Raw genomic sequence first — 72089 nt, 5'->3', positions numbered from 1 at the left:
ACCCACAAACCACCTTTTAGCTGCACACAAATTGGACTTGTACACTGCCTATCACCACCACACATTCACACATGCATTTCATAGAAATGCTAAATGTACCATTGTACATGTCCATATAGCTGCAATTCATACGGAACATAATGATGACATTTACATCCATTCCATGTGTGTCAGTTGTACAAAAAGGGTCAGAGGTTATGTTGCCTGTGAATGGCCCATGTGAATGTTATGATATATGATATGGCATTTATAACGCGCCTATACACAAGTGTTTCAAGGCGCAACGAGGCAAAGGGGGGGAACAAAGGGAGGACAGACAGCGATCCTACTAGGCCAGGTGTCATTCAGATCGCACAAGTGCATGGGAAGGGGGGAAAGGAAAAGTGCGAGGGGGGAAGGGAAAGTGCAGTGCATGGGAAGTGAAATAAATAAGATAAATAAAACACATTAACAGGCAAGTGCAAGTAAGTGCGGACAAAGTTCTGGAAAGGGACTGAAGGGATACAGAAAACAGTCCCAAGTGCAGAGGTTGCCAGGGAGGCAGTGCAGGTGGGCGGTTGACAGGGCCTGGGCCAGAGATCAGAAAGGATGGCCAGGTAACCAGTGCAATTTCAGTCAGGAATTCAGCAAGGGAGGGGAGGAGAGAAAGCAGAAGCAAAGAGGAAGGTTTTGAGGTATTTCCGGAACCGGAGGTGGTTCTCCTTGAGTTTTAGGGAGGCAGGAAGGCTGTTCCAGAGAGTGGCCCCTGCCGAAGAGAGTGATCTGCCACCAACTTGTTGCTTGGAGAAGCGACTGACCCTGAGGGAGTTGGAGCAGATGAGCGAAGAGCTCGAGAAGGACGATATTTAGGAAGAGGGAGTTGAAGGTATTGCGGCCCCAGACCCCAGAAGGCCTTGTGTACAATGCACAAGGTTTTGAATTTAATCCTCGCAGCCACTGGGGGCCAGTGCAGAGATTTCAGTCCTGGAGAGATACGATCCCTGGGCTTGAGGCCAAGGACAAGTCTCGCAGTCCTGTTCTGGATAAGTTGCAGAGGGCGGAGAGTGGAGGCAGGAAGATTTAGATAAAGGCTGTTACAGTAGTCCAGCTTGGAGAGGACCAGGGCTCTGGAGACAGTGAGCTTCTGGGGGAAGGATAGGAAATGAAGAATACCTCTAAGGAGGTGCAGCTGGTAGTGTGACCTCTTAGAGATGTCAGAGATGTGAGGGGAGAAGGAGAGTGCAGAGTCGAAGATGACCTTGAGGTTTTTTGCCTTGCAGGTGGGAGTGAAAGGAGGGCCAAGAGAGGCCGGCCAGAGAGCTGCAGGGAAGGAGGGAGTGGGTGTGCCGATGAGTAGAATCTCAGTCTTACTGGCATTAAGGCAGAGGCCGTTGGTGGCACACCAGTCCTGGATGGCAAACAGATAGTCAGAGATGAGGGAAGGGGAGGAGGAGGAAGAGGCCGAGGGTAGCCTGAAAATGAGCTGGGTATCATCCGCATAGCACTGAAAGTTGGGACAGAGAGCAGCGATGCGGTGGGCAAGGAGTGCCAGGTATTGGTTGAACAGCCAGGCAGAGAGGTTAGATCCCTGGGGGACACCCAAGTAGAGATAAAGATGTCGGAGAGGAAGGATCCAAGTTGGACCTGGGAGGGTCGGTCGGAGAGGAATGAAGTCAGCCATGCCAGAGCCTGACCATTGATACCCAGGTTTTCGCGGAGACGGTTGAGCAGGATGGCATGGTTGACAGTGTCAAAGGCAGAAGAGAGATCAAGCAGGATAAGAACGCAAGGGGTGTTAGAGTCGAGGTTGGAGAGCAGGTCTTCACGGATGTTCAGGAGAGCAGTTTCTGTGCTTCTAGCAGCTCTGAAGCCAGACTGATGGTCATGAAGACAACCAACAGATTCAGTGTGGAGATTGAGTTGGGAGATGGGCAGTTTCTCCAGGAGCTTGCCCAGGAAGGGAGTTATGGAGATTGGGCAGTAGTTAGCTGGGCAGGAGGGGTCGGCAGAGGGTTTCTTAAGAAGAGGGTGCACAGGGAGTGCTTCAGGGGGGAAGGGAAGACTCCAGTGGCAAAGGAGTGATTGCAGAAATCCGCCAGGGCAGGAGCCAGGGAGTCGATGTGATCCTTGATAGTTTTGGAGGAACAAGGGTGAACCTGTTTCGACGAGACTTTCATAGATCGGACCTGTCTAGAAACCTCGTCCGGAGAGAAAAGGAAGAGCAGGGAATAGCGGGAGGGGGATGAGAGGAGGAGAGTGAGGACAGGATGTCCTGGGTTTTAGAAATGAAGTGAGAGGCCAATGCCGTGCAGAGGGGCTGGGAGGGGACAGGAGAGGTAGAGACTGCAGCAGGATTGTCCAGTTCCTTGCAGATTTTAAAGAGTTCAGCCAAGTTGTTGGATGCCGCAGAGATGCAGATGCCGAATGTTACTGCACCCCCCCATCCCCCACGCATTCTGACAAAGTGCTGTTCTGGTATCCAAAAAAGCACATATGCTAGCCAATCCCATTAATGTTTGCGCATGTTTGTCTTCTCAAATGAACACTATACAGCCTGTGCCGACATGAAATGACAGTAATAGATGTGCCACTGGTTGCAGATGGCAGCACTACCAGATCCACTGAGCTCTTTCCGCTGCAAAAGAAACCCCAACAGGCCTCTGCTCTCATTCCATCTTTCAGTGATTTCCTGATCAAGAGTTTCATCTTTTGGCCCCCATGTTATCAAGCATTTACACTATTTGGCGGCTTAGTCTTCAGGAGTGTGGGCAGTAGAGTATGATAGTCGTTTCTTCAAATTGTTGATGTGTCTATGAGAGTAGACTTTAGGTTCTTTAACAGCTTTAACCTTCTGTTCACCTTCTGCAAATAACATTTGATGGGGCTATCCTCTACACTAATGGCCTCGCTCTGCGCATCCAAGGGCTGCCTGGACTCCTGGACAGCAGGCAAGACATTGCCAATTTTTGCACCCACTCTCTCTCATAGGTTGCTGCCATCTGCACAATCTGCTCTTCCAGATTTGCATTTGGTTGTGTTTACAAATGATTGAAGTCATCAAGTTTACTCTGATGGGTATATCTGCATTTTGTGTCGTGGTTTCCTGCAAATAGAATCATTCCACTATTCCGTCTTCCATGGTTACTCTCCTAGAAACATGGGCCTCATTACGTGTTTGGCAGTAATCGTTTGACATTCCTGTCCCATGTTATTGGGCAAAATCTATCCAATTGCAAGTGGCCGAATGACAGCATTAATCCCCATTTTCAGAGACATTAGGACTCCATAGGGATTTTGGAAGAATTACCGCAGGAGCTAATCCCGCCCATATAATTCTTCCACATTATGGACCAAGCCTGCCCCAGATGCGCATGGGAGCGAGCAGGCTTGATGCACATGTTTTGGGTGTGCCCTGTAATTAGGAACTTTTGGGGGGAAATAGCAGAGAAGGCGGCACAGGGAGGCATCCAGATGCAGATGTGGCCCCCAAGAGTATTGTTTGCTGGGATTGTTCCCTAGGGGTGGGAGGTATGATGCTCACCTTACTAAAATTAAATATCTGTTGTGCCTATTAGCAAAGCGTAGAATTGCCATGGTGTGGAAATCGGCTGACGGGCCTAGAATAGAAGCCTGGTGGGCGGACTTAAGACCATGGCCTCTAGCAGAGACAGAAGTGCGTCACAGAGGGCTGCAGAGGGGAGTGCACAAAAGGAGTGAGGGAATTGAAGCATGGAACACTGACGCAGAGCATGTTCACCCCTGAAGTAGATGAGTCTCATTGAATATATACACTGGAAGTAGGTCTGACATAGGTACTCGGAGGAAAAAATGTGAAGGGGGACCTGTGAGGAATTCGACCATCCACACGGGGAGTGTATGCTCGCCCAGGCTTTTTTAGATTTTTGAAATGCAAATAAATGAGAGATCAGCCTATGAAAATTTGTGGGGCCATTCTGCACACATTTTCCGTGCTCACCGCACAACAAACACATAGTCGAGTGTACTCAAGGAGGACACAGCATACAGGCGCCGTTCTCCCCTGTCATGTGCAGCTGGAATGTGACAGCTACAGGCACATTAAAGCATCTCAATAAAGGGGAAGGCCAAACCTTCCTCCGGCCATGGGCAGCCCAATTCAAATTTCAAAGGCTCCATGGGTCTGCCTTCCTATTGTCTAAACTGCTGGTGGGAGCGCATACTAATAGCTGCTAATAGGAACAGGCCTGCATCAGGCTTGTTCGCAGAATGTACAAGAGGAAGGCAGGACTAACACCTCTTGGATATGCAATGTGTCAACTTGAAGCAAGTTACCACCCCTCTGTATGAAGGATAGTGAATGGCATGTCTGGGTCGACTATTTACCATAGGCAAACCCTCCAGAGCGGACCCCCTTTCAGAGGAATGAAGTATGTGATTTGAGAGAGACAGAAGTCTGTTCTCACCTCAAACTTCAAGGGAGACCTGCACTTTGATCAAGAGCCACAGGGGGCTCAGTTAACCAGAGAGACACTTTGATCTACAACAGACAGGAAGATGGGTGGGACTTAGGAGTACATGTTGTCACCTTTTACCTTTCCTGTTGCAAAGCACTCTGGTCCTGACCTCACGCATAACAGCAGGTTGTTGGTAGGGACCCAGGATTGGTTCATTAAGGTAGGCTTAGCCTGCACCAATCACTGGGGCCCATTTGACTTACATCTTCCGCCAGTGAAGGACGGCCAGGATTTCCAAGGGGGAAGCAAGATACCTCCCCTAAATATCTCTCAGGGAGATGCCAGACTCAGCGGACCCGTCCAGCAGCTCCAGAACTGGTACCCAGCCAGCCTACAGCATGTGCTGCGAGGTTCTGCAAGCAAGCTGCCTATGTGGGAAGTGTCAGAGAGTCTCTGAACGAAGGACAAGGCCATTGCCTGCAAACACTCTCCTCTGACTCAAGCGACGACACAAGCCCTGCAAAGAAGCTAGGAGGAGTTCCACATCAAGCATCAACCAGCATCCATCTTTAAGGACAGTTTTGAGGCAGTCGAGCCTTTGAACCGTGACCGGCTGAGCCACTGACTGTTGTCACGCTGCAGTCACTAAGGCCGTCTGAGACACCTTGACCAGCGTTCCAGATCCCCCAACCAGCACTGAGACAACAATTCTTGAACCCGAGACACTGTGTAGGCCAGCCTGCAGCCATCCATCCAGCCTCACTTGCCGAACAGCCTGCCACCTGATGCCCACAGCTGTCTCTTGTCTTGAACTCTGTCGCAGGAGCTGCAAAACAACCTGGAACTGACTTGCTGCTATCGAACATGAAGCTCATCTCAAGCACGAGGTACATTTTAAATGGGACTTTTTTTCCCAGGCGACAGGGCTCCCCCCGCCCCCCACCCCCGTGAAAACCTGAAGTCAGTGCCCCTGCAGGGAGGTTTATAATTTACTAGTGCTCCAATCTGTTGGGATCCCTTCTGGTGTACTAGAGGTGTGGGGCTGATTGATGGTTTAGAAACCGATATTCATCCCTGGACCACTGGTGCCCCGGAAGTTGATTCGTCACAGGACTATGTAGACCGGTGGACAGAAAATGCTATGAGAAGCGGCCGGCATGATGGGAAGCTGAGAATGGGGAGGAATGTTGACAGCCCTGGGGATGATCGAATCGATGCGCACCTGCATCACTGCAATGACATGGTGAAACATGTCTTGTATTTGTTTGTCTGTTCAATAAATAAATAAAAAAAGAAGAAATTATTCCACTTTATGGTGCAAATATGGAGAATATACACCAGCCACATGCAGAAAGTATCACTTCTGTCTTACCACCAAACCCGTTGTATGGCGATGCGCTAAGAGGCGCAGTATCCCTTTCAACTCCAGTGGAATGCACCCTACACCGCATATGAGTGTTTTCTGCAGGCTGGGGTGCAAACAAACCTTACAGGCAAAACGTGCTGCTTGGACCTGAACATTTCAGGCCTTGGACACCTTACAGTTTTGTACCAGGCAAGCGAAGGGTAACAGGCGCCGTAGGTGATTGGCACAACGCATCCTTCCTGACTGTTTGGTTATGAAACCTGAATGAAAATTCAGCTCCTAATTAATTTCACATTTTTTATTTACAAAGGTTGACCTTTCGAGAACTGCCTCCCACACACTGACACATGTCAGTGGGGAAGGTGAACCCAGATGCGTACGTCTCCCTGACTTCTAGCAGACATGTATACATTCTCATAGGCTTTAGGAGTCTGCATAGGTGTTCAATTAGAGTCAACGTTATCACACCAAAAGCTCGTAAATAAAAAGCTGAATCGGCTCATTAAACAAGAAAACGTAGCCCATAATGTCGAACAAGGGGCACAGGGGTTGCATGGGTGTCCCCGACATACTTCAAATGTAAAGCAGTGGACAAAAAGTCACATTCGGAAAAGCTTCAGTTACAAAATGCGAGCAAGTCAGCTCTACTATTTTGTAACTCAAACTTTTCCAATACGGTCTTTTAATGTAGATCCGAATGAACACCGTTCAGCTTTTTCAGAAAAAGTGATCCCAGAATAACCAGAAGGACACATTGACAAAGTGTCCTTCTAGTTATTCTGGTATTGCCGCCGGTATTCATTTTTTTCCGGCACCCAGGAATGGGCAATTACAGGACCACGACGGTTTTGCAGGACCCGGTATTTGCCCATTCCTGGGCGCTGGAAAATGTTCTTCCCCATTGGAAAATGTATTTCCCCATTCCCCTTTGAGCCCCATAGGGGAAGCCGGATGCACCAGCACCATTCGTGAATGGTGCCGGTGCATCCAACATGCTCTGCTCACTGCTGCCTTTGCAGCCGTCAAGTCAGACCTGGTGGCTGCAAAGGCACCCGCGAGCAGAACTCGTAGTTTGCCGGTCCGGAAACCACGGTACCGGCATGCTTACCGGCACTGTAGTTCCCGGACCGGCAACTTTTTAATGAGTCCCAGCTTTGGCTGATGTACAAGAAAACATGTTATAAGTTAATCTCACAAACACAGGTAGATGGGAACATTCCACCGATTGACAGAAGACAAGTTGGAGCGATGATACTCCAAGGGCGCATAAATTAATACGAATGTGATTAGTGATGAACCGATGAGAGCAATGCAGATGTGAGCAGGAATGATTATGACGATCGACTAACAAGTACGGCTTTGGTGCTGGAAGGATGAAGGAAGTGTGCACCAGTACCCCCAAACTGCCCATAGAGCTGGGGTTTGCCCAATAGCACTTTAAGTTTGAATAGCAGCACCCGTGAGATGGATGGGGATGCAGATTAGTACTCAAGCATCAAATCAATACTGACAACTCAACGGTTTGGCAAAGGAAGTCAGTTTAATGACAAGTACAAAACACAGGGAGTCATATGAATATCAGCGGATGCGTGATCTTCTCTCTCGCTTCACAACTCCAACGAACTTCATAAAAAACATAACATTTATACTGAAAACTCGTCATCATTTACGTTTAATGCTTAAAAGTTGGCATGCAATTCTATTGGTTCTAAGAAAGTAACTTTACTATAGGTACTATATCTGTATATGGTAACAGAGTAGGGGTATTGGGTAAACACTGTCAGGTGGGGCATCTAAGCCCTTCCTTCAAAATCGCTACTGTAGATGTCACTAAAAGTACGACGTCCCATTGGTTCTACTAACTATAGGACCCTAGATTACTTGGTCCATTATGAATGGGTTGGCACCAACCCCACTCATACTTTTCCACTTTGCTTAGCAGCATAAAGAATGGTCAGCCAGGTGTAGGGTGCCCCCTAGTATCCCCGTCCTTCTGAATGTAAGCGTCCCCCAAAAACGCACCCCCCTTAGTGAGAGGCAATAACGGACACACCCCAGGAGGGAATGAGACCAAGACCAAGTGCGGGTGAGATCAAAAGGGTTTTTATCTAAACCAATATAGGGCATGCAAAGGACTCTGCAAACTCCCACAGCACTCTGTCTGACAATAGCAAAGACAGACCTACTTATTACAAAACTATGTCACGCATGACACAAGCTACATGGGGCACATAGTTTTAGGGATTGGGTGGTGATGGCTAGATGGTATGCATTGTATACAGTTGCTGCTCCAGGATTGGCGGACGTCCGTGCGGTGCCACGCGGGGTGGATGGATCAGCTGGGCTCATCGGGGTGGAGTGCTGGGCCGGACATGACTTGTAGTGGTGATAAGTGGTGACTCTGATACTTTGCCCTTGTGGCCAAACATTTACATTCATTCATCATGCTATACAATTTCAGTTGTCTTGTAACTCTTGTAATTCATTGACCTCAGATCGAGAATGAGAAAGGGACATTGATATATAATAGGAAGAACCCCAATACATCTGTTGTAAGGACACCTTAGGTTCAAACACGTTAATCCCATGGGTCCATGTGTGGGGTCAGGGGCACAGGAGGGGTTACTTGATCGTCCTGTCGGTGAGGGATGGTATTACAATCTGTTGGTACAGGGGTGGGCGCCCCCCTTCGAGGGCCATTAACTTGGGGTGAACGGGGATACCAATGGGCCGTGGGGACATGTAACTGGTGCCTGGGAGACGGTGGGATTTAGGACCAGGTAGCTCATAATTCATAGAGTCAGGCTGTGGCAGCCTCGGACATGGGGGAGGTGGATGCTTGAAGCGGGTCCAGCGAGATTGGGAGGGGAGGCAAAGCTGTGCTGTTCGAACACCAGCCATCCCCGGCCAACCTGGGAGGGAGGATGGGGGAGACGACCTTGCAACTCTGAGCCTGTCTCCCTGCACAGGGCAGTGCATCGAACCATTGGCAAGGGGCGGGTGACAACACTTGGGGGCTTCTGGGTTGTACACATATATTTACTTTAGTAAGAATATAAGCTGGGTGACTTTGTCATTTAGCACAATATTTCATAATAGTAGTTGACATACAAACATGAGGTAGTGTTAGTTTGGTTGGTGTGCAACAGAGGGCAATACATATTATACCATGATACAGTCTGGCTCCAGTCCCTTAATGGGTCTATATGCATTTCAGCGATTCATTATTACATTAAGTACAGGGGCTGTCAAAAAGCTATCACATCTCATATGGCCACTCTTCTACACAATAGCAGCAAACGTTAGTCAACGCGACAAATATCACAAAAATGGTTACCATGCAATACAAGGTGTCTAGGGGGTGGGTGGGGGTAAGGGGCGCCACACAGTCCAACTTTGGGGGTTTGGTACAGGGTCAGGGCATGCAGGATTGGGCTGGTTTCGGTTACTTCCTGATGAGCCCGGTCATGGCTGGGGCAATGATGTACTGCGGAAGGTTGAACAATACAGTGTTTATTTTGTTGTTTGTTCGTGTCTGGTTGCTCGTGAGAACGAGCTCTCAGCGGATCTATGTGGGCAAGTTGTTCTGCCTGTGCTAGGTTTTAGCGCCTTTGACAAAATGGAGTTGTGTAGTACAAAATGGTGTCTGTGTTGTGCCATATATGTGGTCGTGTAGCCTCACGTGTTGATCCGCAGCCACCCCGCCTCCCGGGCCCTGGGGCACGGGGGCTGCCGATGAGTCATGAGTCTTCGCCTGGGTACGAGAGGCTAGAGAGGGGTCCTATTGACCTGCCCTCCCCTACACTTCCTCCAATTATTGTTACAATCAATCATCACTTCAGTGGCCATGTGTCAATTATTTCACTATGGTTGGCCTCGAGACTGAATCTCCTGTCTGGAAAAGTTCTGCTATCTTCGCCTGGCCCACTGCCATGTGTAGGTGTAAAAGTCTCATTTCTTCTCGCTCGGCTGGTCACATGATTCAGACACCGTGAATTTGCCTCTTCTTCATGTAATTTGTTTATTTGATTTTCGTTTCCCCCACCACCTGCCTTCAGTTTCTTATCTTGACCTTTCTGATCAGGATATTCTGTTCTTTGCTTCAATTTATTGTAGCTACTGTTCGTCTATTTTAACTGGTACGACCTTGGCTTTTTTGGCACGATTTGCCTCTGCTGAGTTTTGTTTCTGCAGCTTATTCTCGATTTTGCTAAATATGAAGCTCTCCTAGTGTGGCCTCTAGTAACCTTGTTTGATTCTGCTTCTTATGCATAGTGGAAGTATACTTATATAACATGCTTCTTTTGAGGTAGATATGTATAGGTGGTGCTTGCCGCAATCTGCCTTCTACTAAGCATAGCAAGCTGCATGATTTTCTTAGCTTTATTGCGGTTCCAAGCATATGTACATGCGTAAACTGGTTCAACATTTTCGTCACGCTCACAGCATACGTTTTTTGCATTTGACATCGTCCTTTCACTTTAGGTTCACAATGTCCCTTGTCCATGGTGTTTCATCTCTTTACGTCATTCTCTGGTCGTCATACCTTCTATATGTGAGTCAGTCTGGGTGCTTGTGATGTCACCATTCGTCTTCCATTAAGAACTTTTTGGCTTCTTCAGGGCCTATACTTAGACGACCTTCATTTTGTTTCATTTGTTGATATGGTTTTCTCAAAGGCTACCTTACTGCCCATGTTTTCCTTGCTATCAGAACTTCAATAGGTGGTGTTCTTCTGATGGGTACTGGAAAGAGCCCCACTGCGGCTCTTTGCTGGTTTATTTGCTCGTCATATGTCACATACTTTGGCGTGAATGTTCCTGGTACTTCATAATGGGCGGTGGAGTGCGGGCTGTACTTGGGACCTCCTCTACACTCCCCCCTCTGGGCGATTCATCAACCACTTTCTTCTCTTCCTTTGGATCCATCTTCTTTGGTTCCTCTGTATTCACCTTCACTTCATCGCCTCAGTCCATTCTTTCTTCATCTTCTGGGTCTATACATGATGGTCTGAAGAAATGTCTCTTTGGGGTCCATATCTTTATGACTCCTTTTAAACTTCCTGCTGTTCTCACTTGTTCGTCCTTGTTCCATGTCATTAGTTGACACTGTCCATTTGGGCTGCATTAAACCCAACTTCCCACATAATTTCTATGCTTCCTGGGATATAGAAACTTTGTTCCTTCTAGGTGCATAAATGCTGGTCTTCACAAAGTCTCTTATTTCTTCATCTGTCAGGTCTTTGGGCTTCCATCCTGGCTCGACATCAATCATGATTTTCATCCCTATAGCTTTTTTCACAGTTTTCTGACACTGAGAGATTATTATCTTGACAACACAAAATCCAAGCTATTTCATCACTAGCAGGGCTCCTAGGAATTTGAATGCATCTGCCATCCATTGTGGAACCCATGAAAATAGTGATCCAAACCAACTGTTGTCGTCCACTTCGTCACTTTCATAAATCATTTGATTCTGTAGCTTTGTCAGAATACCTAGGGCCTTTGTTAGAGTCCCATTTTCTTCATCGTGAGATGGTATATATGTGCAACATGATTTTCCAATTTCTGCACAAACACCTCCATCCATTGCTGTGATCATGTCAAGTACACATCTGTTCTGGAATATCATCAGTCGGATTGCCTTTAACTCTTCTTTACTTGCGTTGAATCCTTTTATGGTCGTGTTGATGGTTTGCAGTAACTCCCATCTGGTTATCTGCACCCATTTAGCATTTGCTCCAACCTGAATTCTTGCATGAAGATTGTCGCGAACACTGATGGGGTGAGGCTGAACAGCCTGTGTTCATACAGGATGGCGTGAAAAGCTTCTTCTGATTTGGCAGAAAAGTAATTCTCTCTCTTTATTTGGTTCATCAGTTCCACAGATCTCTTCTTTCTCAGGCGAGCATCTGCTTTCTGGGAAACTGTCAATGTTCAGATCACTTTTTGGAATCACCAACGCTGGAACATGGACATTCACTAATGTGCATATACTCCCCAGTTTCTTGGCAGTCTAATGTATGCTTTGGATCCACATGCCCAGTAATGGTCCATAATTACTGCAGTTCCATGCACCATTCCTGGAACATCAAATATTCGTTCTGATTCTCTCCCATCTTCCTTGTGCCATTATTCCTGAAGCACAATTTTGAGCTTTTCAGTGGTACTATCTGCAGGGGCCCTCCTCTATCTTCGACCCATGTCAGCAGCTTTGCAAGCCTTGGGCACAATAGCTTGCATATACTTTGTGTGTTTTCAATTGCTTCTTTTCAGGCTCCAATGACCATCCATGCTCTGCAAATCACTACTCCTTTCTCTCATTCGTCTGGTGAAAGCACTGTTCCCCAAATCTGCATTTGGCCTCTGTTCTTCCAACTTAGAGCCTCTTCTGGAGTTTTTCCTTGGACATTTAGCTTCTCATGTGCTTCTCTTTTGATGTCTAATCCTTTCATTCCAGGCTTCTCACATTTGATCACAATGTGTTTTGTCTTTCCATTGTTTCTTGTCTTTATGTCCTGGACATAGTCGTTTTCATTTTGATCGGTTGCTTCAGTTGCCCATTTCAGTGAGGCATCACTACCCATGAACTGGCCTCTGGTCTTGCACATTGCCACGTGTGGCAGTGTGCTCTCTGGACATCAATTTCTACAGCTACAGCTATCAAAGAAGATCTTTGACCTCCCCATGCTGTAAGATAGGAGAGCAAAAACAAAGCATTTCCCCTCTGAATCTCGTCTTCCAACTTCTTTCATGTGTTGGTACCAGATGTTTTTCCCAAATGTGCTGTGCTGTCCAAGTAATCGTTTAGTTCACTGTCATCTCCTTGTATGCTTCTCTTGATCTCTTGATTCTTAAGGTTTTCATGTAGTTTGCTACAACTACATCCTTGAATGCATCTGTATGGCTTCTTCTTGATGGAGGATTATCAGGTATCCTGATCCATGGTGCAGGTACCTTCATCTGTGCCAGCTGAGTGGAGGAAAGTCTGGCAATTCTTTCTTTGTCCTCTTGTATTTTTTTGGCTCTGGTTATGAACAACCATATTGATTCTGCTATCAGTTGTGCCTGTGAGATCTCCTCTGGGCTTGTCTTTGTCTCCATCAGTGCTGTAGCAGGGGTGTTCATTAATGTTATTTCTGTTGGTTTCCTCTCCATCTCCTTTTTTTCTCTTCATGAGATCAGCTTCCTTCCAGTGGCTCTTAACTTTTCCAATCGTAGAGCTTCTCATTGTTGTTTGTCAAACCTTCCTTTCATATTTGGCCTGAGGTTCTGCAGTTATTGACGCTAGGCCTGGTGTGTGTGCATTCAATGTTTGCATGCGTGTGGTTATCGGTAACCTTTTTACATTCATACTCTGCTGACCCTGTCTCCGGCTTTTCAATTTGCTTGTTACCATAAATGTCTGTGTGTCATTGCTAATCACATCCATCTCAAGTTCACTCATTCTGCTATCAGACCTCCTAGGGACTGGAATGACTATGTAAGGCATGGGTGCCTTCGTAGGCTTCATGCGTGCATCATTAGGTGGGTGCACTGGAATTGGCACGCTTTGTGCACAAATAAAAAATGCAGTTCTAATTGTCAGTGACAGTAAAACAATGATGAATATAATACATAAGTTCATACCACCCCGATAGGTCAATCTACAGCATTTACTTCCAGAAAAGTATGAGCGTCTCACCTCCTGAGGGAGGACGAGGTTGCTGCTTTGAATCCCCATCTCGAACATCCGTTGAAAGATGCTATCTTTTAATACACTCTTAAACAATATTATTCCTGGATTCTGCCGGTTCTGTTTGTGTGTTGCAGGTAATAAAACAATTGTCCCTCTTTGTCTGAACAATGGATTGTCTATTATCTCTGGATACATTCTCTTTCTAGGCTATGGGAAATGTCAAAATCAGATAATGATTCAGCAGATCCCTTTACTGTGCATGTTCAAAATATATGAGTTCCCAATCTGTGCCTCTTATTTGCTTCATTCACAAAGACATCTTGTTTTCTCAGTGTACGCAAGTGAAGTCTCTGGTGATACCCTTTCGATCTCTCCCTCGGCGGAAAGTTTAAAATCTTCTCAGATAGTTCTGCTGATGGTAAGAAATTTCCACTTGCATCACAATACCATGCAAGAGCATGCCCATCTGCACAGAATTAGCTGGGTCTCTGATGAACGTGAGGATGTCAACACCGACAGATCTACCCACAAGTTCTGGAAAATCCTTGATTAGGTGAAAAAAGACGTTACTTGCCAATATGCTATATTCTGGTGACAGGGACATTTGTCCTGCCTTTGCTGAAGTTTGGGACTGTTTGGCCCTTACTCACTGTGAACAGTTTCTGCAATTTCGGTGTGCGTGAAGAGCAACGTGGATAACTATTCCATTCAGGATTATGCTTAAACGTTCTCTATTTGCTGGGTCTCGAAGAAATGTCAAAACATCTGTAGTTCTTCCGACAAGATCTGGACAGTCTTCAATTAAACGAAAGAACAGTACGTTGATAAGATTATTCGCTTCTTCCTCTGCTTGGGACATCTGTTTTTTTCTCGTTGTATTCCAGAAGCAGGAGGAACTGCTCGACTATTACAGTAAGCAGCCTCCTTATAGTCTTTTCATTTTCAGGATCTTGAAGAAAGTCAGTGATACTGGTGAGCCTCCCCACCAGTGACGGATACGATTTCAGCACTAGATCGAAGTATTTTAACACGTCCTTGGTGATGTCGCTACTGTGGGACACCATAAGTGATTCTGAACAAAGTCTCTGTGTTGAAAGAATCAGGATACTGTATTTTATTCCAATTTATGTGTCCTCGATAAAAAATTGGCATATTCTTTTCTCGTCAAGGCTTCAGTGTGCCTTAATCCAAAGTTCAAAGTCAACAGACTGTGTTGTGGCTTACAATTGCACTTTTCCTCTTCACCCTGCAACTAGGATGTACAGAGTGTCCGTTCATATATCCTTAACCTCTTTTGTTCAGGAGAAGGTCTCAAAGGAAGCCTCAACTTTGCACAAAAAGTTCTTTGTCTTTGCTTTGCTGCCAGTCATGCGTCCTTCTTCCTCGTCATGGATCTCGTCTGCACATGCTGTGGTTCTTCCCCGTCATCTGTAGTCTCTTTGTAGTGGGGTGCAGGCAGGGGGTCTTCTCCTATGTAGGGCTTGATGTCACCCAAAAAGATCCAGGCTCTTCTTCCTTGTAGCTTCACTGCAGAGGGAGTACAGTCTTCCACTGTAAAGGGACTGTTAAACCTTGGCTCGTCCCACTTTTTTCTCATGTGGTTCTTCACCAGGACGGTGTCTCCAGGGAAGATTGATGGAATACATAGTCCTTGAACTTGGTCACTTGTAGTATCTCCTTCTGTGTTCTGTGTTGCCCTGCACCCTTCTTGTTGTTGCTGCAGCTGGCCTGAAATTACAGTAAGACAGATGTTATGCAATTCAAGTACTTTTGCAGTTCAGACCCTAAGATTTCACTTGTCAGCTGGGCATCACATCTAGCTCTGTCTCGGGGTGTCAGGGGAGTGTGCATCCTTCTACCTGTTGCTATTTCGTGCAGTGTAAAATGATGGTCGGAACCAGGCTGGTTTCTGAGTGCATAGAGTGCCAAATGAAGGCAGTGTAACTGTCAGAGATGCTCAGGTCCTAGGCGCAGGAGCGACGCAGTACCAACCACCCCCTCAATGGTTTCAGTGCCTGCAAGACAGAGCTTTACACAGGCCTCCTTAACCAGAGCGGGGAAGGAGGGTTAGGGTCTCGATGGTTGGATAGGTAAAGGGATTTTAGGATTACCGGATTGAGGGTTGGGAAGAAGTTATGGATAGGACTGGGGATTTAGGGTAAACGATGCCTGCACACTTTCCTCAAACTGGCTGATGGAACTGCCGTAACACCTCTACATGTAAAGGTGCTGCCACCCTCACCAGACCCCTTGAACCAACCTGAAGGTGCTCTTTTGAGCCTTACAACAACATACCAAGGTAGCAACAAACAATTGTTGACATTAGCCCATTTACATTTTCATGAACACAGTCTCATGCACTGGCACACTTAGCTTTGCTTTAGTCTTTAAAGTCCTGTCCTGCCAGACTGTCAAGTCCTGTGCCACGTCCTTGCAGTCCGAGATTCAGGTTCGAATCGGGTTCAAACTAAAAGAAAACAAAGGACAAGCATTAGCGTTTGTCATACGTTCTGCTGGTCTCACACTCTCTTGCAAACTCTCTCAACACGCGTTCAGCATTTGAAAACAAACAATCCAGGAATTTTAGGGTGCGCTGCCGCACGTGGCAGCCCCAAGTTACTTTTGCCCACAAACACAGTCTTCCCTCAGACCGGGTGTCAGAACGCGGTCTTTCTTCAGACCGGGTGTCAGAACGCGGTCTTTCCTCAGACCGGGTTCCCCAAGCTAGTGCTTCATCTCACGCGCCCTTCCGGCGCTTTTCCCAAGAGATGAATGCACTCGAAACCATGCACACTTCCTTCAGTTAGCAAACACGACTTTCCCGTGAATCCGCCCACTTAGCTTTTGCGTGATGCGCAGGGGCTCTAGAAGGGGTCGGGATATGCCCCCTGCGCTTGCCCTAGGATCCCTCACTCTCCCTGGGGTGAGCGGGACTTATCTTGTGTCTGCAAGGGGCCGGATCGTGGTTCCTGTGGCTCTTGGCCCCTCGCGTATGGATTCCGGGGAGCTGCTGGGCTCACGTCCTCTCTCCTCGGCGGCTCGAGCACAAGCCCCGTGCCTTGGAGCTTGCGCATGCGCATTTGTCGCGTGCCACACCCAGCGCGGCTTCCCATTGGCTCGCGGGCCCCCAAAGCCTGCTGGGAAATGTAGTTCCGGCGGGCTGAACGCTGGATCTGTCTGCAGAAAGGGCACAACAGCCCTTTAAAGTACGGAAACCCTTTGGATCCGGGTTTCTTCATGGTCCCTGGCCCCACAGTCCCAATAGTACTGGGCCCAAGGCCAGTCTTACCCCTGACAGCACTCCCCCTCCCACGGAAGGCAGGTCCCCCAGGTTTTTCAGGGCAGTTTTTGTGAAAGGTGCACAGCAATCGCGGGGCATGTACATGGTGTGAGGGTTCCCAGGAGCGGTCTTCAGGCCCGTATCTCACCCAGTCGATTAAATAATAGACTTGGCCATTCTTTTTTTTAGAGTTCAGAATTGCTCGGACTTCATATTCCGGCTCCCCCTGTACAAGTACCGGGGGTGTTTTTTGAGTGCGTACCCCAGACAGGGCTGGTTTCAACAGTGACGTATGGAAAGTGGGGTGGATTTTCATCTGAGAGGGCAGGGCCAGTCGTACCGCTACTGGGTTGATTACTTTCTCGATGCTAAATGGGCCTAGATAGCGAGGTTGTAACTTTTTTGGTCCCTCTAATCGTAAATTACGAGTGGACAACCATACCAAATCGTTTTTATGATATACAGGACTAGCACGTCGATGTTTATCGGCATAAGTTTTGTACTTTTTTTTGGCTTTTACGAGATTATCCTGCACCTCCTTCCAAACCTGCTCTATTCCGATCCGTTGTCCTGCTAATGTAGGCAGTGCCGTTTCTGCTGTCGGGACGGATGAAGGTAAAATCCGTGGATGTCTTCCATACAAGCAGAAGAACGGGGATCGTTTTGTGGAAGAATGAACACCATTATTATATGCCATTTCTGCTAGCCAAGTATGTTGAACCCATGTTGTCTCCCGTCCTGCGGCTAAACAACGCAGGAACTGCTCAAGCCCCTGGTTCACACGTTCGGTTTGGCCGTCCGTCTCGGGATGATATCCCGAGGATAACCGAATTTCCATACCAATGATGTTACAAAATTCGCGCCAGAACCTGGAGGTGAACTGTGGACCCCTATCTGTGATTATACGGCATGGAAGGCCATGAAGCCGAACCACGTTTTGCAGGAATAATTCAGCGATTTCTTTAGCTGTTGGAACCCCTTTGCAGGGGATAAAATGAGCCATTTTAGAAAAGGCATCCACTACCACCAGTATGGAGGTAAAGCCCTGCACTTGTGGAAATTCAACTATTAGGTCCATGGTAACTGTATGCCAAGGAGTAGTTGGTGTTGGCAGGGGAGGTAGGAGGCCTGCTGGTTTCTGGTGATCGGCTTTGTTCCGAGCACATATTGCACACTGTCGTACATATTGCTGGACATCTACCCGCCACTTTGGCCACCAAAAATGTCTCCCCACCAATTCTAGAGTCTTTGCCTTACCGGGATGACCCGCTAGGGAGGAATCGTGGCACCATGACATCGCCTGATTTTGTAACTGGGGTGTAGGCAAGTACAATGATTGCCCATGATATGGGAGCCCATCCAAAATGGTGTGTGAGGGTCCTGCTTGCACCATTGGTGAAGGTCATGCACGGATAGTTCCTTTTGGATGCTCTCAAAGATGTTGGTAGTTAAACCCAGTATTTGCACCGGAGGGACTATTGGCCGAGACACGATTTTCACTTCCTCAGAGACCTTATCTGGATAGCGGGACAAAACGTCAGCTTTCCGATTGTTCGTTCCAGGTCTGTATGTGATTATAAAATCAAATTCTGCGAAATATTGAGCCCAACGCAATTGACGTGGACTCAAGGTCTTGGCAGTCCTAATAAACTGAAGATTGCGATGGTCGGTAATAACCGTCACTGTGTGACGTGCCCCCATCAAGTAGTGCCGCCATTCGCCAAAGGCTGCCTTTATGGCCAATAGTTCCCTGTCTGCAATGATGTAGTTGACTTCTGCTGGAAGCAGTCTACTTGAATAATAGGCTACTGGGTGTAAGAGCCCCGTCTGAGAATCACGTTGGGACAGAACAGCTCCCAGTGCATGGCTGGAAGCGTCCGTTTCCACCACAAATGGCTGGGACAAGTCCGGATGTTTCAATACCGGTGCATCGGTAAAGGCCTTCTTGAGCCGTTGAAATCCCTGCTCAGCCAAGGCGTCCCAAATAAACGGGCAGCCCTTGCGAAGAAGTCTCGTGATTGGAGTAACCAGCTCAGAGAAATTCTGGACGAACCGTCTGTAGAAGTTTGCAAATCCTAAAAAGGATTGTACGTCTTTGACATTGGCTGGCGGGGGCCAATCAAGAATGGCCTTCACCTTTTTTGCATCCATTTGTACGCCTGTCGGAGTAAGGTAGTACCCCAAGAATTCCACGGTAGTACGGTGGAATTCACATTTCTCGAGTTTGGCATATAAATGGTATTCCCTTAACTTTTGTGAAACAGCGCGTACATGCTGAACGTGATCTTCTAGGCTATGGGAATAAATGAGGATGTCATCGATGTACACGACGGCACATACGTCCAAATATTCCCGAAGAACCTCATCTAGGAAATGCTGGAAGGCAGCAGGCGCGTTACAGAGACCAAATGGCATAACCTGATATTCATACAATCCGAATTTTGTTTGGAAGGCGGTTTTCCACTCGTCACCTTCGCGCACCCGCACAAGATGGTAAGCCCCACGAAGATCCAGCTTAGTATAGATAACTGCGTCCCTAACCTGATCTAGAAGGACGGGGATGAGTGGAAGTGGGTAACGGTTTTTGATGGTTATCCGATTCACCCCGCGGTAATCTATGCAAGTCCTGAGTTCTCCGGACTTTTTCGGTACGAAGAACAAGGGAGAAGATACTGGGGAATTAGTGTGTCTAATAAAGCCATTTTGCAAGTTGGCTGTAATATACTCCCGAAGGTGTTTGTTTTCAGCCTCGGTCAAGGCGTATATACGGCTGCACGGTAACGTTGCCCCTGGCTCTAAATCGATCCGGCAATCAAATGGCCGATGTGGGGGCAGAGTTTCAGCGGCTTTCTTATTGAAGACGTCTACAAAGTCTGAATACTCTGTGGGTAGTTCTTCTAAGCGCGCTTCGGGTTGAACATCGGTAATGCCTGCGAGTTGAAAGGCCGCAGCCACCGGCTGTTTACAATGCTCCCGACAATAAGGAGAGCTAAATTTTATCAAACCGGAGGTCCAACAAACCAGAGGATCATGTTTTCTCAACCAAGGTAACCCTAAGATAAGGCCGAACTGCGGGGCAGCAATTAAGTCGAAGGTAATGTATTCCCAATGCCCAATACCACAACTCAGGGTCACTAAATGAGTGTTATGTGTGATGGGTCCCGAGCATAGAGGTGTACCATCTACCGCGCGTACGGGCTCAGGTTTTGCCTTTTGCTGGATAGGGATACCCAACCTGGCCGCAAACTGGATATCTATAAAATTACCCGTTGCCCCCGAGTCTATCAACATGGTGACCTCTTTTGATATACCCTGAAAACCAAGACACCCCCTTACCGAAATGTGTGGGGCAAAATTGGGACTACCTTCTATCGGGGCCCTGCAATCAGTCAGGCTCGACCGGGTGACCCCCACTACCGACGAGCCGAGGTGTTTCCCTCAGTCTTGGGCTTTGTGGGGCATTCACGAACAAAGTTTCCGGACTTCCCACAGTACATGCATACACCATCCTTTCTCCTTCATTCTTTTTCTTCCTTTGATAGGGGACCACGAACCGACCCAATTTGCATCGGCTCGTCTCCATCGGACTTGTCCATTGACCCTCGTGCCCCTTTAAATTGGTCAAACCTTGCTGCTGGACGTGACTCTCCTTTCCTCCTATCCCCCCGTCGCTCCGCTTGACGATGATCCAATCGCATAGCCAGATCAATCATATCCGAGCATTCTCGGGGTTGGGGGTCAACTTGGGCAATAAGATCTTTCAAATCATCCCTCAATCCCTGATAAAATAGGGATATGCATTTATCGCGTGGCCATTCGGCTTCGGCTATCAACCGATTGAACTGAGTGACATATGTCACTAGTTCCTTATTTCCCTGCCTCAATGTCAGCAATTCCCGATCCTTACACAGGGTAGCAGCCCTGCGATTAAATATTTTCTCAAATTCACTGAGAAACTCGTCCCAATCATAAAGGATAGTATTGTCCTTTTGGACTAGGGGATTTGCCCATGCTGCTGCATCTCCTGTGAGATAGGAGATAACGAAAGCAGTCCTAGACTGATTGGATCGGAATGCTGCCGGTTTCGTAAGGAAATGGAGGCGGCATTGCGTAATAAAGGTAGAGAATTTCTGCGGGTCTCCTGCATAACGCTCAGGTGGAGCCAGAGGAATCAGGGGCTCTGGGGTGACTTGCACCTGTACTGGTGCGTGACCCGGCAAAGGTGCTGTTTGCGTGGCCAGACTTCGTACCTGCGCTGACAACGTGGCATAGTCCTGTCTGGACGCCGCTAGTTCGCTTTGCAGGTCCTGCAAAACTTTGGCGATCTCTTCCATAATGGTGATGGGGGTTGGCTACACCACACAGGCGCCTGAATATACGTGGGCTTGTGCTTCTGTCAGAGATGCTCAGGTCCTAGGCGCAGGAGCGACGCAGTACCAACCACCCCCTCAATGGTTTCAGTGCCTGCAAGACAGAGCTTTACACAGGCCTCCTTAACCAGAGCGGGGAAGGAGGGTTAGGGTCTCGATGGTTGGATAGGTAAAGGGATTTTAGGATTACCGGATTGAGGGTTGGGAAGAAGTTATGGATAGGACTGGGGATTTAGGGTAAACGATGCCTGCACACTTTCCTAAAACTGGCTGATGGAACTGCCGTAACACCTCTACATGTAAAGGTGCTGCCACCCTCACCAGACCCCTTGAACCAACCTGAAGGTGCTCTTTTGAGCCTTACAACAACATACCAAGGTAGCAACAAACAATTGTTGACATTAGCCCATTTACATTTTCATGAACACAGTCTCATGCACTGGCACACTTAGCTTTGCTTTAGTCTTTAAAGTCCTGTCCTGCCAGACTGTCAAGTCCTGTGCCACGTCCTTGCAGTCCGAGATTCAGGTTCGAATCGGGTTCAAACTGAAAGAAAACAAAGGACAAGCATTAGCGTTTGTCATACGTTCTGCTGGTCTCACACTCTCTTGCAAACTCTCTCAACACGCGTTCAGCATTTGAAAACAAACAATCCAGGAATTTTAGGGTGCGCTGCCGCACGTGGCAGCCCCAAGTTACTTTTGCCCACAAACACGGTCTTCCCTCAGACCGGGTGTCAGAACGCGGTCTTTCCTCAGACCGGGTTCCCCAAGCTAGTGCTTCATCTCACACGCCCTTCCGGCGCTTTTCCCAAGAGATGAATGCACTCGAAACCATGCACACTTCCTTCAGTTAGCAAACACGACTTTCCCGTGAATCCGCCCACTTAGCTTTTGCGTGATGCGCAGGGGCTCTAGAAGGGGTCGGGATATGCCCCCTGCGCTTCCCCTAGGATCCCTGACTCTCCCTGGGGTGAGCGGCACTTATCTTGTGTCTGCAAGGGGCCGGATCGTGGTTCCTGTGGCTCTTGGCCCCTCGCGTATGGATTCCGGGGAGCTGCTGGGCTCACGTCCTCTCTCCTCGGCGTCTCGAGCACAAGCCCCGTGCCTTGGAGCTTGCACATGCGCATTCGTCGCGTGCCACACCCAGCGCGGCTTCCCATTGGCTCGCGGGCCCGCGAAGCCTGCTGGGAATTGTAGTTCCGGCGGGCTGAACGCTGGATCTGTCTGCAGAAAGGGCACAACAGCCCTTTAAAGTACGGAAACCCTTTGGATCCGGGTTTCTTCATGGTCCCTGGCCCCACAGTCCCAATAGTACTGGGCCCAAGGCCAGTCTTACCCCTGACAGTAACCATCCCTTTCTTAGAGTAAGCTTCAACTTGGCTATCCTTTCGTTTAACAAGCCGTTGAGCTTCTCACATATCCGGTTACCTTGTGGGTGATACGCCAACGAGAACTTGTGCTTTATACCAAGCAACAAGCTAATCTGTTCAAAAACTTCACTGACAAAGTGAGCTCCATTATCTGATCTCATGACTTAACATACCCCCAACCTGGGAAATACCTCTCTCACTAGAAATGTGGCTGCACAGGTAGAGTTTGGGTGTGTACATGGACCTGCTTCTATCCATCTAGAGAATGGACACACCACAACAATTAGATACTTGTACCCGTTACATACTTGAATCATATTGACGTAATCGACATGCAAGTTCTGAAAAGGTCCATTGGGCTTGGGATGACTCCTCTAATTACTTTTAGTGTGTGCCCAGCTGTGAACTGTTGACAAATTATACAGTTCATCATAAAAAATGCAACGTGCTCTGCTATGTTCAGTATGAACCAGTCTTCAGCGAGTGTTGCCGCGAGATTCTCTTTTGTCATGTGTGCTGGATAGTGTAACTGTTCCAATGCTATTTTTAACAGGGCTAGAGGCATCACCAATTTACCAGTGCTGTCCTGTTGCCACAAGCTTTCGGAGGGGTTAAAAGAACACCCTCGTCACTTCCAAAGATTTTTCTCCTCCTGTGGTGCCTCCCCTTGGAATTCCATTTACTGTGTTTGTCCCATGTTATTGTAGCTTTCAGGTTTACTTCTTGCAACAATAATTTTTTCATTCACATCAGTGATTTCCATATCCATGATCGTCTCGCCCTTGGATGCCATACGATTGGCTTCCGTGTCTGCTGCTTGATTTCCTCATGAGATAAAATCTATCCCTTTCATGTGGGCGGCGCATTTCACAACTGCTATGCCCACTGCGAGCTGTAGTGCCTTGATGAGCCTGTCCAATAAGGCTGCGTGCTGCACTGGCATACCATCCCCTTGGTTGTAGACCCTCCTTTTCCAGTGCGCTAAGCGTGCGTGCACTGTTGATGTCACATAGGTGGAGTCACTGTACAAGTTACTTCCTGGTCTGCGGGATTCTCAATCGTGAGTATCATTGCCAATAATTCTGCAGCCTGTGCTGAATAATGTGATGGTAATCGTGCACCAATGAGTACTCGAAATTCTCCATTTGCTGTGTGCTTCATCACAGCAGCGCCTGTATATCTTTGCCCATCGTTTTGATCGATTCTCGAGGAACCGTCAATGAAGACAATTTCTCCTTCTGCCAATGCATTTTCTTTTACTTTGGGAATTTCGTCATAGAATTCCTCATAATTGCCACAGTCATGGATCGGCTCTCCTTCAGTGACTGGCTCTGCTATGAACATAGCTGGGTTCACTATTTTGCATTGAACTATTTTAATCAATGGATTTAATATGATCACTTCATAGGCAGAAGCTCTCTGAGATGTCAATGTGCCCTTTGGTTTCTCAAGAATAGCAAATAGTGCGTGCTCGACATGCAACGTCATGGAGCATCCCATCACAATGGTTTTAGCCTTTTCTATGGCGAACGCTGCAGCAGCTAAACTTTGTTCACAAGGGAAATGACCTCTCATCACTGGGTCCAAATTTCCACTGTAATATGCCAGGGGTTTGTACCACAATGTGGTTCTCTGTGTGAGCACTGCCGTCATAACGCTGCCATTCATGTGTGAAAACAAGTAGAATTCCTCTGCATAATTGGGAATACCTACAACTGGTGCTGTGCAAATGGCTCGCTTGAGTTTGGCAAACCTTTCTTCCATGGTCTCAGACCATTCGATTTTCCCTTTTGTCACCTGTTCCTTCTTTAGGGCCTGTAACAAGGGCTTGGTATATGAGCTGTAGTCAAAGTCTCATGCTCTGACATAATTGCAAAGACCTAAAAAGCTCTGCATCTGCTTTATCATGTGTGGCTTGGCTGTGTTCAGTATGGCTTCAGCCCTTTCTGGGGTAACCCTTTTCCCCTTATGTGTGATTAGCTGACCTATTTACAGAACTTCTTACTGATAATATTGTAACTTCTCTTTGTCAACATTATATCCTTTCTCAGCCAATCTGGTCAATAGCTGAATAGAATCATGTCTGCATCTTTCCTCTGTAGTGCTGCAAATCAAGATGTCATCCACATATTGCAAGATAACCCTTTCTAATGCAATATTGCTTAGGTCCATCTGCAGGACCCTGTTGAAAATAGAAGGAGACTCACAGTACCCCTGGGGTAGCCTCATGCTTTACAGACACATTTGTCTGAACGTAAATGACGTCAGCTCTTGTGAGTCTCGGTGTAATGGGATTGAGAAAAATGCATTTTTCAAGTCAATCACCGTGAAATATTTTGCCTCAACAGGTATATTACATTGAATTGTAGCCGGGTTAGGAACTAAAAGGAACTTGGCCTCTACAATATCATTTATCGGGCGTACATCCTGGATTAAACACCAAGACCCTCCCTTTGATTTTTTAATCGAGTAAACCCCAGTGTTGCATGACGACTCTGATGTCACTAAGATGCCCTGCTCCATCATAGCCAAAATTGTCTTAAAAATCCCTTCATCTGCTTCCCTGGACATGGGATAGTGTCATGCTTTTGGTAGAATTGCTCCTGGCTTCAGTTTAATTTTTACTTCTCCAACTCCTTTCAATAAGCCTAGGTCATAGGGGCCTGTGGTCCATATAGAGACAAGTACCTGGGCCATATCATCATCAAAATATTCAGGACGGTTCTGTTCCAACATCATTCTTTGAGGCACTTCTCTTTTGATCATTTTCACCCAGAAGGTGAGATTTACCTCAACTGTTGTTTCTCCCCCATCTGTTTCCTCGTCAAACAGATCACCATCAGTTACGTCAGTCAATCTGTACCCTTCTTCAATGGCAATTACTGTGCACCATTGTCAGCCTTCATCATCACAACCATCGATCAAAGCCATTTTCCCTTGTATCGCGGCTGTGTGTACCACCAAGGGAACTACTTGTCCCTTTTCTTTGTGCATAAGTATTCTTGGCCTAAAAAGAAATTCATCGGGATCCTAATGGTTTTGTCTGTAATGCCTGGCAGCCCTGACATTAGCACACGTCTTCCATACATGAATATTTCTGGCTCTACTGGGGTAGCTCTCATAGCTGTGTGTCCTGCGTATGTTCTAATCATCTTGCATACGTTCAAATAATGCATTCCTGGAGTTGAACATATTATGCCCTTCGCTGTGAACGAGATTTTCATGTTTAACTTTGATCTCGACACAAGATATTAACTGGGTTTGCCGTGAATATAATAGTGGTAGATTCATATCACATTCTCCTATGGAGACTGGAAGTATGTCTGTAAAAGGAACACAACTTGTAGCTCCTGTGAAGCCCTGACAATTTATAACCTCGCCAGATAGAGAAAACTTGCCTTCACGTATACATGAGCATGTTGCACCCGTGTCAACTAAGAAGAAATATTCATTATCCCCTATAACGACATCCACCCTTGGTTCCTGGTGAGGGTCTGGTGTCACTGATAGGATAGAACACATCAGGGTTCCCAGTGAGGTGTCCTAGTCATATAAAACTTTGTCCCACCTTGCGTGAATGGACTTCCTCCATCACCAGTGTTACTTCTTATTCCAGGGTTCACAGCCTGTCCTGTACTTACTGTCTGTGACAGTTGCATCAGCGACTGTTGTGACTGACCTTGTGGAAAGCTTATCAAATTCTGAGGTTGCAAGCTTTGCTGCGCTCCTGGCGTTTGTTGTTGTATCATGTGATTCTGTGCAATTCCATTCCCTCCCTGTTGTAATAACACAGGTGGATTCACCATACCTGCTCTTGTTCCTTGGTCATTTTGCACCATGCCTTGACTTCTGCATGTGCATGCTAGATGCCCTGTCATCCCACACAACCAACATATTGGCAGTGGTTTGATTATTTGCCCATTTGACATATCTTGATTGCCATTTTGTATGTTTTGAAAGCCTCCTTGATTATTCTGAAAACCTCCCTGATTACTCTGCCATTCTCTTCCCCTAAATCCTCTTCCCTTGGTGTAAAACCCAGTATTGCCCTGATTATTCTGCTGTGGACTATTGACCTGCTGTATGCTCAACCCGTCAGTGCTAGTTATCATTGCCCCTTCAATGGCATACTTTGACAATTTATTCTGCACTCATTTTGCCTCTTCACCCTTTCATGCAGCCTCTTTTTGTGATTCTTTTCTTGCAGCAGCCTGCAATAGTGCGCTATGGTCAACTGTATTTCAGACCATGGTTTGGCCTTGATTCCTACCAATTTCTTGAGCTGCTTCTGTACCGGATCTGGCAGCCCTTGGCATTATATCTGGTAAAACACAGGTATAGATTACCTCCAAGATTCACAAATCTCGAGAAACCATGCGTCTTGGAAATTCTGGATGTAAACCAAAGGGTCTTCTGACTCCTTCATTTTCCGAGTCATGATGGCTCCCATTTCGGAAGTATCTGGATATAGCAATCGTAATGCTTTCCATACCACGGCTTTGCAATTGTTGAACGGTGCTCCGTCATTCGCAGTATTAACTGTGGTCAGACCAGAGTAACCTGCCCGTGTGCACACAACATCTGCTCTATCACCAAATATGGCGATTAAAAGACCTTTGATATTCCCTATAGCTAACGTGTTCCCTCCCGTCATTTTTTCTAGCTTGTGTATCCATTTTCCAGCTCCCGATGTCAACATTGGAAACTTATTTTTCAGGTTTTCCCGATCCATGTGTGGCCATGGAATATAGTGTGGACTCGTTCCACCTTTCTTGAGCAATGGAAATTGGGATGCATAGTCCTCTCTCTCTTCTCTCATTGTTCTCCTGTCTAGTGCAGGAGTAATATTCCTGCATCGCCGCATACCTGACAATGTCCTTAGCTGGCTCACATAGGGTGGTAGAGACACCCCCCTCTGACCGTGAGACACTTCTTCGTGTCAGTCTTACTGTGTGGCTAATTCTGATGCCCTCAGTGCAGACCCACTAGAATCTGACCATTTTATCCCTTTCCCTCCTGAGAATCTTTTTTTGCGTCTCCTCTCTTCCTCATGTTCCTCTGTTTCGGTGACTGACATTGTCTGTGCTCAATTCATGCAACTTTTCTCATCCTCCTTATTCTTACTGATTTCCAACCTATCAAGGGACAACTTTCTATTCCTACTACTTCAGGAAGCATTCTCCGTGTCGTGAAGCTGTGTGCTCTCCAGGTGCTCGTCTTCCCCCTCCCCTTGAGGTATTTGTTCCAGCCCCATTTCATCATATATTCTGTCGATCGTCTCTCCGATGATTCTGGTGTCGAAGTCATCCTCAATATTTGCCCTAGACGTGCCTGGTACTGCATCATACTCAGGAAAGAAATCTTCTATATCTTCCCAATCTACTACTGGATCAGGTTTTCTAAACTCCCTTTCCAGATATTCAAGATTGTTTGCTCTTTGTCTTCGCTTACGTTCTACATCGTCATCGAATTCTCTGTGCTTCCCCGCTTCTTTTCTGACCCTATCTTCTTCCTCTTTCTTTGCGTTTCTACATTCATTTGCCCTTCGGATTTCTTCATCCCTTCGTCTCTTTATTCTTTTCTCCCGTATCCTTTGCTCTTCTTCTATTCTTCGCTGCTTGTGTCTGTCCTGATCATTAGCTGCTCTCTTTTTATGATCGTATAACCTTTCTTGCTCTTCGCAATATAACTTTTCTCGTCTCTGCCTGTCTTTTTTCCTTATTCTTTCATCTCTCAATCCATTTTCTTTTCCTTCTCCTTTCTCTGTAACTCGTCTAGCTTCCCTTTTTGTTTTGCGTTGTCAATGCCTTTTCTATCGAGTTTCAATAAAATCTGACCTCCCATCCATTCGTTCTGTGTGAATGCTATCTCATCAGTTCTATCCTCATTTCCTTTCCATAGTTTGCCCTCTCTCTCCATATCGAGAGATGTACTTGCTTGTGTTTGGTCTTTTTTCTCGTTCTCGCATCTTTCCCTGTCCCTCAGGACTTTAGAGGTGATATCTCTATATCTGTCTTTGCCAGGGTTTTCGTCACTAATTTGCGTAGGTGACACATATGCTGGGTTGCTATACCCTGTAGCTGCTTTAAGTTCTGTTAGCGGGTATAACCCTTCCTCTTTACTGTCTTCAGTTATCATTTCAGATGGGGCAGGTGGCGCGGAAGGTGTCTCACCCCCCTCTGTGCAAATGTGAAGTATCCAATCTAATGGCAGCTCCTCCTCCTTATCCTGTTGATACATCTTCCAAAGCTTTAAACTAGCGAGGCGTTTGTCTAACTTTTTTTCCAGTGTATGTAGCGTGCAAGTATGTCACCATGTACTGTAGGACCGTCTTAGATAACGATCCACCCTGGGGCCATGGAATAAACATTTTGTTCGCGGTTCCTTTAACTCATTCGGCACTGTACTTTTTCAGCTTAGGTGCATGTTTTGGCAACTGTTTGCACAGGTGTACTAATGTAGTCATGTCTTCCGTGCTTAAATCTGTTCACTTTCTCTTTATATAACACTTGTTATGTCACTTGTTACTTAAACAATTTCAACAGTATGAGAGAGCACCAATCGTCACATGCTCCAATCTCGTTTTTTCCACAAAATTTTATATCTTCTGTTTTAATCAACAAACAATAGGTTGTATTCTACAATATTTCAAGTATACGATTGTGTAATTTTTATTATGCTAGTTCCTTGAAGGAAAGATTTGGTCCTATGACGTCACAACAAATAACACATAAGACAGATTAGACGAACTCCAGCTGGCTACACAGACCTCTGCCCTTAATGTTACCCTGATATGGAGTGTAAACTCATCCCTGTCACAAGCGTCTTCAACCGCTGTGGTTACCTATTTGTTCCTATTTTATTCAGGACTATGGATGCAAGTTTATTCTAGCCACTATATTAAAGTGTAGGAATTTAGGCGTATCCTCTCTCTTCTCGGGTGTGCCCCCGGTATCCTCTCTCTTCTTGGGTGTCCTCCCCGGTATCCTTTCTCTTCTTAGTCACTCTTTGAATCACTATTTCCTTCCCCAAATATATATACATTATACTCTACTTCTAATGATATTTTTGTTCTCCCTCCTCCGTCCGTTACCTTTCCCTTATTTGTTCTAAGGCACTCCTTTTCCCTACCGTTTGCATGTTTCCTCTCTGGAAGCTCGGGATCACCGTCTTTGTCACCGCCTCTCCTGCCGTTTGTCCGCTCAGCTGCCTGTAGGAGTGGGAAGGGGTTACGTGGGGAAACACAGAACCCTTTAGGCCTCTGCCTGCAGGTTCTGCTTTTTACTCTAACCACTATCCACGGGGAGCTTCACGGTCTTCTCAGCCGGATGGCAAAGGACTTGTGATATTGCTGAGGACCTAGAGTTACTTTATGTTGACGGTCAATGGGTGTCTTATCTAATCAATAATCGATAAACCATCCGCTCTCTGCTACCAAGTGTGCACCAGGAACCCCAAACGGGCCATAGAGTTGGAGTTTGCCCAATAGTACTTTAAGATGGAATAGCAGCACCCGTGAGATGGATGGGGATGCAGATTTATACTCAAGCATCAAATCAATACTGACAACTGAAAGGTTTGGCAAAGGGAGTCTGTTTAATGACAAGAACAAAAAACAGGGAGTCATATGAATATCAGCGGATGGGTAATCTTCTCTCTCACTTCACAACTCCAACGAACTCCATAAAAAACATAACATTTATACTGAAAACTCGTCATCATTGACGTTTAAAGCTTAAAAGTTGGCATGCAATTCTATTGGTTCTAAGAAAGTAACTTTAATATAGGTAATATATCTGTATATGGTAACGGAGTAAGGGGATTGGGTAAACACTGTCAGGTGGGGCATCTAAGCCCTTCCTTCAAAATGGCTACTGTAGACGTCACTAAAAGTACAACATCCCATTGGTCCTACTAACTATAGGACCCTAGATTACTTGGTCCATTATGGTTGAGTTGGCACCAACCCCACCCATACTTTTCCACTTTGCTTAGCAGCACACAGAATGGTCGGCCAGGTGCAGGGTGCCCCCTAGCTTCCCTGGCCTTCCTCCAACTATTGTTACAATCAATCATCACTTTAGTGGCCATGTGTCAATTATTTAACTGTGGTTGGCCTCGAGACTGCATCTCCTGTCTGGAAAAGTTCTGCTATCTTCACCTCGCCCATTGCCATGCTTAGGTGTGAAAGTCTCACTTCTTCTCACTCGGCTGGTCACGTGATTCAGACACCGTGAATTTGCCTCTTCTTCATGTAATTTGTGTATTTGATTTTTGTTTCACCCATCACTTGCCTTCAGTTTCTTATCTTGACCTTTCTGAGCAAGATATTCTGTTCTTTGCTTCAATTAATTGTAGCTACTGTTCGTCTATTTTAACTGATATGACCTTGGATTTTTGGCACAATTTGCCTCTGCCACTTATTCTCAATTTTGCTAAATATGAAGCTCTCCTAGTGTGGCCTCCAGTAACCTTGTTTGATTCTGCTAAGTATACTTGTATAACGTGCTTCTTTTGAGGTAGATATGTATAGGTGGTGCTTGCCGCAATCTGTCTTCTACTAAGCATAGCAAGCCGCATGATTTGCTTAGCTTTCCTGCGGTTCCAAGCATATGTACATGCGTATTTTGGTTGAACATCTTTGTCATGCTCACAGCATAAGCTTCTTGCATTTGACATTGTTCTTTCACTTTAGGTTCACAATGTCCCTTGTCCATGGTGTATCATCTCTTTACATCATTCTCTGGTCGTCATACCTTCTATATGTAAGTCAGTCTGGGTTCTTGTGATGTCACCATTCGTCTTCCAGTAAGACCTTTTTGGCTTCTTCAGGGACTGCACTTAGATGATCTACATTTCGTTTCATTTGTTGATATGGTTTTCTCAATGGGTACCTTACTGTCCATGTTTTCCTTGGTATCGGTACTTCAATAGGCGTTGTTCTTCTGATGGGTACTGGGCAGAGCCGCACTGCGGCTCCTTGCTGGTTTATTTGCTCGTCATACGTCACATACTTTGGTGTGAAAGTTCCTGGTACTTCAAAATGGACGGTTGGAGTGCGGGCTGTACTTGGGACCTCCTCTACAGAAGTATTTTCAAGAAGGATGAATTAATGAAGGTTAAAGAGCGTATGAGAGTATGAGGATACATGAATAAATACTTAAGTGTAATATGGTTGAATGGTTTACCGAAAAGGCATGCAAGGATGGATACGATAGCTAGGCTGTTTTATGTGATCAGATTTGACAGGAAGTTTGAGCGTGCAAGGGTACACAAGTAACACATTTGCTCAATAAACTGCTGCTTGGACTACAGCAGCGTACATGAGGGCCTTTCAGCAGCAACAGGCGGCCGCCTCAGTTTCCACAGTTTAAATCTGAGTTGCGAGAAATGAGATGTGCTCTCCAGCTGCTCTGTCCTAGGTAGTCCCCACACAGTGTCAGGGGTGGTTTGATGCAGGGGGCTGAGGTAGCTCCTGAGGGGGAACAAGTGGCACAATCTAATGGGTGGAAAGTCTCATTTTAGAGTACAATTTGAGAATAATTGGGTATAAAAACATGCAATTTACAGTAGTTTCTATAGGGTGAAGCCTGATAAAACCAATAAATGCCAGCGTCCAACAATATGGCGGTATTTGCGTCCACAACATAGTGAAGCATTTCCACTGAAAATCACTTTCAGGATGCTACACCCACAATGTATGCAGGCATTGCCACTTTAAATTACTTTGAACCTAATTTGCCCATAACATATAACAGCATTTCTACTGTAACTTATTTTCATGATGCTGCAGAAAGAAGTATGCAAATGTTGCCTCTGCACTCACTTTCACGATGCTGAATGCGCGATATATGCAGGCATGGGGGGTCATTACGCCATGGTTGACGCCGGTATTTTACCGGTATTTTACCGGTTGCACCATGGTGGATGGCTGAATTACCGCCCCATACCAAGGTTTGCGGGGCGGTAATTCCCCATTCACCATTGGCCCTTCCCCATTCCCATTTTTGCCCCCATAGGGCTCAATAGGAATGGGGAAGGCGGTAATTACGGTACCGCAAATTGCGGTACCGTAATTACCTCGAAAGTCCCTTTGTGGGTTTTACCAGCTGTTAAGGTGGGGACCCGCAACGGGACCTCGTAATTAGGCGGTAAGGGGTTAACGGCGCCGCCACCTTTTACAGAGCCATTAAGCCCTTACCACCTGGGTCGTAATGAGGCCCATGGTCTCTGTAAATCACTTTGATGATGGTGTGCCCACAATATATGACAACATTGCAATTGTAAATCTATTTCATGATTATGGTGCAGCCTCCCACCCTGCAAACACATTCACCCATCACACTTGAACACATACATGATATGATGTCATTTATAACGCACCTTTAAACAAGTGTTTCTAGGCATGACAGAAGTGTTGATAGCTATGCACTCGGTAATTAACTAACTTTTGCATGCACACAATCACACAGGCAGACACACACTCAAAGAAACATGCACATATACAATCACGGTCTTCATGCATGCAAACTCTTATGCACACACAATCATACATGCAAATAACTGAATAACAGGTAAAACACACACATAGGGCCTCATTACAACTCCGGCGGTTGCCGTACCGATAAAAACGGCAGTCTGCCGCCTGGGTTTTTGATTTTTTTCTGGCGCCTGGCTTTAGGGAATCGCTGGGGCTGTAATCCGTGAAGCCAGGCGCCGGAAAATGTAACTCCCCATTCCCATTGAGTCCCATAGGACTCAATGGGAATGGGGAGGACGGAAGAACCGGCATCTTGTGCAACCGTACCAGTGCTTCCGTCAAAGTCTGTGAGCGGCTGCTGTCCCGCCCACCACGTCTGACCTGGCGGATGGAACAGCAGCTGCTAACAGAACTCAGAGTCTGCCGGTCCGGTAACAACGGTGCCGGTACACTTACCGGCACCATTGTTACCAGACCGGCACACTCGTAATGAGGCCCATTCACTTTTAGACTTACATTATCTGGTCTGACAAAGGGCGTGGGCAGGCTGCAGGAAGATGAATGACTGGAGAAACACACAACATGTGGAACCAGATGCACAGCCGCAGAGATGAAACTCATTCGATCGTCTGCAGTGTTGAAATACTGTGGTGCTGCTTATGATTATGATTGGTTATTTATAATGCGCTTAATCCACTCTGCGTCGTCTTGCTTCCAAGGTGAACGCATTGCCCCTGAGCTATCCTCCCGAGATTTAGGAGGTGGTTGCACAGATATGCATAGCCAGCAGCATAACTAGGGTGGTTATGACATCACAGTATACATGGTATTACCCAAATTGTTCGAACACAATTGTTCGAATGACCAAATTGACCGAAAGTCAAGGGTCTGAATTGACCTTTGCACAATTGACCATATATATATATATATATATATATATATATATATATATTACATGGACGCGGTAGCGTCCATGTAGTTATGGTCAAGTTGGTGTTTCCATAGGAAGAGCATTTTTTGGGTGGCTTATAACTTCGCTCCCGCTGGACGAATCCTCACCAAACTTTGCAAAAAAAGTATATGGCCCACTCTGATTTTTTTTGGAAAGTTTGGAGAGGTTTGGTCCGGGGGGCAAAGTTATAGGGGGGGTCCCCAAAGTTTGGAGAGGTTTGGTCCGGGGGGCAAAGTTATAGGGGGGTCCCAAAGCAGGAGCGGGGGCTTGGTCCCGAAAGCGTGCTTTTTCAAATTTGGTGTAAATCCGTCCAGTAGTTTTTTTTAAAATGACCAAAATGTAAGGCAAAAAAATTAGTGATATCTCCGTTCGCTCCGCGGACGGACTTCCCGGTTCGCTCCGCGGACAGCGCCCCGATTGGCCAAGCGGCTTGCGTGATGTCCGCGGACATGCAACGTGTTCGCTGATTGGACGGCGTGGTGCGTGAAGCGTGTCAGATTTTCTGTGGCGCCCGCCATCTTGCATTCGCGGACGACCGCGGACAGCACAGTGAAACTTGGATTAAAAATTGTATTTAGTGGAGTGTGTTGGTGTGTAAGAGTGTTTGGGGAGGGTGGAGGAGTATAAGATAGGTTCAATGTTCTGTTTTTTTATGTGCTAGATGCTTTTGTTGTGTTCGATTTGCCTGCGGACAACACGGCTGTTCTGAAATTTTCTATATAAACGAAATAGTGGGGTGTTCCGAGGACGGAGTATGTGTCCGTTTTGTTCGTAAGCAAGCTAAAATTGAGCTAAGAACACTTGCGGTGTCCTTAAATGTTGGTACATAAACAAAATGGGGGTGTCCTGAGGACGCTGTCCGTATTGTACTCTGGCAAGTTGAATGTGTTCTAAGAACACTTGCAGTGCTGAAATGTTTGCAATTAAACAAAATGGGGGTGTTCTGAGAACGCTGTTCGTATTGTTCGTTGTCAGGTTGAAAGTGTTCTAAGAACCCTCCTTATGTCCGCTGACATTAAAATTTCCTATGGGCCTTACCCGACTTTTTCTCCACTAAACAAACGATAAATCAGGCTGCTGTGCGCCGACATTTTGTGATAATCCTATCACTTGCCCCATCGACCTGGCTGACCTGTTTTTGCGACACTAAATCATATCTCCAGCCCCTAAGCCTGACATTATCAAAGCATTCATATTCCCCGTCTCTCTCGTGACGTTACAGGGTGCGTAGCCAAATGCGCCCAGTCGTCTCCAGTCCTACGCGACTTTACACAGAACCCGGGAAACAACACACATCATCTCACAACACAGCGCGCCACAATTCGGAATATGAAACTGTGATTTAAAAGCAAACAGCAAGATTGTACATTTCGTAAAGTACATTTATTTGACATCAAATGTTTAGAGAATATTCAGCGATTTGCATTTGTCTTTGCTGTCGATCCGCAAAAGTTCATCTTGACTCACGCGCTGTTCCTTTGCGCTACACAGGGTGTTGGTTTATGATACAAGAAGCACTATGGTCGCACTGATAATCGGAAGGCTGTTCCAACAACGAGGCATTATGGATTATAAAATACTAGCATATTAAAAATGGCAGTACACGTTTAAGATGCGACAACAGAACAACCTAATAATTGTGGGGTATATTTAAATACTAGTGCATTTGCATGTGAATGTATGCATATGGATGTAATGAGTTTGCATCTGTGCATTCGCGACTTTCATTACAAAAAAGGGATGAGCTCAATGAGAGTCTATAACAACCATGCCCTCGGCAATCACCCATCATGCACCTGGTGAATTATGCAAATTAGGTTATGACGTCATTTAGCTACTTCTAGCTACTTTTATGACGGCCAATAGCTACTTTTCTTACTAAGGAGTTGCCAACACTGCTCCTACGCGACTTCATACAGAATCCGGAAAACAACACAGATCATCTCACAACACAGCGCGCCACAATTCGGAATATGAAACTGTGATTTAAAAGCAAACAGCAAGATTGTACATTTCGTAAAGTACATTTATTTGACATCAAATGTTTAGAGAATATTCAGCGATTTGCATTTGTCTTTGCTGTCGATCTGCAAAAGTTCATCTTGAGTCACGCACTGTTCCTTTGCGTTACACAGGGTGTTGGTTTATGATAAAAGAAGGACTGTGATCGCACTGATAATCGGAAGGCTGTTCCAACAACGAGGCATTAGACCACCATAACGGTTGGTATGTTGCTTCTAGCCGCTAGTACCGCGTAAGGGCATATTGGTCCTTGGCGATTGTCCCATAAAATGGTGAGGGTCATGAAGTTGTTTACTCTGAGCTGCACCTGGCAGTTAAAAATGCATCGGCAGGGGGCGGAAAATCGTGGCATTGACAGTAGGAAAGGATGTCCCTGTTTTTAAAAACATAAATTAGTCTCACAAGCCGATCTTCTTTAAAAATATTCATTTTATTTATTAGGGCGTGAAACTATTTGCTAGCGAGGATAGTGCAATGGAGTATGTTAACTTATTCCCACTAACCCACCCTCTCTCCTCTGCCTTTTTCAGAGCCGTCTGAGCGCCAGCGGACCACTTCAGCGGTGATAGTGCGCGGTACAAAACAATATGCCACATTGAACGAACAAGTACAACTTAACCAAGCTTTAACGCCACGCTATTGTTATTATATTCCGGTATAAAATAATTTAAAGGGTTACTAACATTATATCAGCATTTTCCATTGTCTACGCGTAATGCAGTCCATAAATACGATTCCGTCTGTGCCAACGATCTTTCTCATGGTGATATAATATATAAAAGCGGTTTTGTTTCAGAAATTTCATCCTTATCATCTCTTACGTTTTTGCTCCCCTCCTTCAAAAGAAGTCTTTTGCCACGATCCCTGTCTGTCAAGGTCAAAAAACAATAGAACCTTATAGTGCGAGTCGTGGCCCACTCCAGCCGCGAGCAAAAAATGGAAGCAGCTGACCTTCACTGTGAACGAGCATAAATTCTTACTTTGCAACATTCTGTGTAAAGCCATCCCTGAGAAATTGCTTTTTACACTCCATCTTTGTATATTGTCTGCGTGCTAATGAAAAAAGTTTGTTAAAGGGAGTTTATGGTTAACTTGCGCTACTAAAAACCTATCAAATTCAGTAAAAAAACGTTGTTAATGGGACGTTATGGTTAAGTAACGCTAATAAAAACCTATGAAATTCAATGAAAAAACTTTGTTATGTCAATGACATTTGTGATGTCATCTTTGATGTCCTTGGTGTTAGTGTTAGCAGTGCACGGTGGCGCGAGTTATGGTTGCTTATCTTACCATAACTGCTGAATTTCAGGGGTTTTTCGGTTTTACTTTGAACCATAACGTCCCTTTAACAAAGTTTTTTTACTGAATTTGATAGGTTTTTATTAGCGCAACTTAACCATAACATCCTTTTTAACAAAGTTTTGTCATTGAATATATATATATATTATATATATATATATATATATATATATATATATATATATATATATATATATATATATATATATATATATATATATATATATATATAGCATATATGTAACAATTGACCTTCACAATTCGGTCAATTGTGCAAAGGTCAATTGTAGTTCAAACAATTTGAATACAACCGTATACATCACTGGCAAGCCTCCATATTGGAGTGCAGTCTCCAATAGGGAGCTCATTTTGACTACTAACGCCTCTGCTCCCCAACGATAACAAAAGACTGGCGGAAGCTGATAGACTACCAAAATGGTTAATGATTAATACCACAATCCCTGTGTAGGAGAGACTGGAGAAGTCAACCAAAATTAAATTCAGTCATAACTCAACCTTAAAGGACATGTCAGCACAAAGTCAAAAACTAGCCTGGTATCACCTTAGCCTCCTCTACAAGATGAAGCCACCCCTACCTCCCATCAATTTCAGTTCAATCATATAGATCTTGATCCTGTTTAACATTGATGTGAGCCATTGAGTGGTAGCATGACTGCCAACATCTCGCAGGACTCTACCATCCCTTGGACTCGATGCTTAGAAACTGATTGGTATGCGAAATACGACAACCTGCACTTTCCTTACCCTTGTGACCTGCAATGAATATTAAACGATTTGTGCCCTCAGACGCTTTGCTGAATCCCCAGCCACAGGTTTGCTGCTATTGTCATTGTTTGATCTTGGCCATCTGCAGGGGCTATCTGCCAGAACTATCTAGCACTATAGACGCTCTCAAGAAGATTATGGAACCCCAGTGGGTTATGACTTGGTAAAAAGCACCCAAAGAGGAAAGAGCATTTACAGACTTTTTTAGCGTAGATGTAGGGTAGTCAGTGTGGTGGTGCCAGGTGAGCAAGTACTCATGCACTGGCCAGAGACACTGCCCTTACGGCCTACAGACCCTGGCACCAGTTTGCCTTTACCTCCTCATCCAGCCTATGTTCAGTCTGATGCACACACAATGATTCCAGGTTGCTCACCTTGTTCAGGTTTTCGGGAATGGTGGCAATGTTCTCCAGTGGTTCCTGTTGCCAATGTCCTTGGACAGAACCCCTGAGTGGGGGAATCACTGTTGAAAATTGTGTTTGGAGCCATGTCTGAAGAAACATTCCAAGAGGGACCTGGCATGCTGGACCTCGTGCAGCCTCCACATCACAGAACTCAGAAACATCTTCGCCGAATGGACCTGCATCAGAGTAATGCAGCAGCACTGGAAGCTGAGGATAGTGGGATATAACCAACCTAAAAAATGGGAGAGTGCCTGAAGAAGGAGGAACCCTGAGAAAATGCTAAGGCACCATTAAGCGAGAGCCACATGAGTTCCTGAGCATCAAAGATCCAGCCTGTTCTACTGATGGTGCTGTCACGCGTGCTGTTATTAATGTTTGCTCTGTGAACCATCCCACTCAAGTCGGTCCTGACTTTGTTGTCAGCATTGACTTTGGCTCTGACATGCAAAGACCCACAGTGAAGGTGGAGGAGAACTTACTACTATTCTCACCCCGCTTCTATCTATACCAGAGTCTGCGCCAGCCGCCCTGTGCACAGCCCAGGACCAGCTCTAAAATTAGGGTAGGCGTTTAATTAATCAATTAATCTTTCACAGTGTGCGAGATTCAAACCTGTGTTGCTCTCTCCAAGAGAAACGCTCTGCCGCTGAGCTATCCTCCCGAGCCATTTTGAGTGCAGAAAAGGGAGCTTAATTGTGAACATGCTGGTCTCCGTCCCGCAAGTATCCATACTGCCTTGCCCATCTCTCCGCTCTTACTTAGGTGCGTGGGCCTCTGGGTCTTCTTAAAGCACGGGAGGAAACCTCGTGACCACTGTTAAATCCTTTACCACAGAAAAAGATCCGCAGTAAAGCGACCCAGTGCCATAACTAGGCAGCAAACAAGCACTATTCTTCCTGCTGGGCATAGAGGCCTGTGCCACTGCCCTCTCATTATGCTTGCAAACGCTTACAGGCCTGATAGAGCATTCAAAGCCAATTCCATAGGCAAAGGTTATGGCAATCCAGAGGAGCGCAGATTTTCTAATCAAGCAGAGTCTGCAATTGTTCCATTAATCCCAAATGTAATGAAGATGTACCTGTCAAAAGAGCTCCTGCTCTTCCTGCACAGTGTGTTTCTATGTAGGCCACACAAAAACGAAAGTAGTTAATACCATCTCTTCATTTACAGCCATCGTTCTTTTGTACTTTACCATTCTGTGTTACATCATTCTCAAAGTCCACTTCGCCTTCATGAGCAGTTAATGGACAGTCAATTTAGCATGAATCCGATAACCTTATTTACCCTGTGCTTTTTGACACAATGCGCTGATGCTCATTAGTACACATGAATGGTGCATAAAATGCAACATACGTATTCTGTTAAATAAAGAATTATTATCACACAAATTGAGTGTAATTTATTTCCACCATTAAGGTGTGATTTATACCAGGTTTGACAAGGGAGCCTCAAAAAATAACATTCAAATCACTTTTGATAAAAAATACATTATTGCCAAATAATACAGGTGAACAGCAAGTTGAAGTAGTTAACAAGTAAATTCAGTAGTGTGTACAATTTCCAAGGGGGGAGTAAAAGAGTGCAATTTCCGTTCTTTGCGAAGAAATGTGTAATCAGTTTACGTCGAGTAACATCTCCTGTCCACTTTCTACCTCAATACCATGGCGCATACAGTCGCCTTCCCCATCTGCCCTGACACAAAGTGCAAGGGCTTTGCAGACCACTTCTTGGGGATGCTCCACGTCTTCGCCTGTCCCATGTTGATATCGACAATGGATTGTTGACAACCCGAAGGTAATTAATTGCACTGTGCATTTGTGGAGGAGCTTTTTGTTCTCTTCTTGAGCAGGGGAGCGGATGGATGTAGCATAGGCTTCAGTAGCTGCCATTTCAGTGGGTGTGCACTGTCACCTCGCTGTCTGAGAAGGCACAGAGCATGTCTAGTACACAGGAATGGTTATGTCAACATGATTTCACATGTCTATCTGACTTACCTATCAACTCTTCGACCAATTACCATACTAACTTTCCTAGCAGCCAGCCCTTTTTATTCATCAAATCTGTTATAGAGCTGCTTCTCAGGATGAACGAATTGCTGGTTGAATCCGTTTAGTGTGCCTTTAAATTTGCCATGATTAAGTCTGCATTATAGGTCTTTTGTACATTGATGGATTAATGCATGTTCCTTTTGTGGAAGATTTGCTCTCCTCCCTATGGCAGAACAAGCTGAATATGTATGCCATCAATCGCCCCTACCACATTAGGAAAGGAGCCTATGGCACACAATATACTTGCAACAATGGGACGCCCTGCTACAGTCATTACAAAGCAAAAGCACGCCCTCCCCCTATTCTGCATTCCCGCATGGCACCCAAGAACTCTGATATCTTTGAGAACGCAGATTGTCCAACACCGGCCACCATTGAAAATGATGAGTAGCACACAGATGTAATTTATGGTGGAGCTTCACAACAGCTGGTACTGCAGTGTGAATGGTCCACATGTTTCTGGATTTCTTTTTTCAGAAGGTTCCCATTGTCGATGAGAATATTTCTATCCAACTGATATGCGTTCAATGCCTGTTTTTCCGACATGTTGAATATGTTTCACCCCTCCCTGTATATTTGTGCCTTGCACAGACGGCCACAACTTGCTTGCATTCGGGTGGCAATAGGGACGTGGCACTTGTGCAGGACTGCATCACTCATAATTGCCATATGAAGGAAGAACCCATGTGTGAACAGTTTACTGCTTCTTGGGATGAACAGCTTGGTGGCGTGGGCCACTGAACGTCTACTTCTTCGTTGTTCGCTGCTGCCACTATGTCGTCACCACAGCTGACGAACACACTCGGTGGCACCGACATTGACCGCTGGTTAGTCACATATATTTCCATCAGAACTCCGTCGCACAATTGCGATACAGGCCGTACAAAATATATCCTTACCCTAATCTACTGCCACCAAGAACTCAAAGAAAAATTGTCTCTAAACATGCAAAGTGGTATCGCGCAAAAGATAAATCGTCATAAAATCACAGTCAACATTAATGATACATACATACATGTACATGTATTTGCCAATGGCAAACACTTTTTGAATGAAACAAAAAAACTCACTACGCTGAATTCTTTAACCCTAATGGCGGAAAAATCCTGATTTACCACAAGGCCACGCCCCATATCAAAATCAGCATCTTCATGAGGTAATTTAAAAGCTGACACAGCTCAGTGTTGTTATGGACGCCATGAACATCATTATGTTTACTTTTTTGTTGTCAAGTTGATAGAATTCACTGACAATTTCTCAGTATCACATGCCTGTGATGTTAAGCGCGCTGTTACTGATTGCCTGTGATATGAATGCTTGCCAACAAACAGTCTTTGTGCTGCATGAAAGTGCAGATCTTGTATGATCCAGCAGTTATGAATTTGTTTTTGGATTCAATTTACGGCATTATTATTTTTCAGTGTATAATAATATAGGCAGCTATCTTTCCACGATTCTTGTTCTTTGTCACTTTTGAAACTACTTGGATACTTTCAACAGATATTGTTATTGTTAGCCAACTTCAGTAAATATGTTTGAGGATGTTACGAGTTTGGGAAAATTATGGATGTGATCCTACACTCCATTAAAGTGATAGCCAGGAAAATGGTGAATAGCGACACCTCACATAAGGCATTTCCATGCTGTTAAATTAGCTGGGTGGGGTAAAAACTGGTGTGCTGTTATAATGTCGACTGGAAAAAGTCGAATGACAAAAATGTCGAAAACAAATAGTCGAAATGTTTTTTTTCGAATATGTCATTTTTATTTTACATTATTTTTTGGATTTCGTGCGTTAAGAAAAAGGGTTTAAAAAAAGGGGGTGGGTGGAACCACCCCATTTCGAACAGAAAATAAAAAGGACATTCGAGAAAAAAAATTCTGACATTTTGTTTCGACATTTTGACTTTTGACTTTTTGTCATTGGACATTATCACTATAAACCGTAAAAACTTTGTGCGACTTTTTGTTAGTCTTTTTCAGAAGTAATCCCAGGCTCCCCATATACATCTGTGCAAACGAGAAGAGATCACTAAACACATGACTGGCTATCAATCACACCAATTTTATTCTCAGATGGCTTCGACAAGTGTGTCACCTCTGCTCAGAAGCATTGTTACGATAGGCAACGTATGTACCAACTCTTAAAAAGCGATGTAACTAATGGATTTTGAAAAATTCATTAATCGGTCCATCACAAACGTATTCCTTTTCACCCCGCCCTGTGCCAACATATTTATGAACCGTCTAAAGGCTCATGTTAGCCTTTATCTAGTAAAGTTACCTGCAATTAAACAAGTTGTAGTGACCAGTAAATCAATTTTCCGAAAATGCCTATAGTATATCGGGTTTATGAAATGCAACAGAAACAGTGTGAATGGAAGATTTGATACTGTCAGAAATCAATTTCCGGGGCACTAGTGGTCCAGGGATGAATATCGGTTTCAAAAACATCAATCAGCCCTACACCTCTAATGCACGAGAATGCATCAGAACAGATTGGAATTAACAAGCATACAATTATAAAACTCCTTGTCAAATTTTAGTAACGTGGACAGAACGGCAGGCTTATCTCCTCTAAAGGTCGTGGATTGTGGGTTAGTTGCAACACAGCGAAAATATAATAATTACCCAATGATAAAAAGAGTGCCAGTCAAGGTAGTATACACATATCTGCTTTATTATTATTACAACAGACAGTCTAACAACACTACAAAATACAACCCACCATGTAAAGGAATGCAGAGGACAGACAGTTTCAAATAAGAAAAAGGGATGAACTCTGAATACTGATAGGAGGGTAGGCGGTATGGTAAATAAACACCACAGTTTGTTAAGGTTTCCTGTCTTCAGCACAAAGGGAGAAAATGGTCTTAAAATGTCTCTAGGTGCCTTCTGAGAAGGACCACGGAGACAGAACCACAATGTGCCTTTTGCTTTTGGTGTTCTTGGTGCTCGTTAGGGTTGAGTCGGCTTCAGGGAGCTTTGCAGGCTTCTGTGACAGAGTTCGAGATGGGAGTCTGCAGAAGGTATCAGGTGGCAAGAAGGTTTGGTGAACCACCTTCACCAGTTAAAAAATAGAAGCAAAAATAAAATAAGCTTATAGACATCATCTACTTTACATTTTTCAGTAAAGTAGTTAGATTCAATAAGATTCTCTAACATTCCCATTAGCATTTTCTGCTCTGCTAATGGAAATAATGGACAATTTTATAGTACAGAAAAATAAGTTTCTCTAGCATGCAGTAAGGACCATTATCCATGGACCTTCATAACTATCGACGTCTCCCTCGGCAGTCCGCTTTCAGGCTATGAATCATTAAAAAACCCGGATTGCACGTGCACACCATCGCACAAGACAACCCTTCCACCCTTTCAACTGTTAGGTTTGTAACACTCCCGCATTGCTTGATTTTAAACTGTCACTTATTTATACACCAATAAGTTCAGAAAACTCTACATGTAACCCTATCAACACATTAAACTTCCAGACACCAACTGCTACTCAGGAATGTTCTAGAAATCTTGTACATCTGCATTTTCTTTGTTTATACCAAAAAATTTTACACACTGTCGCTATAAATGCACATATGTATTGTGCAGTAAGAGAAGTGCATGAATGGAAAAAGGACTAGGGATTGCCAAGTGTTGATAGGAGCCCAGAAGGAAAGTGGCAAAAGATGCCAAAGTGGGAGGCCACTGCTGAACTGCTGGGGTAGGGGAGTCCCAAAGGTAGAGTACACAGCTGCCAGGCAGTAGATCCGCAAGGGAAGTGCTAAAGGGGGTGGTGTACTAGTGTCAGCTAGATATAGGACCTGTGAGGTTCATGAGGGACCAGGCCACCAGCCTCAGTGGCAGTGGTATAAGTTACCAGGAAAAAGATTAAAAGATTAAGTAAAACCGGGAAAGAAAAGCACTGTTTTTTTAAAACATAAGGATGTCCAGCTAAAGTATAAGAGAGGCAGAAAGGCTGTTCCAACCTGAGGCACGGGTCAAAGAGAGACACATGCCTCCCACTCTCTGTTTCAAAAATAATTTGACAAGCAGATAATTGCGTTACAAGAGTGGAGTGCTCCTGCAACTCAATTAACTGTAACTGTAATATTGTAGTCCCTGGCCCTAGAAAGCTTTTTCAATGATAAAGAAACTCTTGACTTTCATCCTTGCAACCACCAGGAGCCAATGTACACATTATAGGGCTGCAGCGATACAATCCCTGGACTTCAGTGCAATGATAGGTTTTGCAGTCCTATTTTACATTAACTGAAAGGGGCGAAGAGAACAAAGAGGGAAGTAAAGGAAAAGGCCATTGCAGTAGTCCAGCCTACATAGCACCTGGGCTCTAGAGGCATTAAGCTTCTGGGGAAGGTGAGAAACAGTAGAATGCCTATAAGGAGATTAAGCTAAAAGTGTGATTTCTTTACAAGCTCCAAAACATAAGGACTAAAGGAAAGAGAGAACATAAAGATGATCCCAAGGTTTTTAACCACACCAGATTGTGAGAGTAAAGGGTCCAAAGAGGGCGACAAGAGGGTCAGAGAAAAACAGGGCACAAGTGTCACAATACGAAAGATCTCCATCTTAATGGCATTGAGAAAGAGATTCTTAGCCACACAGAATGCCTTGATGGCAGTCAAACAATCAGGAATAAAAAACGAGGAGAAGAAATTAGTTGAGGGAAGTTTAAGGAAAGCTTTGCGTTGTTAACATAATACTAGAAATGAGAAAAGAAAAAGGACATCAGATGACCAAGAGGGATGAAATACATATTGAACAGCCACAATCATAGGGTAGTACCCTGGGGAACTCCACAGATAGACAGTGAAGTGCTGGTGCACAAATGGCACAGTTGCAGCTAGGAAGATCGGTTAGTGAGGAAAACAAGTCAGCCAGTCCAGTGCCCGGTCCATGATGCTAAAGGTATCATGTAACCATTTAATGAGGATACAATGGTTGACCATGTGAAAGGCGGAGGACACATCAATGAGCACTATCCACAATTGTACTACAGCCACAAATACCATATACACTTCAATTATATCATTCCACCATATTACAAATACTGTGTACAGTGCCTATAATGACTATACACATATTACAATAGTGTGTGTGCCCAGTGGCTAGATTATTGGAGTCATGGCCTACAGCTATGCCCCCAAGAATCTGGTCACTGGCCACAACCACCACAATATAATTAAACCATATAACAAGTAAGTACAATACATCTTCAAATAACAAAACTCGCCTTGAACCCCCTGCAATTGAAATGATATCCACAGACACCAAAATGGACCACGGACTCAGCGACACCTGCAACCCTTTTTTCACCTATAAAACAGCACCATATTATCTTTATTCGACTCCCTTTCCCTTCCAGGCCCTCCTTCGGCAATCAAATAACCCAAATGTGTTTTCCAAACTGTTTGTTCACTGCGTTATCCAAGGACTGCCACAGAGCCCGCGGACTAGGCACCTGCACCCACTTCTTTCACCTATAACAACAGCTCCATATCAACTATATTCTACCCTCCCCCTTTCCAGCCCCTCTTTCAACGACCGAATAACCCCAAATTGGTTTTCTAGACTTTTTCTCCACCTCTCCATCTGCGGACACCGGAGTCTGTCTGCGGATCCAACATGGTGACCGTTTCAGAAAATATGGCGCACCTCATGCTTTTGAGCGTCCAATCAGTGGACACGTATGATAGGAAGTCCGTGGACCGGACCCAGAAATAACTAATATTGTATTACCTACTTTTTGGTCGTTTTAAAAAAAACTACTGAACGGATTCATGCCAAATTTACAAAAGCACACTTTCGTGATAAAGGCGCTGCTCCTGGCACAAATTTGGTGAAAATCTGTCCAGTGGTTTCGGATGTAGGCATGAGCAATTATTTTTCTATTGCATCTATGAGGATTCTCTCAAATTTTGGGACCCTCACTATAACTTTGCTCCCCCTGGACAAAACTGCACCACACATTTCAGGATGATTTTGATGGGGCCATATACTTCCTTTGCAAGGTTTGGTGAGGATTCATCCAGCAGGGGCAAAGTTATAAGCCGCTCAAAAAAGTGCTCTTTTTATGTGTTGAGCAACTTAACCATAACTATAGGGCTGCTATCGCAGGCCCCGTTATATTCTACCAGTGAGTTCTACCTTGAAAATCCAAGCAAATATGGGCATACCCAATGTTTTTAGGGCTGAACCACAAGGTCCTTAGACGGCCAGGCACTCGCAGAGTGGCCCAGATGTGGGTCCTATGCCTACTGGGCATAGAGACCCAAGCTACTCCTCACTGATTAGGCCCAACAAGGCCGAAACATGTCTGGTGATGCATGTGGTCCCTTGCAGAAGGGATGTGACCAAGCAGTTTTGGCTGGACTGCCCCTTTTGGGGTGGGATCAAGCCAGATTTGTATATGGTTTTTCCCCTTTTGTAACGAGTTGGCAGGAGAAGAACAATGGTTTGGAGCGTTGCCCAGAACCATGCTTGAGGATACAATGAATTCTAAATCTTCCAGCCATCACCCCTTTCGTTTCGCCATGGTCCTCCGAGTGGGACAGGTAGGTGCAGACGTGGGTCCCGTGTCTACTGGGCCTGGAAACCCAAGCTACTCTACACTAATGAGGCCCAAAAAATCAGAAACAGGTGTGGCCATGCTTGTGATCTTGTGCAGAAGGGATGTGAACTAGCAGTTCATGTTTTTCTGCCCCTTTTAGGGGTTGGAACCAATCCTGATTTGCATACGATCTTTGCTCTTTTGTAATGGCTTGGCAGGTGAAGAACGATGGTCTGAAGGGTTGTCCAGAGCAATGCCAGAGGTTAAGCTTAATTCTAAATCTTCCAGCCATCACCCCCTTTGTTTTACCATACACTCTTGTCGTGTCTTCTTTATTTAGCTACAGCACAAAGCTTTCCAAGGAGCACAGGCAGATCTCATTGGTTAGTAAGTGTCTGAATGTACTGCAAATTCCAGATTACAGTGATATAGGACTAACCATTCTATCGTCCTCCCAAACAGGTTTCCTTTTGCAATCAACGTGCTTCTTTTCACCTTCCTTCAGCCACAACAGCCCCTTTAAGACAGGCAATGGTACATCAACCTTTGTGGACCACTTCGAGGAATCCACGCTCTTTTGTCTCTCCTGCCCCTCATTTCATCTCACGGAATTCCATCTAGCGTTTCAGTAACATTATCAAATCAAAGCTATGGCGCTGCCCCAGTGCCAGATGAGAGATGGCTAATTGGGAATTAAGGGAATTTCATTTTAGCATGTGGCTGTGCGAAAAGGGGGAATGGGGCTTTAGACCTGTGGGAAACGCTAGGGTCGACCCCTGGGAAAAATGACCATCGATTCTAGCCCCCACCCTGATCACTTGATGAACAGCTAAAAAATGACATTGTATGCCCCAACACATCTTCTGCTGATGGTATAAAGTCCCAGCTGCCCACTCTCTTATCTAAATCATTCCTTTTTCTGAAGTAAATGGTCTTAGCTCCAGTAACCTTTAGCATGACGCTTACGGTAATGAGTGAAGTTCCCAGACTGCCCCTTCCCTCATTTCACTACTCTCTGGTCCTTGTTGCACATGGGGCACTATGCATCCATTTGGGAAATGGAGAGAGTGAGAGAGCAGGAGAGCAAGAAATTGGGAGAGAGTGAGAGAGCAGGAGAGCAAGAGAGCGAGACAGAGAGAGATATTGACTGTGGTGATCTGGGAAAGTGAAATGGTACCAAACTGCAAGAGGCCTGTGGCAGTAGCGCAGGCAGGACACCAGATGCAAGTAGGTAGGCCATCTTTGACTCTACCCTCTCCTTCTCTTTTCAAAAATCCCACACATGTCCAAAAAGTCCCACTACCAGCTGCACCTCCTCGGAGGTATTCTACCTATTCTCACCTTCCCCAGCGGATCACTGTCTCCAGAGCCCTGGTTCTCTCCAGACTGGACTACTACAACAGTCTCTTTCTCAATCTTCCCACCTCTACTCTTCGACCTCTTCAACTCATTTAGAACAGAACCGCAAGACGTATCCTTGGCCTCAAGTCTAGGGACCACATCTCTCTGGCGCTGAAATCCCTCCACTGGCTCCCCATGGCTGCACGGATCAAGTTTAAGTCTCTCTGAATTGTCCACAAGGCTTTCTGGGGTCAGGGCCCCTACTATCTACACCTCTCTCTCCTTAAAGGCCCTCCGACCAGAGCCCTGCAGTTGTCCTCCTCCAACTTTCTGTGGGGGAGCTGTTTTTCCAAACAGAGATTAGGGGGTAGATTCTTATCCTCTGCAGGTGCCTCCCTCTGGAACAGCGTGCCTGCCTCTTTCCATCTTGAGCCTGACCTCCTTAAGTTCAGGAAACTCCTCAAGATTTTCCTCTTCTCTTGCTCTTTCTCTCTCCCTCTCCCTTTCTAATCTCCTTTCTCTTCTCTCCTCCCTCCTTCGCTCTCATCCCTAAACGACTGGTCGCCTGGTGCACCTCCAGAGTCTCATAGGTCCCAGGCTCCCACGCTAGTCCTGCACTTGCCTCCGGGCCTCCGCACTCTGACTTACATTACTGCACTCGGAATATGTTCCATGAGAATGGCACCCACTCTGCACTTAAACCTGGCCCCTACTGGACTTCACACTTGTCCTCCTCCCTTGCAGCTCTGTCTGCACACTTGCACGACCTTGAATGTACCAGGCTTAGCACGTTTGTTTGTCCTGTCCTGACAACCCCCTATCTCCCACTCCCTAGCTTGCTGTGCCTGCATGCATAGACGCATTGATGACCAACCTTTTTGTCTTGTTTGTTCCTCTCCCCCCCACTTCTCCACCCACACTTTGTTCACACACTTATACTAGTACACAATGCCCTAGCCTGGAATGTTAGTTATTGTGGTTATATCATTCGGAATCTTCAAGGCCTAAGAATGACTACGATATCCTCCTGTTTCTCTCCCGTCTTTAAACGCTTTGAAGCACTTCACTGGTGTATAAGCATTTTACAAATAAACAATTACAATTACAAATGCAATTTTTGCCCAATATTAGCACTGGGGCAAGGTTTGCCCTTGAGGCCCCATTAGAAGATATTCTGACCATAGCAACTGCAATTTTGCTTTGTATTAGCAATAGGGAAAATCTACCGTAGAGCAAAAAACAAATACTTTCACTGCATTTTTTCACCTGGACAATGTTTGCCCTAGTGGCAATACCATTTTGTGTTAGCACTAGGGAAAACGTTTGGCCATGTTGAAAGTTAAAAGTGCATTAATAAAAGGGGTATTTGCCAATGGGCAAACTTTGCCCTAGAGCTAATACCATGCAAAATTGCTCTTGCAATTTATTTATTTATTGGACATTTGTATTGCACACATACACAAGGGTTTCAAGGTGCCACAAGACAAAAAGGCAAGGAGGGACAGGGGAGAAAACAACAATAAATGGTCCTACTAGGCCTTGTGACATGCGGACCATGCAAGTGCAGTGACAATAAGTGCAGGGTGAGGGGGCAGCACAGGGTGAGAAGGGCTGGGATAAGGGAAAGGGGTAGAGGTCCCAGGGACGAGGCAGTGCTGAGGGGAGTCGGGGAGGGCAAATGCCAGGAGAAACCAGGAGTAAGGGTCAGCTTGTGCAATGACGGGGGACCAGATTCAGGCTAGTCAGGGAAGGGTGGCCAAGGGAAAGTGCTGGTTATGGGATGCTGAGGAACACTGGATGAGGAGGGCCTGGCCCCTGTAAGGCACATAAGGGACCAGGCACTAGATGCAGCTGCAGGGGGACTTTATCAAGGGAGAGGGAAGGAGGAGAAAAGGAAGGTCTTGATAGGTTTCCTGAACCTAAGGAGATCCGGTTCAAGTCTGAGGGGGCAGGAAGGCCGTTCCAGAGCGAGGATCCTGCTGAAGAGATTTACCCTCCACTCTTTTGCTTGGAGAAACATCTGATCTGCAGAGATTTGGAGCTAGAGGAACATAGGACTCTAGCGGGGAGGTATTTAGGGAGAGAAAGTCGGATGTAGCGGGGTCCCAAACCCAGAGTTCATTAGCAATATGCCATGGCTGGATAGCAGTCAGGCAGTCATGTATAAGAGATGAAGAAAAGGACGTAGAGGAGAGGAGCTTAAAGGAGAGTTATGTGTCATCGGCATAACACTGGAAGTGAGGAGAGAATGTGGTGATGTTTTCTAATGTGGCCTAAATATTTTTTGCACTACAGCAAACTTTGCCCTAGAGCTATAACTGTTCAAAATTGCACTTTCACCAGTGCAAAGTTTCTGTAATCTGGCCCCAGGTTGGTTTGCCTTGTACGGTCTCTTTCATGTCTTGCTATGACTTCTGACGTGGCACAGTGGGTCGATTTTACAGGGTAACCACCTGCCACTTTGAAAGCAGTATGATCACCATCTTCACTAGGACATCTCTTTGTGACTGCCAGCAGTCTTTGCCATCAAACCTGCTCATCGGTTTGACTTTCTCTCTGTGTCTGAGAGCTACGGGTGGCTGTGATTGGAGACAAGCAGGGAACAGAGCTTTCTCTTCTGGCTCCATTGTTAAAGTCTTCTCTTTGGGGCAAATGTGTCCTGGAGGCAAATGTTAGCTTGTATATTCCTGCAGAAGTATATCTGTGAGCGACTCACTTCCAAGTGAGGCCTGGGGCTGTTTCCTCCTTATTCATTTTTTTTCCTTCCGCTAATATTGTAACCGGAGCCTTGGTCTTTCTCTCATATATGGGGCCTCATTACGACCCCAGCGCTAAACCATGGTGCTATTAGCACCATGATCCATGCCGGGGTCCGCCATGGTGAATGGTGGAATTACCGCCCCATTCCAAGGTTGGCAGGGCGGTAATTCCCCATTCACCATGGCCCCTTCCCCATTCCCATTATTGACCCATAGGGCTCAATGGGAATGGGAAAGGCGCTAATTACGGCACCGTAAATTACGGTGCCGTAATTAGCTCCTAGGTCCCTTTGCGGGTTGGTTTTTTAACACCTGCTAAAAGCAGGCGTTAAAATGCAACCCGTAAAGGGACCTCGTAATCAGGGGTTAAGGCTTTAACGGCGCCGACACCTTTTACGGCGCCGTTAACCCCTTAACGCCTGGGTTGTAATGAGGCCCATGGTCTTTCTCTCACATACGAGGCTAGGAGTAGAAAGGGGCCAGGAATCCACTGTTTACCATCTGCAGGGACTACATCACATATCAGGTGGCTCAATTGTCATCAGGCCTAGTAAGGTAGCCGCTCGTCTGTCTCATTCTCCTTCCCACTTGCCCTCCCCTCTTTATCATTGTTGAAGCTCTTGCACTACCTGAAATGTCGCCAGGCCAGGTACGGTGGTTAATTTCACATTCTTTATGTTTCAAGGACTTGTACGAATGTCACTGTATTCTCCCTTGTTCCCTCCCTACCTTGAAGTGCTTTGAAACACATTGTGTATAGGCGCTATACAAATAAACCATCATATCATATCATTGTGTCTGACCCAAAATGTTGCACAAGTCCCACCCTATAGCCTTCTAGAAGTAACTTTATCACAAGCGGCTATGGGGGGGTTTTACTGTATACTGTAGCAGATGGGGGTGCTACGGGGTGATGTACTGCTCATAGATGGCAAGTATCACTATTTACAGTTGGAGGGTATACTCTTGATTTTTGTTTTCTCCCTCTTTTCAACCTCAACAATCTCACTGATCCATATGCAAGTCAAGATTCTTCCAGTTTCTCTCTCAAAATCTCTAAACAAAATTGTGCATGTTTCTGAATTATGGTGCATTGCTTTTTTACCTGTCCTTTTTGGTACCTTTGTGAGGCCACTGACATCTTAATTAAGGAAGATGACAAGCAAACCATGACCCAGCGCAAATATTTGCTGCCCTCTCATCATGGGATCAACGTTATGGACAGTGTCATCTACTGGGTTTGGCAAGCTCTTAGTTTGAAAGGCAGACATCGACATGAATTAGACATTACAATTTCTCTGTGCTGTGGGGCTGAGAGGTGCTGTGTTTCTGTGAGGTGTTTCTGTAGTACACATACGGTAGTCCACATGACACTATAATCCTCTCTGTTTCGATATGTAGACATGCATCTAGTTCCGGCTTTTGCTTTCCATTTCGGGATTTGAAATCCTGGGTGTGTACTAGGAACAAGTGAAATCGGGGTAGTAGGACTGAAACCTGAGGGGGTAAAATTGTAGCTTTACCTTTTGTACAGTGTTGACATGTATTATTTTTGTGAGTGCAGTGCAGAATTGGTTTGTTTCTATTACTTTCGGCTGTCACCTAAGATCTGTTAAGAAGAAGATGTCGTCATCTCTAGTGCCCGCCCCTCACCTCCATCATACTGGAAGAATAGCAGGAAGACTATGCATGGCATCAAGTATTATCCCAATACTGCATCAAAGATGTGAGAGACATTATGCACTCAGACAACCGTATCGTACTTATGTGGTGGAAGGATGTCGGCATACACCATTGGCCATAGAATAGTTGTAAGTGAAATCAGACCAGAACAAAGTGACATCATGAAGAGAAGCTACTGAGATGTACTGAAACGATATGCAAATACTTAAAGAATGATAATGTAACTGAAGTAAAAAGAAGAACATGTATGCAGAGGCAAAGAAATCATATATACTAAAAAGAGAAGTGAGAAGAGAAGTAGTAAATATATATATGCAGAAGCGCAAGGTAGATGAGACATATAGAAGCTTGCCACAGCCGAAACTATGATGTGAGGAAAGATACCATGATGGACAGATGGACGTCGGATTGTGTCAAAACTACCTCAGAAGACAAACCACGGCTGCAGGGCTGAAAGACACTGAAGAAACCGTTTTGTGCAAGGAACAAAGGCTATCTGTTTGGCTGAGACTGGGGATGAGACATCAAGAAATATTTGGAAGGTACAAAGGGAGTCAAAATGGATCGGCTATGAACAAAGGGCACATTCCTCTTAGAGTAAGCAGAAGCAAAAACATTTGCAAATGGCATGTATTGAACAATCAAGGATGAAGAAGGCACAAGTAAGATGGAACAACCAAGTCTCCAGAGGTCAAGAGGAGTAATAACACCCAGTATAATTGAATCAAATAGCAGTAAATAAAAGGTCAAAATTGACAAATTCGTGGTCTACTGATATGTGATGTAAGACTACAAAATAAGGTCTATTCATTAAGCTTCAACCGAAGATAGCGATGTAGCAACACTTCCTTAAAAGTCCCAGAGAAGAGAACAGCCAGCAAGGTCAGCTACAAAGGAAAAGCCTTGGCTCATGGTCTAACTGATGAGAGATGGTAGGCTAATTTACCAATGTCGGCGGTGATCTGACATTGTTCCCGGCACCTGGGTTTCTTTTTGCTTACGTGCTGCTAACGAGCTGAATGTCCCAGGATAGGGGAAGATGCCAAACCAATTGTTAGGGACTATGTATCAGCGTGCTATAAAATGTTGCAGAAGCAAATCCACTGGTATTGTTTTTCTATTATCTGTATTATACGTATTTAGAGGTAGTTCATGACGTGCCTAACAGATAAGGGCCAGCCAATGATGTTATTAACACTTATGCATACTATAGGTATGTGTGTTCCCCTAACCAATCCCTCCCTTGATAGGTTGTATTTTTTGCCACATAGGGTGACATCATAGCTGATGTACATCGATGTATAAAGTCTTTGTATAATGAAAGAGTAACTGAGAGTGAGTAAGCTGTGACTTGTTATGCTTACCAGATCTCCCTACTTTATTTGAGCTGACAATAAAGTAATACTTTGAGTCTGTCCGGTTATTTGGGTCAGAGATCACTTATTATGGTAATTCTATTTTGCGCATAAGATACGCCCAAAGGTGGTAGTGCACAGGTCCATGATGTTAACAAGGAGTATTGTGTTATGCACACAAAACTGTGGATTGAGGCATGCAAGGACTTTGTTGACATGGTTTTCATGGATCAGGCATCCATCATGATTGGGTCCTTCTACAAGATGGCATTTTGTAAGAGAGGGCATCTGTCTAATAAACCCAATCTGAAGCACCAGGTGAATGTTTATGTCCTGGGGGCATCACCAAGACCTCCTCTGGCCTCGTAGTTATCTCTGAGGTAATAATGGACATGGCCTTGTTCAAGCAGCACATTGTCTGTGAAGCACTGTCCCCCCCATGTGGAAAAGCTGTTATTGGCAGATCTCCAGATAACCAGTGACAATACAAGACAATAATTCGAAAGCTTCCTCTACACAGGATTCTTTGAGAACCAGGCTCTGTTTTGGGGGCTCTGTTTTGGGTTTGCACTGCACCTGAGTCACTGAACGTAAATATGATCTATATAGTGTGGGTGCACCGGGATCATAAACCCATTAATAAGGCACAGCTAATTAATTGATGCCATATATACATTTTGGTCTCAAGCATCTACAGAAGGCGTTTGCTGCTGTATAATTGCCTATACTCAAAAGGTCATAGTAATATTCCTTGAAAGGAATGTTTCATTACCTGCAATTTTGATGAAATAAAACTAATATGTGAGCGCGCATTCGTCTCACTTTTGACGTTGTTTTTTGGCAGGTGCAGATGACGCTTCAGCGACATAGTCCATTGCAATGTATCCTGTTGCATGTGGGGGGGGTGGTCAGCTTGCAGGTGCTGGCTCTTTTGTAGGTACTGATACGGTCTAGTGGACAGAGATTGAGGTAACAGTTGGGGCAGAGTAGGTCTATGTGATTATACGCAGAGGCTAATATTTAACAATTACAAGTCAACGTAATCATTGAGAGATCGCTGAAAATAGTATTCTTAGAGCAAACACAGCATTGTATTTATTTGTATTTGTATTTATTACATTTTTATATAGTGCTTTACGCCTAAGCGCTTTGATAAAATAAAACGATGGCACTGTAAATTAGTCTGTATGGAAAAACATACGCAGATAGAGAGTCAAACTTAAAAGGTGCACATTTAAAATTAGCCCTGAAAATAAAGTTCAAGGCAGTAAAGTACTCTTGATGGATGCAGGGGTTGTCCGCGGCTTAAGGAGTTTTTCCAGCTCAGCAATGACCGTTCATTAAGGAGTGAAAAGCTATGGAGGGACAAGTAACGAATGGAACCAGCTTCAGGTCAGCAGAAATTCTCAAGAAGCTGGGGTTGTGTGTGGTATCCGTCCAAATGTTCATATTGTTTCCGTGTACAGTATTGAAAGCCTTTCCAATCACCTTCACAATCTAAAGCAGACGTGTGAAGTTTAGTACATGCCAAAATGCCCAATGTATTCTGGGAAGTTAGTCCCAGATCTCTAGTGGAGAAGGAAGCAGGGCAGCTGTGAGAGTCTCTTTTGCTGCACTGTCCCAAGACACATGATGCCGATCGACTGGCCCACTTTCTTCCCTGATCTTCGTACTGGCATGCACAGCAGCCCTGCTGCAGGTATGAGTGTCTCCCTCTGTCTTGATTTTAAATGTACTCTACGGTAACATGAGTTACAGCATAACTGACATTTGTATCAGTCAACACATGGCTCACCCATTGACAGGAAATGCGTCCCATTGCCTCAGTGGACGGGTTAATATACTGCAGGTCCTTTTTTTGCCCCATCAACAGTACACTGATGGATTTACACTACTCTGTATCTCATAATAAAATACATAACACATCAATTAATAAAAAATAACCATTCCAGAAAACGGCAGGGAATAAATGAAAACAAAAAATACTGAACGCCTTCACCAGTAGCTCATGCCCCTTTCTCACACCCAAAACATTTGAATAGATAATTAATCTCTTGGAATATCCCAGGGAGCAATAAACAGCTAGTTAACCCTAACTGGTGCTATTTTATTCGTGGATATAACATGTTTTCCCCAGAACCCTGGGCTCAAGAAAAGATTGAATTTCAACGGTTCAACTCTTATACTATTCCAGCTTACAAGGGATCCGATTTGGAGGCTTCCTCGTGTAAATGTTTTGTTGACTTGCAATATTGTTTAATATGATACCAGGCTAGTGATCTACAGTTTGTGATAGCCGAGGCTGTGGAACATGTCTATTTCCTTTTAATGTTAATAAAGGATAGGGAATGCCGAGGCACGGATAATGTGCATATAGTGGTTGCAGGGGATTTTAATTTACAAATTGAACCCCTCAACAGGGTAGATGAGAGGACCAGGATGACGCTTGGGAGATACCCACACTCATTGCGTACTCCCCAAAAAGAGTCCACTCAAAGCCATAGACACAACAAGGCTACTGTATGATCTAGATCTGCCTGCCTGCAATGGCAGTCTTCCGGGTGATCAACCAGCTGGTACGGCCTTAAGTGGTGTAAACTGTCTCTCTCGCATTGATTATAAATTGATCCTTGCTAGAGACTGGGGTCTAACTGAACAGTTTGAAGTGGTTGCATGCTGGGAGAGATGACATAGATCATTAGTCTTCAACCATCCAACACTCAACTTGGCTCTCAGTGTAAAGACACTGTGACTCCAATAGTTGCAGTAGGGCATGCACAGAAAAACATAACATGGGATAGGCTACGGGATCCAACCGTAAAGGCTGGGCCTTATAGAACTGCTCTCATGCATATTGAGTGTGTATGTAATCTTGAACGTGCAGATGCAGTGGCCTTGAACAATTTTAAAACATTAATGGCGTCCGTTCAACCCCACATTACCTGCCCCTTGAAGATGGGCAGAAGAAGAGCAGTGGCTCGGCATGATAGCGACTGCAGGGACGTTAGGCTGTGGGTTGTGGCCTGTCTACATTCTGATACTGTGGTGGACAGGGATCGACTCCAATTAGAGAGGAAACCATATAAAAATGTATTAAAGAACAAGAAAGACCTCTTTTTAAAATCCAAGTGGCATGAATTGAAGGATGTGTCGATTAGGGGTGATTCTGATACGTGATGGAAGTTGCTTGTGGGTAAGAATTGCAATGGTGATAATACCATGCGCTGTAGTATCAAATCTGGTCATTGGTATCAGCATTTCTCCGTATTGTATGGTCCTTCATCTGAGCCCAAATTGGACATATTCCAATCAGAGCTGTCTGTGTCCCGGGTTCATTTGGAAGAAGAAACCACTTTCTCCCTAAATGTCATTTATGTACAGAAGGTTGTTAAATCTCAAAAGAGTGTGAAATCTCCAGGCCCTGACTGAATATCGATTGACCTTTTTGAAAAAGAATCAATTTTATGGGCTCCGGTGCTCCTTCATCTCCATAATGCAGCTATGAAGGAGAATGTGGTCCCCGAATAATGGCGCAAGGCTGAGATTGTCCGTATCTTTAAGAATGGCAATAGAGACAAACCAGCGAATTAAAGGCCAATTTCACTCTCTGACAGTTCAGCAAAAATATTCACTGAGGCAGTTTTGGGTTGCCTCCAAAAATGGGTTGATGACAATGGCATAATCAGCAACCTCCAGGCTGGCTTTCAGGCTGGAAAGAGTACTGTTGACCAAGGGTTTAGACTGTTACTTCTGGAAGAGAAATACACCATCCTAACAAAAAGAAATGAAACTTTAGGCATTATTGTTGGATTTAAAGACTGCAGCTGACGCAGTGCCCCAGGATTCACTGTGGAAGGCTTTGGAATAAAAGCATGTTCCCAGTTATTCCATGTTAGTGGTCCAATCTTTATACTCTAAGAACCAGGCAGGTGCTGGTTTTGGTCTGGCTGGGGAAGCCTCTGCTCCCTTTGTGGTGGATTGAGGTGTGAGGCAGGGATAATCTCATGCACAGGCAGGGCCGGTACAAGGAATTTTGTCACCCTGGGCAAACTGTCAGATTAGCCCCTCCCCCCCCACCACCAGGATCTTTCCGGGTCCTAACCATTCTCAACCAACCATCACCACTTTGTTACTGATTGCTGCAACCCATTACATTACCTTCACGTAACACATTGCTCATGTCTTCTGCTGTGTATGGATTCCAATGCACTTTCTTCACATTAAACTGCAAGAACACTAGCATGTCACTGGTACTCTGTGGCAGGCAGGCTGGCTGGCTTGTGAAGGCTCTTGGATGCGGTTGTGTCAGCTGCATGCATGCTCGCAGTGGGTGATGGCAGGTTGAGAGATGGCCAGGAACAGCAACCAAGAGCTAATCGCTTGTGCGGGGTTATTATTCAAAGGAACTCTCACAGTGCGTAGAGCGTTCATGTCAGTGTGACACTTATTGCACACAGGGATGCACACAGCAGGCTTTGCTTGTATTGATGGCTGATGCTGGCTGATAAAGTAAACACAGTCTGGCTTTTTTTTGTTTTGCTATCACTCAACTTACCCTCCACAGTGAATCTGTTGGTTGTCTCCGTGACCATCAGTCTGGCTTTAGAGCATCCACAGGCACAGAAACTGCTCTTCAGAACACCTGTGAAGACCTGCGCTCAAATCTTGACTCTAACTCTGTCCTCATTCTTCTCTACCTCTCTTCTGCTTTTGATATGGTAAACCACAACATCCTGATCAATAACCCTGCACAAGCGATACCCTGGGCATCACAGATCAGACCCTGGCATGGCTCACCTCCTTTCTCTCTGACCGGTCCTCCAAGGTGCAATTTGGGTCCTTTCTCTCCTCTATTACTCTCTCTACTTGTGGTGTCCCCCAGGGATCTAACTTATCCCCCTAGTTTTTCAATATCTTCATGGCCCCTTGGCCAACAGGATCTCTACTTTTACCTCTAAGTTTCAGTGTTATGCGGGTGACACGCAGCTCTCTTTCAGGCTACCGTCAGCCTCCTCCTCGCTCATTCCTGACTGTCTGTCTGCAGGTCAGTCTTGGTTTGCTGTCAATGATCTTGGCCTGAATGCCAGTAAGACAGAGATCGTACTCATTGAGACCCCTGCTACAGCTTTCCCACTCTCACACTGGCCGACCTCCCTAGACCCTCTGCCCTCACCTACCAATGAGGCAAAAAATCTAGGGGTCATCTCTACTTCTCCTCTCACATCTCAGACGTTGCCAAAAAGTCCCACTACCAACTGCACCTTCTGAGAGGTATTCTGCCTTTTCTCACTTTCCCCCAGAGACTCACTACCTCGCAAGCCCTGGTTCTCTCAAGGCTGGACTATTTTAACAGTCTCTTTCTCAATCTTCCTACCTCTACTCTCTTCCTCTACAAGTCATCCAGAACAGAACCGCAAGACTGATCCTTAGTCTCAAGCCCAGGGACCGCATCTCTCCGGCGCAGAAATCACTCCGCTGGCTCCCTGTGGCTGCAAGGATCAAGTTCAAGACCCTCTGCATAATCCACAAAGCTTTCTGGGGCCGGGGCCTGCACTATTTACAACGTTCTCTTCCTAAATACTCCCCCTCTAGATTCCTCCACTTGTCCTCCTCCAACTCTCTGCAGGGGAGCCACTTTCACAAACAGAGATTTGAGGGTTCATCTCTATCCTCTGCAGGTGCCTCCCTCTGGAACAGCCTCCCTGCCTCTCTCCGTCTTGAGCCAGAGCACCTTAAATTCTGTAATCTCCTCAAGACCTTCCTCTTCTCTTCCTCCTCCTCTCTCCCTCTCCCCTGCAGACCTCTGTTCTTTTTCTCTCCACCCTCCTTCTCCTCCCTAACTCTGTTCAGTTTTGCTGACCGGTTGCCTGGTTCACCTCCAGAGCCTTACAGGTCCCAGGCTCCCCCGCCAGTCTTTTGAACTTGCCTCCGGGCCACTGCACTATGTTCAGCATTACTGCACTTCCAGATCACGCTCCATGAGCGGGGCAACCTCCCTGCACTTAACCCAGGGCCCTGCTGGACTGGACTCATTTGTTCCCTCCAGGACCCCCTTCCTCGCACCACCGTCTGTACGCATGTATGACCTAAATGTACCCGGACTAGTTCGTTTGTCTGTCCTGTCGGTTACATGTAATTATAACGAATCCAAAATAACTAATACCATAATAACGAATACCATAATAACGAATTCCCGAATAACAAATTCCTTTATCGTTGTTTTTGGGGTGTTCCGACCCAACCCCCCCCCCCACCATTTTTTTGTTCTTAATACTTTCCCCCACCCCCAAAACCACTATCTCCCTCCCAACCACTTTTTTTGTTTTTTTCCTAATTCAATATTTTGGAATTCGTTATTTTAGGTTCGTAATAATGGTATTAGTTATTTTGGTATTCAAGATGATCACTGTATACTGTCCTGCCCCCCCCCCCCTTTTGTGTACCTTCTTCATAGCTTGGTCGCTACTGTAACACTTCATGCCCTTGCGCTAGGTGAAATGGCGTCAGGCTGAGTATGCTAGTTTTTCTGTCAATCACTCAGAAACTTCAAGGCCTAAGAGTGATTACTGTATTTCCTGTTCTCTTCCCGCCTTGAAGCGCTTTGAAGCACTCACCTGTGTATAAACGCTGTATAAATGAACAAGTGTCCTGATGTTCCCTTAAATAGATTACCTTACACTCCAGTACTAGAGGAAGTGTGATGAACCAGCACTCCTCACAGCCCCCAACACCCCTTTTTCTTTTTTAAGCAACAACTGTATATCAAAGTGACCTTCTTGAGCAAAGCTTTGACCGAGCAGTAATGAACTGCACTTACTTAAGACATCTTTGCAGCCTGACTGATGGGGCCGAGGGCTGACTCTGAGATGACCTTGGGCGATATAGGGCTATTGGCTTGAGTAAAGCAAGCTCAAAGACATCACAGGAGTGGACTCATTTTGGGCAGGAAGTGGGTGGGAATGGCTGGCCATAGGGATTAGCATGGCCTTAGGTAGTCAATGAACTGCAAACTCAAATGGGCACAAGTGTCCCACGAAGGCAATTGGGGCAACTCACTCCACCTATGTTCCTTGCATTTGATGTAATCACTAAAACAATGTCTGAGAATTCAGGAAGACTCCATGACCTGCAGGGACACTGGGATTGCCTGCATTCCAGCTTCTCAGTAAACATCCTAAATTTATTCCATGAATTTCTTGCCTCCAGCTCCCCTGGATGCGTTGAAAAGCTATATTCCGAAACCCCAAATGGGTAGCGTGGGGGACTGGCTACATTATTCGAGGTCCTGGCTCTGTCAAGAACAAGTGTTGCCCCAAGGAAGGGAATGGCAGCCATGTTATTGATTGACCTTGGAAGGTTGAAAGGTGTAGTCGATCCTGATTGAATTAGTGCCATTGACTGGAAGGGTTTGCTGCACACAGGCGGGGCGTCTACATCAGGTGTTAACAAAGTGAGTTAAGTTAATTCATAATATATTGCATGCACGCACCTCTGCCTACGCTCTGTGTTATTTTCCACTGTTATAGTCAGTGCATTTAGATTAAGGGTACAAATGGGCATGCAACCCGAACTATGTTTTAAAGGTGTTTGCAAGGGACGCACTGACTTTCATGTAGTGTAGTGTGAAGGAGACACAGGGCACACACGAGCATGCAATATGCACAGTGTCAGTCTCTGAGTGTTGCAAGCGCAATATAGCAGAGCACACGTGTTAGTGCAGGTACCAGTTCCTGCTAGAGGGATTTGAAGAGTAGGAGGGAGTGTGTGAAGGAAGCATGGTCGATCCTATCAAGGCAAGGCAGTATACAATTAGTGTGGAGTCCTCACCTGCATGATGTTGGATGGACTGTTCTCAGCACAGGCTGCAATACAGGCAGGGCCCAGCCCGAGGGCCGCTCTCACAGCACAGCAGGGGCTGCTGCGTCCAGGATGGGTGGCCTACGCGACAGGTACTCACTGTCCTGGAGCACCGCACAGCAAAAGGCTGCTGCCGTCCTCCAGCTAGGGTGCGCAGGCCACCACGTATGATGGACGGTTCGGACGGTGGACCAATAAGTTTACAGGCTCAGTGCAGAGGGCTCAGCCAGGCTGCACAGTACACTGCAGAATTCCCTGATAGACTCACACCAGGACGATCGGTCGAGACTCGAGGGGGCACGTATCATATGGTGCTTCATTCATGGCCTGCCACGTGGAGTGCAAATGCGCAGGTGACGGACCGTGCCAGCCCTGCCATGCCCATGCCACTCGTGACCTGGACCCAACCCCAACTTACGCAGCGTGGCAGCACTGCATGGTCTGCTGCAGCCAACCTCAGCCTGCAGACAATCAGGGCCGGTGCTATCACAGGCAAGGCAGTTAGTATACAATTTGTGTGGAGGTGTCAAAGCAGCATTTTGCCGCTCTAACATTTCCACATATAGGCAAGCGCCTAAACTTGCCTAGTGATAGCACCGGCCCTGTGCACAGGGCATATCATCATGTATAGAGCATTTTTATAGGAATTTTAATCGCTTTTTTGTATAAATGAACTGCTATATTGGCTCATAATGTATATTATTATGTCCCAGTGCTTTTAAGTTGTTTTAATGACTGACGTGCCAATGTTGTCTATGTAGTCATGGTATTTGTGTGTGCTGTTGTTTTTGTATATTGTTTTGTGTACCTAATGATTTACATCGACTGAAGGTCGAATGAATGAAAAGACATCAAACACACCTGTCAAAACTCAGCGGATAACATAAGACAATAAATAATGAAGGAAAGGAAAGAAGTCGGGTGTTAAATATTGTGATTACCAAATGCATTCAAAATAGCATTAGTAGAGTAGGTCAAAACCTGGTGCCCAATGGATTCACTCAGTTAATGAGGCGTTCGCCCAGGTTATGAGGCATTCAGGAGGCTCAACCCCTTGTTCCAAATCCATTAAGTGAAAATCATGCAGGTGCTCAACTTGCAAGATCTTTTGATGTTACAGTGAACCACGGCGGTGTGCGAATGCCTATATACTTCGAGGGATGCTTATGCCACAATGTCCCCCCACCACACTGCATTCGTGGAAACGTTCAGCCGGGTGGAATTCTTCGACTCCTGCTTAATGACAAAGAGACACCAAGTGGTGAAATGATAAACAGTGGGCCTCATTACGAGTCTGGCGGTAGCCGTGCCGGTAAAACCGCCAGACTGCCATCAGACTCGTGGGGATTTACTGGCTCCGGACTTGCCAGAATTACCGGGGCATTACAGCCCCAGTGATCCGGTAATTCCGAAGCCGGCATTCTGTAAATCCCACACCGGCAGCAAGTTGTAATGGTGCCGGTGTTTCCACGTCCGTCTGTGGCCGTGTGGCATTACGCCCACCAGGTCAGACCTTGCGGGTGTTACACCACACAGCCAGAGAAGTCATAGTTAGCCGGTTCAGAAAACGGTGCCGGTACGGTTTTACCGGCACCGTTATATCCAAACCGGCTAACTCGTAATGAGGCCCAGTGTCTTCGAAGGCTGTGCCCAACAAGTAGAGATATGTTGGACCCAAAATAGTTATGAGATATGTTGGTGAGAAGCCCGATGCGGCCAATGAGAAAGCGTAATATGTACAAATGTCTCTCTGAAGTACAGTGCGGCTCCCTTAGCAACGTGCTTTGCATGTGGAATATCTTTTTTTCTCTCTATCTTTGTTTGATGTGCGCAATCATTTATTAAGACAGGCTTGGTTATTAGAAGTAGGGGGTGTTTATTTATAGCGTAAAGTGATATTCCCACATGCTTTGGCAAAGCTCACTGCTTGCACATTAATAAAAAATAGCCTCAATTAAAAGAAAAATACATTTGCTTAAACTTGAACCCAGCAGTTGATTTCTATAATGTATGTTTAGCTTTTTTGTTGAATTTCAATTACTCTTCACATCAGGTTGCAAAACAAGATGCATGACTGTATCTGTTAATGACTAACAGCAGGTGCATTTATTACAATATTAAAACCCAGAAGAGAGATTGGACTTCTCGAATTGGCCCAGGCCGAGCATGGGATACACAGCCAGTCCTTCCTTTTAGGAGCCCATCACGTTGCATTATGGTGCGTGTAATGCTCTGTTTACAGTGGGAATATAAAATCACAACTACTTTACACAAATACAAATGATGACATGCAGAGCATCTCAACCCATCTCCGAGACATCTTGCAAGTGTTATATTTGTATAGATTTGATCAAATCAGTGTCAATGTGGAGCACTTTCTGTGAGCTAGTCCTCTCTTCCTCTTTCTGCTGACCATCACTCCTTTCCTGGGCAAACTCCTGGAAAAGCTGGCCATCTCCCAGCTTAATCTCCACACTGATTCTGTTGGCTGTCTCCATGATCATTAGTCTGGCTTCAGAGCTGTCAGAAGCACAGAAACTGCTCTCCTGAACATCCGTGAAGACCTGCTCTCCAACCTCGATTCCAACCCCCCCGGTGTCCTCATCTTACTTGATCTCTCTTCTGCCTTTGACATGGTCAACCATGCCATCCTGCTCCACCGTCTCCGTGATAACCTGGGTATTCCCGATCAGTCCCTGGCTTGGCTGACCTCTTTCCTCTCTGATTGACCCTCCCAGGTCCAGCTTGGATCCTTCCTCTCCTCTATCTCTATCTCTACCTGTGGTGTTCCCCAGGGGTCTAACCTCTCTTCCTGGCTGTTCAAACAATACCTGGCACGTCTTGCCTTCCACATTGCCGCTCTCTACCCCAACTTTCAGTGTATGCAGATGCCACTCAGCTCATTTTCAGGCTCCCTTCAGGCACCTCTTCCCCTTCGCTTATCTCTGACTGTCTGCTATCTAGGAGTGGTGTGCCGCCAATGATCTCTGCCTTAATGCCAGTAAGACTGAGATTCTCCCCATCGGCACACCTGCTTCTACCTTTTTTGTCACTCTCTTGCCGGCGTCTCTTGGCCCTCTTCCTGTTCCCACCTGTGAGGCTAAAAACCTTGGGGTCATCTTCGACTCCACACTCTCCTTCTCTCGTCATATATCCGACGTCTCTAAGAAGTCACACTACCAGCTGCATCTCCTTAGAGTTATTCTTCCTTTCCTCACCTTCCCCCAGAAGCTCACTGTCTCCAGAGCTCTGGTTCTCCCTAGGCTTGACTAGTGCAACAGCCTCTTTCTAAATCTGCCTGCCTCTATTCTCTGCCCTCTGCAACTCATCCAATACAGGACTACAAGACTTGTCCTTGGCCTCAAGCCCAGGGATTGTATCTCTCCAGGACTGAAATCTCTGCACTGGCTCCCAGTGGCTGCAAGGATTAAGTTCAAAACCCTCGGCATTGTCCACAAGGCCTTCTGGGGCCTTGCGCCTAAATACCTTCAACTCTCTCTTCCTAAATATCTTCCTCCTCGAGCCCTTCGCTCATCCGCCTCCAACTCCCTGAGGGTCAGTTGCTTCTCCAAGCAATGAGTTGGTGGTAGGTCTCTCCCTTCGGCTGGGGCCTCCCTCTTGGACAGCCTCCCTGCCTCTCTGAAACTTGAGGAGCACCATCTCCGGTTCCGGAAGCACCTCAAGACCTTCCTCTTTGCATCTGCTTTCTCTCCTTCTCTCCCCTGCTGAATTTCTGGCTGAATCTGAAATTGTACTGGTCACCTGGCTACCCTCTGTCCTCTGGCCCAGGTCCCCTGCCCGCCGGTTGCACACCTGCACTGCCCCCATGAACTCAGGGGCTGTTTCTGCATCCCTACAGCCCGCTACCAGCACCTGACACCTGCACTTACCCATGCACTTGCTACCACTTGGCTGCACTTCTTATTTATTGTATTTATTGGATTTTATTTATTTTATTGTTATCATATGTACTACACTGCCCCCACCCCTTCCCCCTTGCACTTTAACCCCTTCCCTGCACTTGCGCGATCTCAATGTCACTTGGCCTAGTAGGATCGCTGTCTCTGTATTCCCTGTTCCCCTCCTTTGCTGCGTCGCGCCTTGAAACACTTGTCTATAAGCACGTTATAAATGCCATATCATATCATATCACTGAAATATATGGGGAGGCTGGATAGAGGAGTGGTTGTGAAGATAGTTAATAAAACCTTTCAGACAATTGATGACACTCCTGGACATTTAAGGAAGAGTTCAAAAAGTACAATATCGAAGCTACTCTGACTCATCATTAGCAGGGTTCACAACACCTCACAGAACATAAGGACCAAACATCTCTATTGTGTTTGCCATCACCCAGTGTGGGTCGTTTTGGCTTGCCTACGTGTTTTCGTACACGTGGGGACAATGGAATTGGAAAAAGATACAATAATTGATGTTTTATGTAAAATTGTAAATTCTGCTAACTGAAGCATTATGGACTTTGAAAGTGTAAAGTGTGCGTGTGCCTACTGGGAGTATATCGACATTGTAATGTGCATCAAGTGGGGAATTATGGAATATGGTGCTGTTAGCACAGAAAGCCATGTGCTGCAGAAGTAAAAGCTCTCAAGAAAAGTGCCCACAGTGGGAGTCTCCTTTTGTTAGTAAACATTTGAAAAGGTTGCTGTGGTGACCCTCCACGGCGTGCTTCCATGGCAATGTGGACAAGGACCACTTGCTGCACAGAGTTTGAGATGTCACCCAATGGCAGTGTCCTTTTTTAATTCTACTGGTATGATGTGGCAGCTGGTTTTTAGCAGCAGCGGGTGTCCTCAACAGAGGTGGACTTTCTTCACTTTATTCTAATATTGTCATTGGGAAACGTATCCCTCCAGTGTTTTGCCGCCTGAGATCATCGAACTCAATTCATCGAACTCAATACGGGGTTGTCATAACCCCTCAAAATGTGTTGCCGGACTCCATCCTCTTCATCATCTCAAGGGGGGGTCCATGTTGTGCTCTCTTGTCCCTATATAGGGATAAATAGGTTAATCACAACCACTGGCCCTTTAGGAGAACCCCAAAAGAACATCCAAAGGTCAAGCTATGTTTTAGTACCCTTCATTTTATGGGAAATGTCCTCCTTTTAATGAGTCTTAACGTTGCAGTGGCACAGCAATGCCTCGACTATGACACCATTACAAATCCAGAGTGGCAGAGGACAAACAAGTGGCAGAGGACTGAAACAATGCTAGGTGGTGGGAGTGTACTGGTGTCTTCGGTATTTGCGTATGCAGACCACTCCCCCTCCCCCACATTTTCTCTGAACAGGGACTCACACTTCCAAGTTCGGTGTATCCCACATGCACTGCCAGGCGCCTGGAAGAGATAATACGGGGAGTTGAGCTTGTCGGTGACACCCACCAGTTGTCAGAACCCTTAGACCTCGCCTTTTTATGTTCTGGTGCCAGGTCAGTGGCGGGTTGCTCAGCTCATCTGATGTCCCTGGCAACCATCGCCTTATTCCTTACTCTGCCTTCCGTTTTATTCCTCACTCTGAATAAGTAAAAGTTGGCATGGATTTGTAACCACCCTTATGTGATCTCCTAAAAGCAGAACAACGCATCGATTGCCATGCTGAAGAAACACAGCGATTGCTGCCGTGGCCTCGGCCTCACAGGGGCTTAAAACTGGCAAAGAGAAGGAAAGCACATAAATGGCTGAGCAGGTGACCTTTCAGAGGAGGATTTCAGATGACAACAAAACAAGGGATGTAATAGGATGGTGAGAGGCGGGGGCTTGGAGGGTGGATGCGACACTGGAGTCGAGATGGGAATGGGGCGGCACGAGTGGTCTTTAATAGGCCGCCGGCGCCCTCGCTGTGGGAGATCGACATCCGCGTGGAAGAGGTCAGGGCCTTTAATTACCTGTAGCGCCAGCTGCTGAGCGCGGGAAGGCAATAACTGCATCTTCCGTCCTCTGTAAATACCACAGCGCAGCCGCACGAGCTGCGCGTCTAGCGTCCGAGCGCCGTGTACGTAACAGCCTCTCCGATGGCGCCACAAACCTACCCGGGATTCTCAGAGACTCAGTGCTTTAAACGGAAAAAAAGAAGTGCAGGTACTTGCCAAGCTACGAAGCCGGACGTTTCGGCAAAGCACCTTGGGCGCAGGTCCCTTTTAGGCACACACCCTGTTCCTGTTGTTTGCAGGCACTGCCCAGTGAGATTAAATTATGTGCCAAGGAGCACACACTTTGGTAAAGCATAGCTCTCAACCATTTGTGTCACAAAGGCGGGTGAAAACACCCGATTTTATTTTTGGCGGGTGAGAGCCCCATTGAAATGAATGGGCATGCAGGAGGCTTGGCAGGTGAGTCAGCTGTTTAGAAGGCGGGTGACACCCGCCAAAAGCGTGTGAGTTGAGAGCTATGGGTAAAGTCGTTGTGAATTGTTAAGAATGTTTGAATATCTATATCAAGTGAGACTTTCTTTTTTGCTTATCAAACGAGCAGATATTATATCTGTAAACTAAACTTTAGAAGGGGCGTTTTATTATTGTTCGCTTTCATTGCCTAATAAGAAATTTGGTGGGTAACTGGACCTGTGTGCGAGTTTTCAGTCAACAGCGTTCCAGCACAACTCCAATTACTTAAACATTCACATATTAAAATATGCCCTGCTAATAACACAAACATCTTAAAAAAGCAATTTCCCAGGCTTTCCAAATCAATCCCTGCTCCATCAAAGGACACCAATGGAAACAGGTGAAGCCCACTTAGTGAAACACTGTTCCAGGCCTAAGTTGCTGAGAGCACGTTTGTCACTCCTTTTGTTCTGCATGTTGGACCCTGAAGGAGACATTATGCGCAATGTGGTTGGTGGAGAGCGGAGGAGAGAGAGGATGCTGCTTTCCCCAGCAAAGGCTTCAGGAACTTTAAGTTGCGAGAAAGTGAAATGAAAAGCTTTTGTTTTCACCTCAGTGCTCTATCCACCTCCCCACATGGAGTATCGGTACTCTATTTTTGGCATTGAGAAGTGTGAGTACTGAAATGCTAAAAAATAAGAAGTGCGGGTACTGAGGGCCGGGTAGGACCGGCCCATTTTAAGCCCTGCTGGGACTTGCATCTCATATTTAGCGCAAACTGGGCTTGCTCTAGGATTTGTGAGGCCCTGTGCATCCACAGACACGCGGGGCCCGCCCTAGTGTTTTTAGATCACCATCATGGACGTCATTTAGGGGCTACCAGGGATGCCAGTTGCCATCTTTGGCGTTCCACTTTGAACCCCATGATGAGGCAGAGGTGGTGCCAGTGGTAGCAAGGCAGGCTCAGTTCATTCCAAATTTCAGCAGATCAGGCTATCTGCTACATGAATAGTATTCACAGTTCATTTAGCCTACAAAAACAATGATGCTTTTTCATGAATCCAGAATCCCTCGGCTTTCATTTGTGTATGTACTGTATGACTTCATTGAAGTCATACAGTACTCATTCACCCAAGACTCCCTCACAAATAAAATCTCCACCCTCCAGAGAACATTTCAAGAGAAGCAAGTAGTCATCCTCGCGGGGCCTCCCATCTCGGACCTGCCACGCAACCCTGTCCCATCCCCACCTTCTGCCGCCTCCACCCCGTTTAGCTTCTTACCTGTTACAGAAGACAATAAAACCAAGATCATCGCCAGTCTTAAACCCTTGTGATGCCAAGGTGACACCTGCCCCACCCTGCTCATCAAGGACTGTGTAGCTATCCTCATACCCATCATCACTGCATTCTTCAACTCCTCCTTCAGATCTAACTTTATCCCACCTGAACTCAAGAAAGCCAGGATCTCCCCCCTTATCAAAAAAGCCTCCCTTGATCCCTCTAGTCCCACAAACTACCACCCCATTACCACCATCCCATTCCTACTCAAAATCCTGGCCATGCTGCCAATATCTAAACCCAAAACCACCTTGAAAACAACATCCTCAACCCACGCCAATTTGGCTTCCGCCCTGTTCATGACACTGAATGCCTGCTCCTCGACCTAAAAAACCAAAAGGATGACCTGCGTAACTCCAGCAACCTAGCCCCAGTACTCCTGATCGACCCGTCAGCCGCATTTGACCTGGTTAACCACCAAACCCTCTGCCACCACCTCATCACTGTCACCAACTTCTCCCCCAAAGCAACCAATTGGGTCACCTCTTTTCTAGCAGACAGAACTGCATGTGTTTATGCAGGGAACACAGAGGCCGTCCCAACACCAGTTCTTTGCGGTATCCCTCAAGAATCTGGTGCCTTTCACACCCTATATATAATTTCTACCAAACCACTCTTCGACCACCTTGACATCTTCAACATATCCTATACTAATTATTCAGATGACACCCAAATCCTTGCACAAGATACGATCATCATCAACAAAATCTATGATGCCATACAAGCCTGGATTGCCACCCACCAACTCTGCTTTAACACTGACAAGACCGAAAGCCAAGTGGGCCGCAGTGATTGGTGTAGGCTAAGCGAACCAATCCTGGGTTCCTGCCAACAATCTTCTGTATGCGTGAGGCTATAAACAGAGTGCTTTGCAACATGCTTTGCAACAGGAAAGGTAAAGGGGTGAAAACAGGGATAGTGGGAGTCCCAGAAACAATATGGTGGAAATGTCCTCTCAACAGAAAGAGCACTGGGCTCACTCCTTTGCAATACTAAGTCCCACCCATCTGCCTGCCTGTTGTGTTCAAAGAGTCTCTCTCTGATTAATGGTTCTCCCTGTGAGGTTCCTGTTAAATCGACAGGTCTCCCTTGATGATGCTGAGAGACCAGACTCTCTGGCTCCTTCAAACCACATTATCGTACCTCATGAAAGGGTTCCTCCTAGAGGGGGTGGCCTACTGCAACAAAATATTCAGACGTGACATTTCACTGCCATCGATACTGAGAGGCAGGAGCTGGCTTCAGGTTGACATAGTTACATGTGAATGGTTGTTGGGTTTTCTGTCTCCTTTGTTATCCTCTGCCAGGCTGTGTGTGGACTTGGTTGAAGTACCCCCTGTTGGTATGATAAGTGCTGCCATCAGCTACAGGGTCTAACAAAAGAGCAGGGCAGTTCCACCTCCTCAGCAGTCACATTCTGACTAAATTTGACAGTAGCAGACTGGGCTTTTAGGCAGTGTCCACCCCGGAGTACACAGGTCTATGCATTTGTTGTGCTGCAAGCATCGGAAAATGTGTGTGGATTAACTCGACACATTTCCTGAGGTCGGTCTACCATCATCCATTTAATAAAAAAAAGCTGAAGCACTTGTTTTGGGTGGGATAAGTGATTGTGCTTGGTGTGGCTGAACATGGTGACGCTGTCTAAATAGGCGACACTGAGGTTTTCCAGTCCAGACAAAACCTGGTTAACCATCCTCTGAAAAGTGGCAGGGGCATTCTTCAAGCCAAAGGGCACCACAGTGAACTAATAATGTCTTTTTGGGGTTGAAAATGCTGACCTCTCTTTTGCTCTGTCTGTCAAGCTGACCTGACAGTACCCTGCCGTAAGGTCAAAGGTACTCATGTACTTGGCAGTGCCGAATTTGTCAAGGAGCTTGTCTGCCCGAGGAATAGGGTGAGCATCTGTCTTCATGATAGAATTGAGCCCCCTGTAGTCCACACAAAAGCAGACTTTAGCCTTCCGATCACTGGCCTTTTGAGGGACCAGTACCACTGGGCTAGTCCAGGGGCTGTGGGATGGATCTATCACTCCCACAGCCAACATCTTGGAAACGTCCTCCTTGATGGTGTCCCTGATCTTATCGGACATCCAGTGAATTCTGCTTTTCACCGCCTTACTTTCTACAATGTCCACATCATGGGTGCATCAATCCTCATGACTTGGAGTCAGTGAAAAAAGACCAGCAAACTGTCCCAGTAAACAGCGATAATCTGTCGGTTGCTGTACTGACAGGTCCGTTGCAAGGTTGACACCTTCAACTGACTCATCTGTGGCTTCACTGTGCAGGAGGTCTGGGAGGGGATCAGTCTCCTCCTCACTCTCTCCATCTGTCACTAAGGCCATGTCCAAATCGTCCCTGATATAATGGGGTTTTAG

This window comes from Ambystoma mexicanum, chromosome 3p (assembly GCF_040938575.1).
Source record: "Ambystoma mexicanum isolate Mex_15411 chromosome 3p, UKY_AmexF1_1, whole genome shotgun sequence".
In the NCBI taxonomy this organism is placed as follows: domain Eukaryota; kingdom Metazoa; phylum Chordata; class Amphibia; order Caudata; family Ambystomatidae; genus Ambystoma; species Ambystoma mexicanum.
The sequence above is the reverse complement of the archived record's forward strand: the minus strand, read 5'-3'. Positions refer to the sequence as shown.